The 69,635-nt window shown below is 55.8% G+C and overlaps 2 protein-coding genes across 2 annotated transcripts; both read right to left on the reverse strand.

The window, feature by feature from the left end:
- Positions 1–13,830: 13,830 nt before the first annotated feature.
- LOC123368680 (microfibril-associated glycoprotein 4-like) lies at positions 13,831–23,033 on the reverse strand. Its single transcript, XM_045013680.1, has 6 exons — positions 22,838–23,033; positions 19,482–19,566; positions 19,109–19,269; positions 18,667–18,763; positions 15,406–15,588; positions 13,831–14,389 (listed from the first exon to the last, which is right to left on the reverse strand). Exons 1-6 carry the CDS (start codon positions 22,841–22,843, stop codon positions 14,142–14,144), a joined length of 780 nt encoding a protein of 259 aa, XP_044869615.1. The 5' UTR covers positions 22,844–23,033; the 3' UTR covers positions 13,831–14,141.
- A 4,028-nt stretch (positions 23,034–27,061) lies between these two features.
- LOC123368679 (serine protease 27-like) lies at positions 27,062–55,458 on the reverse strand. Its single transcript, XM_045013679.1, has 6 exons — positions 55,420–55,458; positions 31,737–31,763; positions 30,685–30,850; positions 29,966–30,237; positions 28,314–28,483; positions 27,062–27,605 (listed from the first exon to the last, which is right to left on the reverse strand). Exons 3-6 carry the CDS (start codon positions 30,744–30,746, stop codon positions 27,297–27,299), a joined length of 813 nt encoding a protein of 270 aa, XP_044869614.1. The 5' UTR covers positions 30,747–30,850; positions 31,737–31,763; positions 55,420–55,458; the 3' UTR covers positions 27,062–27,296.
- Between the last annotated feature and the right edge of the window lie 14,177 nt (positions 55,459–69,635).

Raw genomic sequence — 69,635 nt, forward strand, 5'->3', positions numbered from 1 at the left:
GCGCAGCCCGAGAGAGCCCAGAATATACGGACGGCTCCACAACACGTGGCAAGGGTGGCCATTGCTCTAAGAGAAGAGGCGCTTCTCATCATTTCCAGCATCAGGTGAGTTCTAAGGTAGACGCCCGTCTCTAACCCCGTGCCGGGCAAATCGCTCCACCGACATTAATCACAGGACTCCAGGCACCTCAGGCTGGAAGGGACCTCGGGAGGCCATCCAGTCCCTCCCCTGCGCGGAGGCTGGACCATCCCTGACAGGTGTTGGGGATTCCGCCACCTGCCTCGGTCACCAGGAGCCTCAAAGTTAGGAGTTTTCCCTAATATCTGAATCTCTCTTGCTGCAGATGAAGCCCGTTACTTCGTGCCCTCGCCATGGAGAACATTTGATCTCCGTCCTCTTTGTACAGCCTTTGACGTCTTTGAAGCCTGTTCTCAGGTCCCTGCTCCGCCTTCTCTTCTCAATACGAAAACACGTCCAATCTTCGCAACCTTTCCTCCCAGGTCAGGTTTCCTAAACCTCTGATCATTTTTGTTGCTCTCCTCCGGACTCTCTCCAATTTGTCCTCATCTGTCTGAAAGGGCGGTGCCCAGACTTGGACACAGGTTGCCAGCTGAGGCCTCACCAGTGACAAGAAGAGTTGTCTCCAGCACATGCCAAGAACGTATTGGCTATTTTGCGGCTGGCTGGGTGGCTCAAGGTCTTGTGTCTGGGCTCTTTCGTGAGTTGTTCTAGAAATGCCTTTTCCACCTCCTGATTTGGTGGTCTACAGTAGACCCCTACCATGACCTTGTCACCTATTACCACACTCCTCCACACCCAGAGGCTTTCAACAGGGATCCATCTGGACCTCAGAACACGTGTGTACATTTCTGATATATAAGGCAACACGCCCTCCCTGTTTCTCTTGCCCGTTCTTCCTCAACAAGCGGTCCCCTCTAGACTAATATTCCTGGCAATTGCCGTAGTTTTTTAAAAAAGAAATTCTCTGCCTAAAAGGATCTTTCTTCTAATGGCAAAACCTCCTGCTAACTGTAATCTCAAATGGACTTTGAGTGTAAGGATAAATAACTACATCCTTCGCATCACAAAGTTTTTCTCTTGGAATTTCCTTTTATTTGCAGAAAGGCAGGGTCTTCTAACAAGCTACCTCTTCCTATCTATCAGGAGTGTCTTCAGGGATAAACATGGGTAAAGGGAGTTCTCCTTTGGAGGTATATGGCATTTACCCACATCTCAATTGGGGAATAGTAAATCGACTGTACCCACTTCTTTTTTTTAACCCCTACACCATGTCTGTAGATAAAGAATGACTGTATTCTTCAGTGGAAACCAAATGAGATGAAATAAAATCAGACCTCAAGGATTCAAAGTCTATGGTTAACAATTTATTGACTTTATTTACTGTAACAAAGTTTTTTGGCTGAGAATTTCCTTCGTTTTTTTTTTAAAAATGTATCGTGTAAACCCCTCTGTCCAGGAGTAAAGCTGGACTGTGATTCTGCAGAGCAAATGAAGCTAAGGGAAAAGCAAAGCAGACACCAGTTCTCGGACGTTGGTTGTTAAACGTTTACCGAATGTTTTATTTGCTTCAGTGGCATAAAACATTTAAAACAGTCACTCTTGGAAACAAATAGTGCAGCCAGAGGCGCCGACTCCATGGGTGCTCTGGGGCTGGAGCACCCACGGAGAAAAATTGGTGCTCTGCACCCACCGGCAGCTCTCCGCCCTGCCTCGCCCCACCCCGCCCCTCTGCTCCAGCTCACCTCTGCTCTGCCTCTGCCCTAAGCGCCCCGTGCCCACTTCCCCCCTCCCAGCGCTTGCGCCGCGAAACAGCTGTTTCGTGCAGCAGGGAGGGGGGACGCGGTGCGCTCGGGGAAGAGACGGGGCCAGGGCGGGGATTTGGGGAACGGGTCCAATAGGGGCAGGCAGGGGGCGGAGTTGGGGCAGGGACTTTGGGGAAGGGGTGGAATGGGGGCGGGGGGGGCCGCAAACACCCCCCAGCGCTGGGGAAAGCTGGCGCCTCTGCGTGCAGCTGGGGTTGAGGTTGCTCAGTGGGGACAGCTTGGGCCTGGCATGAATGGTGGGTGCAGAGGGTCTGTAACGCTAGAGGGACATTTTAAAGCTGGCTACGTGTGACTCAGTTTCCCTGTTCCCAGTCTGTTGCTGCTCACTGGGTGTGAAGGGTTTAAGTTGTTCTTGGGGGTGAGGGCGGGACGGCCGAGCCGAGATGCACCGTCTGTAAGTCAGGGAGTAAGTGGGGGAGCTGCCCAGTGACGGGCTAACCCGGAGCGGGGGGTGAGGGTACCTGCAGCAAAGACACACTTCAAATAGTGGTGCCAAGGAGGGGCCCAAAGAGGTCAGGTTGCATGATGGGAAATAATCTGGACACCAGCGCCTGCCCCATGGGCCCAGGCTGCTGCCTCTGGCTTGGTGGGGAGACGTGCCCCCCGGGCAGACGTGAGTGGAGCTAGGCAAGAGGTGGCTTCCAAGAAAGGGAAACTGAGGCACAGCTACTTGGCTGGCGGCCCCAAAGCCGGGACTCCTGGCTTCAAATGTCCCCCGCAGAGTGAGAGCCATGCTCGGCGTGGGGGGTGTGTGTCTGAATTCTGAGCCACACACAGGTTGTGAACCAGTTTTTTCACACACACACACACACACACACAGAGCCCCGATTCCCTCCAGCAGGGGGCAGCACCGCACACTCGCAGAGCCCCATCCCCGCGCACACACACACACACACACACAGACACACACACACAATATATATAATGTGTCTTAGTCCCGTTCTGCCTTGGAAACATTCACGACTGCAGAGCGGCCGTACCCCCTGCCCGCAGCAGAGCAGGCGCCGTGTTGTTGTTCCACACGGGCTGGGGGGGCTGATTAGCAAAACCCTCGTGTCTCCAGCCCCACCTCTTCTCTGCTCCCCGCACGGCTCCGTTTCCATTTGCCATGTACCCGTAACTACACGCAGGGGGTCGCCGGGCCGGGGGGTCTTAGAAAGAATTAAACCCACCCAGGAGTGTGAATTAGTAAATAATAGTTATTAACAAACAACAAAAGAAGATGAAAGGGATTGTCCTTATTCCCTCCCCCCCAGCTCTGCCGGTGCCCCTCACTCCTGACCCGCAGCCCCTGCTAGCCCAGCCCTGTCCCCCCAGCTCTGCCGGTGCCCCTCACTCCCGACCCGCAGCCCCTGCTAGCCCAGCCCTGCCCCCCCCCAGCTCTGCCGGTGCCCCTCACTCCCGACCCGCAGCCCCTGTCCCTCCAGCTCTGCCGGTGCCCCTCACTCCCGACTCGCAGCCCCTGCTAGCCCAGCCCCCCCCCCAGCTCTGCTGGTGCCCCTCACTCCCAACCTGCAGCCCCCTGCTAGCCCAGCCCTGGGGTGACCCTGCAGCAGGGTGTCCCCTACTGGGCTCTCCACCCCATTCCCCGCAGCCGGCAGCTGGCAGTAGCCAGAAGGGGCAGGGTGCTTGGGTTCACCCTACAGGGGGCTCTGGAGTCTCCGATCCCCAAGGCACCCCTAGGCGCACCTGGGATGTGCTCCCATACCCACTGGCTGCAGGCGCTGACCTGGCTGTAGACCCCTTGGCGGTTGGGGGGCCATGCACGTCTCCCCCCAGCTCACTACCCCTGCCAGGAGCCAGGCTCCCTGACATGGACAGACCAGGGGCCCCCGGAGTCACCCTGAAACAGAAAGGGGGGAGTTAGTTACCCAGCCAGGGATGTCACCCCTTTTTCTTCCCCCACCCAACTGGGGTCCCCCTTCCCCAACCATCTGGGAACCCCTTACCCCCAACCAGTCAGGGGGTTGTCACCCTCCCCCCCATCCAGCTGGGATCCCCTCTGCCCCTCCCCCACCCAGCCAGGGGGCCTCCAATCACACTGATGCCACCCCCACCGGGGCATCCCTCCCCTCCCCCCCAACCCTCTGGGGTGCCCCATCCTCTGCCCAGCCACGGGTCTTCCATCACATCCCCCACAGCCGGCAAGGGCTACTGGGCAACTGCTTCTGGTCCCGAGGAAATGCATTGTGGCTACAACACCCAGGAAGGGCAGATGGCAGTCACAGCTATTGGCCCAGTGCATTGTGGGAAGGCAGAGGCACTGCAATAATGTCCCTGGAGGTGTGCAATGCATTGCGGGAAGGCTGAGGTTGCCATGCAGCAAGGGCTGTGGGGTAAGTTCCCCCCAGAGACAGTGCAACGAATTGAACATGTGATGCCTGTCAGCACGCCATTCCCTGGCCTTCAGCCCTGGAACTAAAGGGTTAACTCCTGGGGCGGTGGGAGGGGATGGGGGGGCGGGAAGTGAGCTGGGAGCAGGAGGAGGCTGCAGTTACAGGGAGCAGCCACTGGGGGGAGGGGTCAGGAGCAGGAGGCTGCAGTTACAGGGAGCAGCCACTAGAGGGTGAGGGGGGGCAGGAGCAGGAGGCTGCAGTTACAGGGAGCAGCCAGTAGGGGGAGGGAGTAGGAGCAGGAGGCTGCAGCCACTAGGGGAAGGGGGTAGGAGCAGGAGGCTGCAGTTACAGGGAGCAGCCACTGGGGGGAGGGGTCAGGAGCAGGAGGCTGCAGTTACAGGGAGGAACCACTAGAGGGTGTGTGTGTAAGGGGGGGGTCAGGAGCAGGAGGCTGCAGTTACAGGGAGCAGCCACTAGAGGGTGAGGGGGGGCAGGAGCAGGAGGCTGCAGTTACAGGGAGCAGCCAGTAGGGGGAGGGAGTAGGAGCAGGAGGCTGCAGTTACAGGGAGCAGCCACTAGGGGGAGGGAGTAGGAGCAGGAGGCTGCAGTTACAGGGAGCAGCCACTAGAGGGAGGGGCAGGAGCAGGAGGCTGCAGTTACAGGGAGGAACCACTAGAGGGTGTGGGGGGTCAGGAGCAGGAGGCTGCAGTTACAGGGAGCAGCCACTAGAGGGAGGTGGCAGGAGCAGGAGGCTGCAGTTACAGGGAGCAGCCACTAGGGGGAGGGGGTAGGAGCAGGAGGCTGCAGTTACAGGGAGGAACCACTAGAGGGTGAGGGGGGGCAGGAGCAGGAGGCTGCAGTTACAGGGAGCAGCCACTAGGGGGAGGGGGGGTAGGAGCAGGAGGCTGCAGTTACAGGGAGCAGCCACTAGGGGGAGGGGGTAGGAGCAGGAGGCTACAGTTACAGGGAGCAGCCACTAGAGGGAGGTGGCAGGAGCAGGAGGCTGCAGTTACAGGGAGCAGCCACTAGAGGGAGGGGGTCAGGAGCAGGAGGCTGCAGTTACAGGGAGCAGCCACTGGGGGGAGGGGGCAGGAGGCTGCAGTTACAGGGAGCAGCCACTAGAGGGAGGGAGTAGGAGCAGGAGGCTGCAGTTACAGGTAGCAGCCACTAGAGGGAGGGAGTAGGAGCAGGAGGCTGCAGTTACAGGGAGCAGCCACTAGAGGGAGGGATCAGGAGCAGGAGGCTGCAGTTACAGGGAGCAGCCACTAGAGGGAGGGGGCAGGAGCAGGAGGCTGCAGTTACAGGGAGCAGCCACTAGGGGGAGGGAGTAGGAGCAGGAGGCTGCAGTTACAGGGAGCAGCCACTAGAGGGAGGGGCAGGAGCAGGAGGCTGCAGTTACAGGGAGGAACCACTAAAGGGTGTGGGGGGTCAGGAGCAGGAGGCTGCAGTTACAGGGAGCAGCCACTGGGGGGGGGTAGGAGCAGGAGGCTGCAGTTACAGGGAGCAGCCACTAGGGGGAGGGGGTAGGAGCAGGAGGCTGCAGTTACAGGGAGCAGCCACTAGAGGGAGGGGGTCAGGAGCAGGAGGCTGCAGTTACAGGGAGCAGCCACTGGGGGGAGGGGGCAGGAGGCTGCAGTTACAGGGAGCAGCCACTAGAGGGAGGGAGTAGGAGCAGGAGGCTGCAGTTACAGGGAGCAGCCACTAGAGGGAGGGGCAGGAGCAGGAAGCTGCAGTTACAGGGAGGAACCACTAGAGGGTATGGGGGGTCAGGAGCAGGAGGCTGCAGTTACAGGGAGCAGCCACTAGAGGGAGGTGGCAGGAGCAGGAGGCTGCAGTTACAGGGAGCAGCCACTAAGGTGAGGGGGTAGGAGCAGGAGGCTGCAGTTACAGGGAGGAACCACTAGAGGGTGAGGGGGGGCAGGAGCAGGAGGCTGCAGTTACAGGGAGCAGCCACTAGGGGGAGGGGGGGTAGGAGCAGGAGGCTGCAGTTACAGGGAGCAGCCACTAGGGGGAGGGGGTAGGAGCAGGAGGCTGCAGTTACAGGGAGCAGCCACTAGAGGGAGGTGGCAGGAGCAGGAGGCTGCAGTTACAGGGAGCAGCCACTAGAGGGAGGGGGTCAGGAGCAGGAGGCTGCAGTTACAGGGAGCAGCCACTGGGGGGAGGGGGCAGGAGGCTGCAGTTACAGGGAGCAGCCACTAGAGGGAGGGAGTAGGAGCAGGAGGCTGCAGTTACAGGTAGCAGCCACTAGAGGGAGGGAGTAGGAGCAGGAGGCTGCAGTTACAGGGAGCAGCCACTAGAGGGAGGGATCAGGAGCAGGAGGCTGCAGTTACAGGGAGCAGCCACTAGAGGGAGGGGGCAGGAGCAGGAGGCTGCAGTTACAGGGAGCAGCCACTAGAGGGAGGGGCAGGAGCAGGAGGCTGCAGTTACAGGGAGGAACCACTAGAGGGTGTGGGGGGTCAGGAGGCTGCAGTTACAGGGAGCAGCCACTAGGGGGAGGGGGGTAGGAGCAGGAGGCTGCAGTTACAGGGAGCAGCCACTAGGGGGAGGGGGGAGGAGCAGGAGGCAGCAGTTACAGGGAGCAGCCACTAGAGGGAGGTGGCAGGAGCAGGAGGCTGCAGTTACAGGGAGCAGCCACTAGAGGGAGGGGGTCAGGAGCAGGAGGCTGCAGTTACAGGGAGCAGCCACTGGGGGGAGGGGGCAGGAGGCTGCAGTTACAGGGAGCAGCCACTAGAGGGAGGGAGTAGGAGCAGGAGGCTGCAGTTACAGGGAGCAGCCACTAGAGGGAGGGGGCAGGAGCAGGAGGCTGCAGTTACAGGGAGCAGCCACTAGAGGGAGGGATCAGGAGCAGGAGGCTGCAGTTACAGGGAGCAGCCACTAGAGGGAGGGATCAGGAGCAGGAGGCTGCAGTTACAGGGAGCAGCCACTAGAGGGAGGGGGCAGGAGCTGCAGTTACAGGGAGCAGCCACTGCGGGGGGACGTTACCTGGCAGGCATCTCTCTGCCTCTCGGGGTACCCAGCGAGCGCATGTCGTCCTGGATCTGCCGGGTCCTGGCGGGTTTGGAGGAGCCCAGGAGGCTGAGGGCCTCGCAGGGCGGGGTGTCCACCAGCGGGACGGACACCTCCTGCGGGGTCTTTGGGGGGGGGAGGGGAACTGGAAGAGGAGGAGGGGAGTCAGGAGACCTGGGTTCTATTCCTGGCTCTAACCACTAGACCCCCACGCCGCTCGCAGAGCCAGGGATGGAACCCAGGAGCCCTGGTTCCCAGCCCCCCCACCCCGGCTCTAACCCTTAGACTCCACTGGCTTCCCAGAGAACCCAGGCGTCCGGGCTCACCTCCTTGGCAGATGGCCCCCCAGCTGGTGACACAGCACCCGGTGCCCGGGGGGAATCGGACCCCGGCGTCCGGGAGGCAGCCGGGCCTGACGTTGGGGGTGAGGTTGGCGGGAGTCTGGAGCTGCAGCAGCACGTTGTCCCCGCTGGCTCGGAGGATGACAGCGTCGCAGGGGTGGGGGACGAGCCGGCTCACGGGGATGGAGATGCCAGGATGGGGGCCGACAGCACGTGGACCCCCCGGAGGACCGTGTACAGGGCAGGGTCATAGAGGCTGCAGGGGACGAGACCGGGATGAGGAATAGAACCCAGGCATCCGGGAGCAGAAGCCACAGAGCTCCCAGAGTCCAGGGCAGTGAACGGGACCCAGAGATCCGGGATGTCATCACTCCAAGCCCCCCCGCCCTGGGTGTGATTGGATGAGACCCTGGCGTCCGGGTCAGCAGTGCCACCAGCTCTATGAGGAGAGATTGGATGGGACCCAGGCATCCGGGACACCTGCTTCCCTGGCTGTATTTTAAAAAATTCTTGTGGAGGGTGCAGGAACAAACCATCCCGACGTGTAGAAAGAACAGTAAATATGGCAGGCGACCAGCCTGGCTTAACAGTGAAATCCTTGCTGATTTTCAACACAAAAAAGCAGCTTACGAGAAGTGGGAGCTTGGACAAATGACCAGGGAGGAGTATAAAAATATCGCCCAGGCGAACAGGAGTGAAATCAGGAAGGCAAATCACACTGGGAGTTGCGGCTAGCAAGGGGTTAAGAGTAACAAGAAGGGTTTCTACAGGTACGTTAGCAACAAGAAGAAAGTCAAGGAAAGTGTGGGCCCCTTGCTGAATGGGGGAGGCAACCCAGTGACAGAGGATGTGGAAAAAGCTAATGGACTCAATGATTTTTTCTCCTCTGTCTTCGCAAACAAGGTCAGATCCCAGACGGCTGCACTGGGCAGCACAGTATGGGGAGGAGGTGACCAGCCCTCTGTGGAGAAAGTGGTTCGGGACTATTTAGAAAAGCTGGACGAGCACAAGTCCATGGGGCCGGATGCGCTGCATCCGAGGGTGCTAAAGGAGTTGGCGGATGAGATTGCAAAGCCATTGGCCATTATCTTTGAAAACTCATGGCGAACAGGGGAGGTCCCGGATGACTAGGAAAAGGCTACTATAGTACCCATCTTTAAAAAGGGAAGAAGGAGGATCCGGGGAACTACAGGCCAGTCAGCCACACCTCAGTCCCTGGAAAAATCATGGAGCAGGTCCTCAAGGAATCAATTCTGAAGCACTTAAAGGAGGGGAAAGTGATCAGGAACAGTCAGCATGGATTCACCAAGGGCAAGTCATGCCTGACTAACCTAATTGCCTTCTATGATGAGATAACCGGCTCTGTGGATGAGGGGAAAGCAGTGGATGTGCTATTTCTGGACTTTAGCAAAGCTTTTGATACAGTCTCCCACAGTATCTTGGCAGCAAGTTAAAGAAGTATGGGCTGGATGAATGGACGGTAAGGTGGATAGAAAACTGGCTAGATGGTCGGGCTCAACGGGTAGTGATCAATGGTTCCATGTCTAGTTGGCAGCCGGTATCAAGTGGAGTGCCCCAAGGGTCGGTGCTGGGGCCGGTTTTGTTCAATATCTTCATTAACGATCTGGAGGATGGTGTGAACTGCACCCTTAGCAAGTTTGCAGATGACACTAAACTGGGAGGAGAGGTAGATACACTGGAGGGTAGGGATAGGATACAGAGGGACCTAGACAAATTAGAGGATTGGGCCAAAAGAAATATGATGAGGTTCAACAAGGACAAGTGCAGAGTCCTGCACTTAGGACGGAAGAATCCCAGGCACTGCTACAGACTAGGGACTGAATGGCTGGGCAGCAGTTCTGCAGAAAAGGACCTAGGGGTTACGGTGGACGAGAAGCTGGATATGAGTCAGCAGTGTGCCCTTGTTGCCAAGAAGGCTAACGGCATTTTGGGCTGTATAAGTAGGAGCATTGCCAGCAAATCAAGGGATGTGATCATTCCCCTCGATTCGACATTGGTGAGGCCTCATCTGGATACTGTGTCCAGTTTTGGGCCCCACACTACAAGAAGGATGTGGAAAAATTGGAAAGAGTCCAGCGGAGGGCAACAAAAATGATTAGGGGGCTGGAGCACATGACTTCTGAGGAGAGGCTGAGGGAACTGGGATTGTTTAGTCTGCAGAAGAGAAGAATGAGGGGGGATTTGATAGCTGCTTTCAACTACCTGAAAGGGGGTTCCAAAGAGGATGGATCTAGACTGTTCTCAGTGGTGGCAGATGACAGAACAAGGAGCAATGGGCTCAAGTTGCAGTGGAGGAAGTTTAGGCTGGATATTAGGAAACACTATTTCCCTAGGAGGGTGGTGAAGCACTGGAATGGGTTCCCCAGGGAGGTGGTGGAATCTCCATCCTTAGAGGTTTTTAAGGTCAGGCTGGACAAAGCCCTGGCTGGGATGATTTAGTTGGGGATTGGTCCTGCTTTGAGCAGGGGGTTGGACTAGATACCTCCTGAGGTCCCTTCCAACCCTGAGATTCTATGATTCTATGGGACCCAGGCATCCGGGATGTCCCCCTCCCCCCATCACCTCTGGAAGCAGTGCCTGGCTGGCAGCACCCACTGGCGGGCGATGAGTGATCTCCTCCCCGCCCCCGCACACATGGGAGTCCAGGAGGCGCAGGCTGACCTGCCACGGCCCCGCCCCCCACGATCCGGCCTGAAGGGGAGGGGTGGGCACAGGCTGCGGGGAGACCAGAGACCGGGACGAGGGGCAGCCAGCTGGGAAGGTGAGAAAAGCCAGGGGTGTGTGCGTGTGTGTGAGGGGTATCGGGGGAGGGGTCAGATACTCATCTGGGACAGGCACCGGGAGCAGGGAACTCAGGTGAAATAGAACAGGATTAGCAGGGAGGCGGGATGCCGGGCTAGATGGGCCCATTGCTGCTGTCCAGCCCCCGGCTCTGCCGGTGCCCCTCACTCCCGACCCGCAGCCCCCCCCAGCCCAGCCCTGCCCCCCCCCAGCTCTGCCGGTGCCCCTCACTCCCGACCCGCAGCCCCTGCTAGCCCAGCCCTGCCCCCCCCAGCTCTGCCGGTGCCCCTCACTCCCAACCCACAGCCCCCTCCAGCCCAGCCCTGCCCCCCCGGCTCTGCCGGTGCCCCTCACTCCCGACCCGCAGCCCCTGCCAGCCCAGCCCTGCCCCCGCAGCCCTGCCGGTGCCCCTCACTCCCAACCCACAGCCCCCGCCAGCCCAGCCCTGCCCCCCCGGCTCTGCCGGTGCCCCTCACTCCTGACCTGCAGCCCCTGCTAGCCCAGCCCTGCCCCCACCCCCGGCTCTGCCGGTGCCCCTCACTCCCGACCCGCAGCCCCTGCTAGCCCAGCCCTGCCCCCACCCCCGGCTCTACTGGTGCCCCTCACTCCCGACCCGCAGCCCCTGCCAGCCCAGCCCTGCCCCCCCCAGCTCTGCCGGTGCCCCTCACTCCCGACCTGCAGCCCCTGCTAACCCAGCCCTCCCCCGCCAGCGCTGCCGGTGCCCCTCACTCCCGACCCGCAGCCCCTGCCCCCAGCACTGCCCCCCCCGCCCTGCCAGTGCCCCTCACTCCTGACCCGCAGCCCCTGCTAGTCCAGCCCTGCCCCCCCCAGCCCTGCCAGTGCCCCTCACTCCCGACCTGCAGCCCCTGCCAGCCCAGCCCTGCCCCCCCCAGCTCTGCTGGTGCCCCTCACTCCCGACCCGCAGCCCCGTGGGGCCCGGGGGGACACAGGCCGGGCTCCCAGCTGAGGCTTGGCGGAACTGTTGGCCGAGGCTCTGGGTCTCCAGGACCCGTGTGCAGTGAGCTCATCCCTCAAACGGTCGCGTTGGCTGCAGGGCCTGGGCGGGAGCCAAGTATAACCCCAGCGAGCCAGGGAACCGCAGCTGTCTAGACACGTCTGGTGGGTCAGAGCAGGGCAGGGGGCTGGGAGCCAGGACTCCTGGGTTCTCTCCCCAGCTCTGGGAGGGGAGTGGGGGCTGGTGGGTTAGAGCCGGGGGCTGGGAGCCAGGACTCCTGGGTTCTCTCCCCGGCTCTGAGACAGGAGTGGGGGCTGGTGGGTTAGAGCAGGGGAGGCTGGGAGCCAGGACTCTTTTACCATGAAGAATAACAAAGAGGAGCTGGGCTCCCGTCCCAGGACCATGAAGCATCTTGCGGTCGGTCGGTCCCCAGATTCCTGGCCCTGGGGCAGCAGCAGGTGTCGAGGCCGAAGGGTCCGACATGACTAGCTGTTCTGAGCCCTGCCCAGCCCTGCTCTCCCGGGACTGTGCCCTCCCCACCGCCAGGGCCACCCCCCCCGCCTCGCCCTCCCCCTGCAGTGAGGCTGGGAGCCAGGACGCCTGGGTTCTCTGCCCCTATGGGCTCCTTCCCCCTCGTGTCACTCCTAGTGCAGTGGCCGATATTCGGAGACCCGCTCGGGCGTGGCTGTTTCCCAGTGGGGCTCTGTGTCCGGTCTGGCCCGGGCGGGGGCTGGTACATCCGGCGGGATTAGCCGGGGCGTCTGGGGTCTAGAGTGGAAAGTCGGTGCCCAGGCGCCAAGCAAGGAACCTGGGATATGAGTGGGGGGAAATGTAGCCCTGGTCTGGGGGGACTGGCTGGCTCAGGGGGTGGGGAATGGGAGATGAGGCCTCTCCCCTCTAGGGGGCGCTGGCTCTGATCCAGCCCCAGGGCGGGGACTGGCTGGCTCCGGGGGTGGGGAATGGGAGACGCGGGATCTCCCCTCTAGGGGGGTTGGCTCCGATCCAGCCCCAGGGCGGGGACTGGCTGGCTCCGGGGGTGGGGAATGGGACGGGGGCCTCTAGGGCGGCGCCGGCTTGGAGGGTTTCTCCTCTGTTTTATTCCTGTTGCTATTTGCATTTCTCAGGGGTCATTTCTACCCAGCGCCGGCCGGGCCCTTTCCCCGGCTCCGCCGGCGGCTCTGCGGTGCACAGGGAAATCGTGGGGTGTCCGATGGGTGCGGAGCAGGTTCACGCCGCCCCGTCTCTGCCCGGGAAGCTGAGCCCCGCGCCGGTGCGAGGGACTTTCCCGTTCTTGTCTCTCTCCCCTCCAGCTGTGCCTGCGTTCGGGACGGCCGGCCGGGTGTTTGTGCAGCACCTAGCGCTGGGAGCCGGCGCCCCCTAGAGGGGAAAGGCCCCATGTCCCATTCCCTGCCCCCAAGCAGGTCAGTCCCCTTCCCCCAGTTGGGGGGAGTTGTTTTGCCTGGGGGCTGGCGGGAGGATGGCGGGGGGGGGCAGGGCTCTGAGCCCCACGACGCCACTGGGGGTAGGGAAGGGACCAGCGCCGTGCGGTGCATTGTGGGGTGCTGGCTGCCCCGCAAGGGCTGCTGGGGGGTTTGCAATGCATTGTGGGACAAAGTCTCTCCCTGGCCCCTCTGGGACTGGGCAGTGGGAGAGGCGGGGTCAAGACTTGTGACCAGCGATGCCTCCATCCCCCCAGCCCCCATCTCCCTGCCCTCCTAACAAGCCTTTGACCCCCCTGGCCCTGACATGGGGCTGGGAGAGGGGGTTCCAGCAATGGGATGAAGAATGGGACCCAGGCGTCCGGGAAGGCAGTGCCCCCAGCCCCCTTCTGGGAATAAGGGGATGGGACCCAGGTGTCCAGGAAGGCAGTGCCCCCAGCCCCCTCAGGGAATAAGGGGATGGGACCCAGGTGTCCGGGAAGGCAGTGCCCCCAGCCCCCTTCTGGGAATAAGGGGATGGGACCCAGGTGTCCGGGAAGGCAGGACCCCCAGCCCCCTTCTGGGAATAAGGGGATGGGACCCAGGTGTCCAGGATGGGCAGTGCCCCCAGCTCCCTCGGGGAGTGATGGGATGGGACCCAGGCGTCCGGGAAGGCAGTGCCCCCAGCCCCCTCAGGGAATAAGGGGATGGGACCCAGGTGTCCGGGAAGGCAGTGCCCCCAGCCCCCTCAGGGAATAAGGGGATGGGACCCAGGTGTCCGGGAAGGCAGGGCCCCCAGCCCCCTCAGGGAGTGACGGGATGGGACCCAGGTGTCCGGGATGGCAGTGCCCCCAGGCTCCCGCACCCCCCAATGCAGGGCCTTTTGGTGCAAACTGAGCTGAGGCCTGGTGTCACCCCAAGACCTGTTGGAGGAGGGGAGAGTATCAGGGGGTGGAATAAGGACTGGGGGACCCCACGTGTTCTGGCAGGATCGGGGTGAGGTCCCCCAGCATCCTCCCCCCACCCCCATCCTGCAAAGAGCCGGAGAGGAGCCTCAAGGAGCCGAGTTTTATTAGGGGACAGAGAGTGGGGCACAAGGGGGCAGCAGCCAGCCTCTCGGGTGGGTGCCCCTCACTCCCGACCTGCAGCCCCCTGCCAGCCCAGCCCTGGCCCCCCCCGTTCCCGCAGCTGGTGCCCCTCACTCCCGACCCGCAGCCCCGTGCTGCCCCTCCTCCGACCCCTGCGCCCGGCCCGGTCTCGCGGCGCCGGTTCCCCCACGCCGGGATTCAAACTCACGTCCCCAGTCCGATATAATAAAAGCCCGTTGAGCCACAGCACCCTGCTCCTCGGGGCTCTATCCTGATGCCCCCCTGCCCCCTTTCTCCCCCTCATCCCTTCCCCCGAACTCCCCCGGGGGGGAGGGGGGAGGCGCGCGCCGCTCAGATGCGCCGGATCTTCATCTCGCTCTTGCGGAGCGAGTAGTAGAAGCCTTTCCACTGGGCCCAGTTGAGGCCGTTGGCGTAGGAGAGGTGGGCCCCGCCCAGGTAGAAGCCGTTGAGGTTGGAGAAGTGGCAGCTCTTGAACCACCAGGCGCCGGAGGAGAGGGCGGCGCAGTTCTGCACGTACAGGTCTTGGTCGCGGTCGAAGGTGGAGAACTTCTGCCCGGTGTGGTAGGACAAGGAGTCGCCTGGAGAGGGTGGGGGAAGAGGGGATGGGTTAGACGGGGCGTCTCCGGCTCGGCCGGGGGACCACCCTGCCCCGGGCGGGGATGGGCCCCTTTGGTTTCCACGGTGGCTTTTGGCTGGCGAGAGGGTAATTAAGGAGGGCCCTGGGGATGCCCCCGGAGCTCAGGGTCGCCGAGCGATTGAGCTCACAAGGTAGCGGGGATGGGGGTGGCTTGGGGCGGGGGGGGGGGGGTGCATCAGGGCTCTGAGTGTCAGGATGACAAGCCCCAGCACTAAGATGCAGCCACCTCTGGGGCAGGGCAGGTGGGGGTTTGACTCAGAGGAGACTAACATTGACTCCCTCATCAGTGTCGGGACTCCTGGGTTCTCTCCCCAGCTCTGGGACAGGAGAGGGGTTGAGTGGGTCAGAGCGGGGGTCTGGGAACCAGGACTCCTGGGTTCTCTGCCCAACTCAGGGAGTGGGGTCTAGTGGTTAGAGCAGGGGGGCTGGGAGCCAGGATTCCTGGGTTCTCTCCCCAGCTCTGGGAGGGGAGGGGGGTTGAGTGGGTCAGAGCGGGGGTGTGTGTCTGGGAACCAGGACTCCTGGGTTCTCTCCCCAGCTCTGGGAGGGGAGTGGGGTCTAGTGGTTAGAGCAGGGGGGCTGGGAGCCAGTACTCCTGGGTTCTCTCCCGAGCTCTGGGAGGGGAGAGGGGTCTAGTGATTAGAACAGGGGGGGCTGGGAGCCAGGACTCCTGGGTTCTCTCCCAGCTCTGGGAGGGGAGCAGGGTCTAGTGGTTAGAGCAGGGGGGCTGGGAGCCAGGACTCCTGGGTTCTATCCCAGCTCTGGGAGGGAAGCAGGGTCTAGTGGTTAGAGCAGGGGGGCTGGGAGACAGGACTCCTGGGTTCTCTCCCGAGCTCTGGGAGGGGAGTGGGGTCTGGGGAGTTAGACCAGGGAGGTGGGAATCAGGAACCCTGGGTTCAGTCATTGTCTGCAGAAGGGGCATGGGGTTTGGTGGGCCGGATGCCTGGGTTCTCTCACCTGCCCCTCCATCGGTGAAGCCCCCCACATGCAGGGTGTAGCCGTCCTCCTCGGCGCTGATGGCGTGGGGTGACAGGGAGAAATCCGCATACTTGGCCCAGGCCGTGTTGTTCTCAAAGTCCTCCAGGTCCACCCGCAGCTCGTACTTCCGCTTCAGAGTCAGCAGGTGGATGTTCTGCAGGCCTGGGGGGGGGGGGGGGGGCCGTGTGTGAGGATCCAGCAGGGAAAGAGTTAACCCAGAGAGTGCGGGAAGGCGGATGTGTGTGTGTTGGGCGGCTGCTATCCAGCAGAGCATCTGGCCTAGGGGGCTTGTGGGGCTGGAACAGGGGGAGAGGGGAGAGAATGGGAACGGGGGAGACTGTATGGGGGTGAATAGATGGAGGGGTATGTGGGGGTGCAGGGATGGATGGAGGGGTGTGTAGGTGGGGCTGGCTGGCTGGAGGGGTGTGTAGGTGGGGGTAGGTGGATGGATGAAGAGCTATGTGGGGTGGATGGTAGGTTAGATGAGGTGGGGATGGATGGATGATGGATGGAGGGGTGTCGGGGTGGGTGGATGGGTGTGTGGGGCTGGCTGGCTGGAGGGGTGTGTAGGTGGGGGTGGGTGGATGGATGAAGAGCTATGTGGGGTGGATGGTAGGTTAGATGAGGTGGGGGTGGATGGATGGATGGAGGGGTGTGGGGGTGGATGGAGGGGTGTGTGGGGCTGGCTGGCTGGAGGGGTGTGTAGGTGGGGGTCGGTGGATGGATGAAGAGCTATGTGGGATGGATGGTAGGTTAGATGAGGTGGGGGTGGATGGATGGATGGATGGAGGGGTGTGGGGCTGGCTGGAGGGGTGTGTAGCAGTGATGAGCTGCCAAAATCATAACAACCGGTTCCCTCCTCACCCCAGGAGGGATCATGCCTCCCCCCACCCAGGGACCCGTGCCCCATCCACCCCCCTTCCCTGTCCCCTGACAGCCCCTGGAACCCCTGCCCCTGACTGCCTCCCACCGCCCCCATCCAACCCCTGCTCCTTTCTAACTGCCCCCCCAGGACCCTGGCCCCTATTCAATCCCCCTGTTCCCTGCCCTCTGACCCCCCCCAACCCCTATCCACCCCCACCCCAAACCCCCCCTGCCCTCTCTCCAGCACCCCCTCCCTGCGCCCTTACCGCGCTGCCTGGACGTGGCTGGCGGCGCTACAGTCCGGCCGCAGCTGGAGCCGGGGGATGCGGGGCCGGGGCAGGAATCGCGTGGCCGGAGGATATGGCGGGAGCCGGGCGGCCGGAGCCAGGCGGCTGGCCCGCCGGAGCCGGGGAGGGCTGCGGCCAGAGCCACGCAGCCGGAGCCGCCGCTGCGCCCGGACCCCAGCATCTGGGTAGGTGGTGTCGCGGCCCACCGCCGTGCCCGAAGCCAGGCTGCGGCGGGGCCGGGCGGCCGGGGACGCGGGGCCGGGCAGGGCCGCGGCAGGAGCCGGAGCCGGAGCCCGAGCCGGGCGGCCAGGGCCGCGGGGCCGGGGAGAGACGCGGCCGGAGACCGGCCGGGGCGCACGGCCCTCCTCGTTCCCTCTACCCCTACCTGAGCTCCGTGTTCTTGGGCGTGAGCGGGAAGCCTGCTTGCTTCTCCGCCCTCCCAGGCTTCCCGCGAAGAGCTGATTCGCGGGAAGCGGGGGGTGGGGGGGGAGGAGAAGCAGGGCGGAGCATTCATGGGAGGAGGTGGAGACAGAGCTGAGGTGAGCTGCGGCCTGTTAAATTTAAATGCCCTTTTAGAACAAGTTGTCCCAGGCGGGACAACCGGTTCTAACAGGGCGTCTAACAGGGCGTTTAAATCTAACCGGCTGCAGCTCACCACTGGTGTGTAGGTGGGGGGTGGATGGATGGATGAAGAGCTATGTGGGGTGGATGGTAGGTTAGATGAGGTGGGGATGGATGGGTGTGTGGGGCTGGCTGGAGGGGTGTGTAGGTGGGGGTTGGTGGATGGATGAAGAGCTATGTGGGGTTGATGGTAGGTTAGATGAGGTGGTTGTGGCTGGATGGATGGAGGTATATGGGGGTGGATGGATGGGTGTGTGGGGCTAGCTGGCTGGAGGGGTGTGTAGGTGGGGGTGGGTGGATGGATGAAGAGCTATGTGGGGTGGATGGGTGGTTCGAGGTGGTGGGGGTGGATGGTGGGATGGATGGAGGGGTGTGGGGGGCTGGCTGGAGTGGTGTGTGGGTGAGGGTGGGTGGACGGATGGATGAAGAGTTATGTGGGGGTGGATGGTAGGTTAGATGAGGTGGTTGTGGATGGATGGATGGAGGTATATGGGGGTGGATGGATGGGTGTGTGGGGCTGGCTGGCTGGAGGGGTGTGTAGGTGGGGGTGGGTGGATGGATGAAGAGCTATGTGGGGTGGATGGGAGGTTCGATGAGGTGGGGGTGGATGGATGGATGGAGGGGTGTGGGGGTGGATGGATGGGTGTGTGGGGCTGGCTGGCTGGAGGGGTGTGTAGGGGGGGGTCGGTGGATGGATGAAGAGCTATGTGGGGTGGATGGTAGGTTAGATGAGGTGGGGGTGGATGGATGGATGGATGGAGGGGTGTGTGGGGCTGGCTGGAGAGGTGTGTAGGTGGGGGTGGGTGGACGGATGGATGAAGAGTTATGTGGGGTGGATGGTAGGTTAGATGAGGTGGGAGTGGATGGATGGATGGAGGGGTGTGTGGGGCTGGCTGGAGGGGTGTGTAGGTGGGGGTCGGTGGATGGATGAAGAGCTATGTGGGGTGGATGGTAGGTTAGATGAGGTGGGGGTGGATGGATGGATGGAGGGGTGTGTGGGGCTGGCTGGAGGGGTGTGTAGGTGGGGGTTGGTGGATGGATGAAGAGCTATGTGGGGTGGATGGTAGGTTAGATGAGGTGGTTGTGGATGGATGGATGGATGGAGGGGTGTGTGGGGCTGGCTGGAGAGGTGTGTGGGTGAGGGTGGGTGGACGGATGGATGAAGAGTTATGTGGGGGTGGATGGTAGGTTAGATGAGGTGGTTGTGGATGGATGGATGGATGGAGGTATATGGGGGTGGATGGATGGGTGTGTGGGGCTGGCTGGCTGGAGGGGTGTGTAGGTGGGGGTCGGTGGATGGATGAAGAGCTATGTGGGGTGGATGGGAGGTTCGACGAGGTGGGGGTGGACAGGCACAGAGAGATGGACAGAGGAAGGGGCAGCGTGGCGGAGGCTAGGACTGGTCGGATGAGCGGGTTGGGGGGAGGTTGACCCAGCTGGCTGCGGGGCCGGGGGTCCCATCACCTACCCAGCCAGTACTCGCTGTCGGCCCTGCCGAACCCGAACCGATAGTCGTTCCAGCCCCGGAAGAAGCTGACGGAGCCGTTGAAGCGCTTCTGGAACACCTGGCGGCAGGACGGAGGGAGAGCGGGGTCAGACCCCCGGGGGAGGGGCTTTGGGTTAGATCCGGCAGGACGTCCCTTATGGCCTGAAACCTCTATGGATAATGGATCTATGGGCTGCGCCAGTCAGGGACAGATCTCTCCAGTGGGGAGCGGGGCAGGGGACCCACCCAGGACTCCTGGGTTCTCTCCCCAGCTCTGGGTGGGGAGTGGGGTCGAGTGGGTTAGAGCCGGGGCAGCTGGGAGCCAGGACTCCTGGGTTCTCTCCCCAGCTCTGAGAGGGGAGTGGGGTCTGGTGGTTAGAGCAAGGAGGGGGGCACACCCCTGGCTCTTAACGATGCCACGCACCGTCCACTTCCCGTCATCCGTGGTCATGTCGCAGTAGACCGGCACGGGGATGTTGGGGCCAGACGGGTAGATCAGATAGACGCCGTCCGTCTCCGATCCCTGGTCGTAGACATCCTCACAGTCCAGGGGAAAGGAGTCGTCCGCACACAACTTCTGCTGAGCTGCCCAGTGGAGAGAGCATTAGCCAGACCCTGTCCCTGTTCCCCGACGTGTCCTGTGCTGGGATCGAATTCTCCACCTTTGCCTCTAGCAGCACCACATCGCTCCTCTAGGGGGCAGCAGTTGCTTCCTGGCCCTTTATGCCCCGCCCGGCCACTAGTGGGTGACGGGGCAGGATACGCTCAGCTGGGAACGGGCTTGGGATGGGACTTACCTTGAGCATTGATGGCTTGGCCATCGGTCACAGGCGCCCACACCAGGAGGAAGAGGAGCAGCGGGAAATGGACCAGCCAGGATGCCTGTAGCAGCCGGAGAGAGAGACACACCGAGTGAGGAAGGGACCTTCATCTAGGGTAAAAATGGGAGACCCCGGAGTCGGACCCTCTCCCAGCTCTGAGATCATGGGGTGAAGAGCCCCAGATTCCCCCCCTCCTCATAGCGATTTCATGTATAGTCCCACAAAGCTTTTGGCCTGGGAATTGGTGACATTTTGGGGCTCACCCAGACCAATAAGACCCTCGGACTTTTCCTCTCTGGTTCATTCCCCCCGAAGGACTGAAACTTGCCCCCGGGTCTCAGTCTACTTGGGACACTCACTGCACCCTGGGTATAGCTACAAGCTTCGTCACATATACCCCTGCATCCGGGCATTGCCATCACCCGGCTACCGAGCTCCGCAGGCCCCTCCGGTTCAGAACGTGACACGCGGCCATAAAAGACCCACTCGGCGTCCATTGAGGTTGTAAACAGCTGACTCAGTTGCTTATTCTGGGGGGTCCTGTTCTCCCCTGGAGGCGGCTGGACCCTGACTGTCACACAATGGCCTCGCTTTAATTCACAGTTTCCAAATGTTCACTTCCCCTCTCTGTGAAAAATGGATGCTTCATTTCCCATCAGAATTTGTCTAGCTTCATCGTCCAGCCACTGGATCATGGTAGATCTTTCTCGGCTAGATTGAAGAGCCCATTAATAAATACTTGTTCCCCGTGTAGGTATCTGTGGACTGGGATCAAGTCACCCCTGGACTTCTCTTTGTTAAGCTAAATAGACTGAGCTCCTGAAGTCTCTCACTATTAAGGATGGTTTCTAATCCGTTCATCATTCCTGTGGCTCTTCTCTGACCCGTCCTTCTTGGATTGTGGGCACCAGAACTGGATGCAGCGGTCATGCCAGGGCTAAATAAAGAGGTCAAATAACTAGGGCTGTCGATTAATGGCAGTTAACTCAAGCGATTAACTCGAAAAAATTTATCGCAATTAAAACAATCAGTCGGGATTAATAACAGTTTTAACCGCACTGTTAAACAATAGAATACCAACTGAACTTAACTGAATATTTTTGGATGTTTTTCTACATTTTCAAATATATTGATTTCAATTACAATACAGAATATGAAGTGTACAGTGCTTGGTTTATAGTATTATTTTTGATGACAAATATTTGCCCTGTAAAAATGACAAACAAAAGAAATAGTATTTTTCAATTCACCTCATACAAGTACTGAAGTGTGATCTCTTTATCGTGAAAGTGCAACTTATAAATGTAGATTTTTTTGTTATATAACTCCACTCAAAAACAGAACAATGTACAAAATCACAGCCTACAAGTCCACTCAGTCCTACTTCTTGTTCAGCCAATCACTAAGACAAACAAGTTTGTTTCCATTGACGGGAGATAATGCTGCCTGCTTATTATTTGCAATGTCACCTGAAAGTGAGATCAGGCATTCGCATGGCACTGTTGTAGCCGGCATTGCAAGGTATTTACGTGCCAGATGCGCTAAACATTCGTATGCCCCTTCATGCTTCGGCCACCATTCCAGAGCACATGCTTCCATACTGATGACCCTCATCAAAAAAATAATGTATTAATTAAATTTGTGACTGAACTCCTTGGGGGAGAATTGTATGTCTCCTGCTCTGCATTTTACCCACATTCTGCCATATTTAATGTCATAGCAGTCTCGCATGATGACCCAACACGTTGTTTTATTTACAAACACTGTCACTGCAGATTTGAGAGAACACAAAGAAGGCACCAATGTGAGATTTCTAAAGATCGCTACAGCACTTGACCCAAGGTTTAAGAATCTGAACAGCCGTCCAAAATCTGATTGGGACGGAGTGCGGAACATGCTTTCAGAAGTGTTAAAAGAGCAACACTCCGATGTGGAAATTACAGAACCCAAACGACCAAAAAAGAGGGGGGGGGGGTGTATGGGGATAGATAGAGAGACAGACAGACAGACAGACAGACAGATAGATAGAAAGGGGTTATGGGTGTAGCTAGGTAGATAGATAAAAAGGGGGGTTATGTGATAAGTAGAGAGAAGGGGATTATGGGGCTAGATAGGTAGAGAGAAGGGAGTTATGGGATAGATAGAGAGAAGGGGATTATGAGGCTAGACAGATAAAGAGAAGGGGGTTATGGGCTAGGGAGATCGGAGGGGGTTATGGGCTAGATAAAGGGAAGGGGGTTATGGGATAGATAAAGGGAAGGGGTTATGGGCTGGGGAGATGGGAAGGGGTTATGGGCTAGATAAAGGGAAGGGGGTTATGGGATAGATAAAGGGAAGGGGTTATGGGCTGGGGAGATGGGAAGGGGTTATGGGATAGATAAAGGGAAGGGGGTTATGGGATAGATAAAGGGAAGGGGGTTATGGGCTAGGGAGATGGGAAGGGGTTGTGGGATAGATAAAGGGAAGGGGGTTATGGGATAGATAAAGGGAAGGGGTTATGGGCTAGGGAGATGGAAGGGGGTTATGGGCTAGGGAGATGGAAGGGGGTTATGGGATAGATAAAGGGAAGGGGGTTATGGGATAGATAAAGGGAAGGGGGTTATGGGATAGATAGAGGGAAGGGGGTTATGGGATAGATAAAGGGAAGGGGGTTATGGGCTAGATAAAGGGAAGGGGGTTATGGGATAGATAGAGGGAAGGGGGTTATGGGATAGATAAAGGGAAGGGGTTATGGGCTAGGGAGATGGAAGGGGGTTATGGGATAGATAGAGGGAAGGGGGTTATGGGATAGATAGAGGGAAGGGGGTTATGGGATAGATAAAGGGAAGGGGGTTATGGGCTAGATAGAGGGAAGGGGGTTATGGGCTAGGGAGATGGAAGGGGGTTATGGGATAGATAGAGGGAAGGGGGTTATGGGCTAGATAAAGGGAAGGGGGTTATGGGATAGATAAAGGGAAGGGGGTTATGGGCTAGATAGAGGGAAGGGGGTTATGGGATAGATAGAGGGAAGGGGGTTATGGGATAGATAAAGGGAAGGGGGTTATGGGATAGCTAGGCGGACAGACAGGGGTCCGCGTGGGGATGGCTAGACAGAAAGGACGAGAAGTGGGGCTGGGTGGGGCTGAGACTCACTAGCTGGCCCTGTCGGAGATGGTTGGCCGGACGAGGAGGGTTTCTAGCCATTGCTACCAGCCAGAGCCGAGGCAGACCCAGCGGCAGAGGCAGAGCGCCCGTGCGATCCCACACACGGCGGGGCCTGGCTCTGTTCACACTGAGCTCCGTCGGCCCCCTACTTTCCACCCCCCTCCCCCAGGGCCCCGGGTGCAAGTTACCTCCATGGTGCCGTGTGCTGCCCCTCGACTCCCGGCCTGCAGCTTGTGTGGCCGGAGCTGACCTGGATCACCGCGAGCTCTGCTCCCGTCTTCCCGTGTTTTCCGCTCGGCTCCCCGCCCCCCAGACACCCCCAAAGGCAGGGGATCAGCTTACAGGCTAGAAATCCCGGCACAGGGGCTGTGTGTAAACACAACATCTGGCAGGAAATGAAAGGGGGGGGGGAATCGCAGCCGTGGCCTGAGCTAAGGACACCCACGCCCTCCGGGCGGCTTGGCGTGAACATATTGTTCACCGTTCGCAGGCTCACGTGTGAATGGGCCCGGGCCAGCAGTGGTGCGGGGCGGAGACAGAGGCGCCTGCTGGGGACTGCAAGGGTCAGCTGGGAGCCAGGACTCCTGAGTTCTCTCCCCGGCTCTGGGAGGGAAGTGGGGGCTGGTGGTTAGAGCAGGGGGGCTCGGAGCCAGGACTCCTGGGTTCTCTCCCCAGCTCTGGGAGGGGAGTGGGGGCTGGTGGGTTAGAGCTGAGGGGGCTGGGAGCCAGGACTCCTGGGTTCTCTCCCTGGCTCTGGGAGGGGAGTGGGGTCTAGTGGTTAGAGCAGGGGGGGCTGGGAGCCAGGACTCCTGGGTTCTCTCCCCGGCTCTGGGAGGGGAGGGGGTCTAGTGGTTAGAGCAGGGGGGGCTGGAAGCCAGGACTCCTGGGTTCTCTCCCCGGCTCTGGGAGGGGAGTGGGGTCTAGTGGTTAGAGCAGGGGGGCTGGGAGCCAGGACTCCTGGGTTCTCTCCCCGGCTCTGGGAGGGGAGGGGGTCTAGTGGTTAGAGCAGGGGGGGCTGGGAGCCAGGACTCCTGGGTTCTCTCCCGGCTCTGAGAGCGGAGTGGGGGCTGGTGGGTTAGAGCAGGGGGGCTGGGAGCCAGGACTCCTGGGTTCTCTCCCCGGCTCTGGGAGGGGAGTGGGGGCTGGTGATTACAGCAGGGGGGCTCGGAGCCAGGACTCCTGGGTTCTCTCCCCAGCTCTGGGAGGGGAGTGGGGGCTGGTGGGTTAGAGCTGAGGGGGCTGGGATCCAGGACTCCTGGGTTCTCTCCCCGGCTCTGGGAGGGGAGGGGGTCTAGTGGTTAGAGCAGGGGGGGCTGGGAGCCAGGACTCCTGGGTTCTCTCCCGGCTCTGAGAGGGGAGTGGGGGCTGGTGGGTTAGAGCAGGGGGGCTGGGAGCCAGGACTCCTGGGTTCTATCCCCAGTTCTGGGATGGGAGTGGGGTCTAGTGGTTAGAGCAGGGGGGCCTGGGAGCCAGGACTCCTGGGTTCTATCTCCGGTTCTGGGAGGGGAGTGGGGTTGGGGGAAGGGGACTGGGAGCCAGGACGCCTGGATTCTATTGGTCAAGAGAGGATCCTAAGCGTAGGCTCTACAGGGTTAAACTTCCTCTCTGGTTTTAATCCAGCCTTCAGCTCAGCCGTGGGAGCAGGCAGCATCTGGCTTCAGCCTCAAGCTCACCCAGGGCTGGAAGTAACCCAGCGGGGTCCTGTCTGAACCCGCCCCCCCCCCCCCGCCCCTTTGCCTCCCCTCCAGCACCTCCGGGCCTTGCAGGGAGAGCGGCGGGGAGGCATGTCTGTGGCGCACGTCCAGATGTGCACAGCTGCACGTGTTCACTTCTAGCCCGCTTTGCATCCCCCACCTGCATCAGCAGCAGGGAACTGGCCGGCATCCAGGGGATCCTGAATTCTCTTCTCCAGGAAGGGAACGTCAGGCCAGCCCTAAACCGAGGCCAGGGCCCACCTCCCCCAGCCCCCATCCACACCCAGGGCAGGATCGTCCCTGGCCCGTCTGCTCCCCAACGGAGACGCCCCCCCTCGGCTGCGTTGCACGTCCCGTCTCTGCTTGCTCTGAATTGCAGCTACTGTGCACATTGGACCAGTTTTAAGGGCAGCCCCCCCAAAACAAAGCAGGAATCCCCCCCCTTCTCCCGAATGTCTGGAACACAGGCCTCCCAGCTGCACTTTATTTCCGTCGCTTATTAACTCCAAGAGGCCACATTTGGATTGAAAGGAGTTTATTGGCTTAGAAAGAAGAATCCAGGCCTGAGTGTATCCAGAATGCACATTAGGCACATTAAACAACATAAAAGGCCAGCGAGCCGCGGCTGGTGGCTCGGAGGTGGGCTCCCAGGGTGGAGAGACAACCCGGCTCCTCTCTACGAACAATTCACTTGGCGGGAGGTGCCTATCACGGAAGTGGCGGGCAGGACGGGGTCGCAAGAGGTCATCTCATTCAGTCCCACCATGCTGAGGCAGGACCAAGTCAACCTAGACCCTTCCTGACAGGTGTTTGCCCAACCGGTTCTTAAACACCTCCAGCGATGGGGTCTCCCCAGGGTGCCCGTTCTGGCCCTGAACTAGTCTGAGATCTGGAAAGTTTTTCCTGATATCCAACCCTTGCTGCAAACTGAGACAATTCCTTTGTCCACCCATTAGTGCAGCTGGAGAGCCAATCAATGGAGAGGAGCCATTGGCTTCTCTGGTGTTTGGCTCAGACTCCTAGGCCCAGATCCTGAAAAGGTATCTAGGCGCCGAGCTCCCGGTGAAATTCAGCTCCCTGGAGGATCTGGGCCTTCATTAGAGAAGGGGGGAGAAGGATCTGGAGTGGCACTCACAGAGAGGAGACTCATTTGTCCCCATTATCGCCTGCCACGTTTGGAACCTTCTGAGAACGTCAACCCAAGGACGCAGAGTTTATAAACTTCATTTAAGAATGCAAACTCCCTGAGACTAATCTCTCTGGCCCAAGGGTCCCAGAAATTCTGCCTGCAGAGTCACAATGCCCTGTCCAAGCAGCTAGGTCGAAGGAGTCTATTAACAGCGGTTGAGAAGGTCACGTTTCCCCACTGGCACAGCCGGCGGAGTTTGCAACCTCCATCTGCTAACCAGCTCTGGACCAAAGAAGTCATACGCTCCACTGGCAATATATCGGAACGCTGCATCATCTTGTGCGTGACTGAAACAAGCTACCGCATCTCCGACAGCGAAACGGACGCTCGATCAGACGGAAAATAATAACCAACGGCATCAAGGTTCTGTGGATTACAAAAACTAAGGAAATTCCCAGACAAAAAACTTTGTTAAAGCCGTAACCAATTCACTTACAAAACATCGGCAAAGCCTGAAATATTTAAAGTCACAATAAAGTGAAATGGTTGAAATACTGGGAAACTCACACCATTTCCACAAATACCCGTAATTCTGGCATGTTTATCAACACACCTCTATTCATCCATCAATGTGGTGTCCAGCTACTGGACTACTCCTTTATATCAAAATATCTGAGCTCTAGCTCATTCACAGTTTGCCATCCATAAAGCTACACAGATGATCTCAGTACTTAAATATCTGTGTTTTATGATTTTTAGATCTAGTTCGTGTGAGAAATGCCATCAATTAATCCATTGTAAATATAATCCAAGAAATATCCTCTCAAATGTACGTAGGGGGTCATTCAACCCAGGGAAAGAGACTTCCACTTCAAATTGGCCATAACAGCAAACAAAATGCTTGTTCTTATGGCTTGTGATCCAGATTGCTGGTCAAAAGAGGATGGTGATGGAAGAGGAGAATTGAAAATGTTTTTATTTATTTATGTCAGGATTTTTCCTATTATTTTCCTCATCTAAATTTGCAACTTTCAAATGTTCAACATTTGCAATTTTCAAATTTTCTACATTTACAAACTCAGTTCCCCTCTCAGTCTTGGTTTTTCTACGTGAAAAAAGCCAACCTCTCTGAGTCTCTTCTCAGAAGATCGGCTTCCCAATCTCCTCATCATCTTAGAAGACCTTTTCTGCACCTATCCAACTCTGAGTCCCACTTTCTTTATCTCGGGTGCCCAGAACTGAGCACAGGAGTCCAGATGAGGTCTTCCCCGGGCCTTGTCCGATGGCATTAATACGTATCAATCGGTTCCTGGTCAAAATCAGAAATGTTGACATGTTGTGAAATTAGCAACATTCAAAACATTTTTGATTAGCTTCACCCTCAGCCAAAACCTCCATGACTCCTCCCAAGTTATCTCGCCCACCTGGCAAAAACAGACGCGGATTGCTGGGCCCTATGTATTTATGAAATGATCAGCAAAGGTTGTTTTATTCCATCTTAAACTCCCTAATCCTAAATATATACCTGAAGATAGAGATCTAGACCAAGTGGTTGACCACCCCCTTGTGACTATGGCACCCTTGCTGTAGTTGCAGAGGAGTGTACACACATTTATAGTGTTTCACAAAGTTTTTTGGCTGGGAATTTCCTTAGTTTTTAAATGTTTAAAATACTTCCCCAAAGGGAATGCTAAAACCCAGGGCCTTTAGGTAGCCAACACTGAGGAGACTGGACCAGAACTATAGATTCCTTCTTCCTTTTCCTTCTAGCTTGACAGAGGAGTGGGGGAATTCTCTCTTTTTCTCTGTCCTCCCGCCTTGGTTTTAAATCAGATACAGCAGGCAGGCCAGGAGCAGCAGGGTGTTGGCAATGACAGAGGCAGCCTGGCTGGGCGAGCCAGCGCCAGGGTGCTTTTGGCCCTTGATGTCTGCCACAGCACGGGATTCCCGGCCTTTGGGCTCCTTGACAAACTCCAGGTTGGGGATATATTCCCGGATCCAGCTTTGGTAGGAGGTGAGGCGACTGTAGACTCCGGGGCGGTTTCTGATGGCGCAGCCTTCGCCCCAGCTGACGATTCCAGCCAGCACCCAGACATCACCCACAATGCAGGCCATAGGGCCACCAGAGTCACCCTAAGGAGCCGAGAGAGAGAAGGGTTAGTGCACTGGGCTGGGAACCAGGGGGTTTGGGTCTATTCTGAGCTATGCCACGGACTTCCTTAATCACAATGGGGCCCTGATCTTGGTCGGGGCCCCAGTCTCAGTCAGGAGGGTCTCTGCAGGTGGCAGCTCTGAAATGCATTCACCTCTGGGGTGGGACAACTGGATTCACACAGCAGTGCTCCAAAGGGATGGCTCGCCCAGTACTAAAATGCAGCCACCTCTGGGGTGGGGCTTGGCAGGTGGAGAACAGTTGCCCTGTGATGCAGAAAAGGGATTGTGTAGTAGCTGTGACCTGCTCTGTGATGGGACCCTGGGCCTATACCTCCCCCCGCAGCCTGCTCCCTGGGCTGGGAGCCAGGACTCCTGGGTTCTCTCCCCAGCTCTGGGAGGGGAGTGGGGTCTGGTGGGTTGGGGGGGGGGGCTGGGAGCCAGGACTCCTGGGTTCTCTCCCCAGCTCTGGGAGGGGAGTGGGGTCTGGTGGGTTGGGGGGGGGGCTGGGAGCCAGGACTCCTGGGTTCTCTCCCCAGCTCTGGGAGGGGAGTGGGGTCTAGGAGCTGGAAGCCAGGACTCCTGGGTTCTCTCCCCGGCTCTGGGATGGGAGTGGGGTAAAGGGAGTTGTGGAGATGGGGAGGGGCTGGGAGCCAGGACTCCTGGGTTCTCTGGCCAGGGGACTCTCACGTTGCAGGCGTCCCTCATGCCCTCGGCGTAACCGGCACAGATCATGTCATCCTGGATGTTCCTGAGGGGCAGCCTGTTCTGCATGTTGGTGAGGTAGAGGTTCCGGCACGTCTTGGAGTCGATGATGGGGACTTGCAGCTTCTGCAGGGTCTGCGGGGACGGCAGGTCCACTGCAAGGGGCAGCAAGAGCTGGTGGTGAGGCGCTGGGCTCAGCCCGGCCCCTGGGGGGCAGCGCTGAACTGCCCTCCCCCGAGCACCCTGCCGTTCGGCCTGCGTCTGCTCCGGCGCTTCTCCCGCGGCCCGGCCACTGCACCCAAGGCTCCTCCATGCGCCTCCGCAGCTGAGCTTTCTAACCCCTCTAAGGCAGGAGTGTTCTCCCCTGTTCCCCCGTTCCCTTCCTCCCTACTCTGCCGCTCACGGCTTTCCTTCCTTCATCTCCTTGTTCTTCCCTTCGCTCCCTGTCCCTCCTGCAACCACAGCGGGTCGTTTTCCAGGCCTTTCCGCTTTCTGTTCTTCTCTCGCTGCCCTGCCCTTAAGTCCAAGGCTTTTTTCACTCTTCCATTCATTGTCTCATTCTCTCATTCTCTGCCCCCCGCCCCCCGTCTTTAACTCGAGGGCTCATTCTTTCATTTTTACACTCTGTCCTTCCCTCGGTGCGTCCCACCCCACCCCTTCACCAGGGGCGGCTCTATGTTTTTGGCCGCCCCAAGCAGTCATGCCCGGGAGGTGCCCGGGAGCAGCGGACCTCCCGCGGGCATGACTGCGGAGGGGGCGCTCGTCCCGCGGCTCGGCTGGACCTCCCGCAGCTGCGGGCGGTTCGCAGGTCCGGCGGCTCCGGTTGAGCTGCCGCAGTCATGCCTGTGGGAGGTCCAGCCGAGCCGCGGGACCAGCGAACCGTCCGCAGTCATGCCCGCGGGAGGTCCACTGGAGCCGCGGGACGAGCGCCCCCTCCGCACTCTTGCCTGCGGCAGGTCCGCTGCTCCCGGGGCTCCGGTGGACCTCCCGCAGGCATGACTGCGGCAGGTCCGCCGGCCCAGCCTGCCGACCCCCCGGGAAAGGGCCACCCCACGCGCGTGCTTGCCGCGCTGGGGTCTAGAGCCGGCCCTGCCCTTCACGTTAGGCCTCTTCCTTCCTTTTCTTTTGTTTTAATGCGTCAATTCACTCCTTGTCCCCTCCTTTAACACTAGGGGTCAGACTTGTTCCTTTTATTTCATTTCCCTCTTTCTTTCTTTCTTTCTTTCTTTCTTTCTTTCTTTCTTTCTTTCTTTCTTTCTTTCTTTCCCATTCCCTTTTTCTTTCTTTCTTTTTCTTTCTTTCTTTCTTTCCCATTCCCTTTTTCTTTCTTTCTTTCTTTCTTTCTTCCCCATTCCCCTTTTCTTTCTTTCTTTTTTGTTCTTTCTTTCTTTCTTTCCTTCCCATTCCCATTCCCTTTTTCTTTCTTTCCCATTCCATTTCCCTTTTTCTTTCTTTCTTTCTTTCTTTCTTTCTTTCTTTCTTTCTTTCTTTCTTTCTTTCTTTCTTTCACCCATCACTAGAACTCCAGATCGCCTGAGCCCTGCCAGACCTCACTCCTTCCCATCCTTCTGGCCCCGCATTCCCCTAGACCTACCCCAAGGACCCGTCCCCACCCCGGGTGTCCCATCCCGACCTACCCCAGGAGCGCACGTGGCCCCAGCCGGTCACCCAGCAGACTTTGCCCGGGGGAAACTGGACGGAGGCGTCCGGGAGGCAGATGGGCAGGATGTAGTCAGTGAAATTCAGCCGCCTGGCCAGCTGGACCAGGGCGATGTCTCCGCTCGTGGTCTGCCCGGCGTAGCGGGAGTTGGTGATAATGCGCTGGACCGGGCAGGCGCACGCGTTGGGGCCCGGCTTCAGCAGCTGGTGGGCCCCCAGCACCACCCGGTACTGGGTCAGGTTCCGGGCCCTGGTTGGGGGCAGAGAAACACATCAGAGACAGGTTGGGAGTGAGGGGCACCGGCAGGGCTGGGGGGGGCAGGGCTGGGCTGGCAGGGGGCTGCGGGTCGGGAGTGAGGGGCACCGGCAGAGCTGGGGGGGGCAGGGCTGGGCTGGCAGGGGGCTGCGGGTCGGGAGTGAGGGGCACCGGCAGGGCAGGGGGGGCACGGCCTGGGCTGGCAGGGGGCAGCGGCTCGGGGGTGAGGGGCACCGGCAGAGCTGGGGGGCGCAGGGCTGGGCTGGCAGGGGCTGCGGGTCGGGAGTGAGGGGCACCGGCAGAGCTGGGGGGGCGCAGGGCTGGGCTGGCAGGGGGCTGCGGGTCGGGAGTGAGGGGCACCGGCAGAGCTGGGCCAGCAGGGGCTGCGGGTCGGGAGTGAGGGGCACCGGCAGGGCTGCGGCTGGAGAGCCCCGTACTCACTGGAAGAAGCAATGAGCGGCCGTAACCACCCATTCGTCGTTGATCAGGGACGCCCCGCACATGTGGACTCCTTTCCACTGGATGCTGGCCTGCCAGGGGAACTCTCCCGGCACCGTGTCCTGCCCCTTCACCAGCCGGTTCAGGTTCAAGCGAGGCTGCCCGCAGACTGCGGAGAAAGGGGACAGAAGGTCGGATCCGGGCTCGGCCCTGGGGTCCGGTGGGTGGCGTTGCACAAAACCGAACACCTTAGCCCCGCCCCTTCCCGGTGGCCCCGCCCCTAACCCGAGGCCCCGCCCCTGCTCACTGCATTCCCCCTCCCCCGGTTGGCTCGCTCGCCCCGACCCTCACTCACTTTCACTGGGCTGGGGAAGGGGGTTGGGGTGTGGGAGGGGGTGCGGGCTCCAGGGTGGGGCCAGAAATGAGGGGTTTAGGGTGTGAGAGGGGGCTGCGGGTTGAGGCAGGGGGTTGGGAGGCAGGCGGGGCTGAGGGGTCTGGGGTGGGGCCGGGGATGAGGGGTTTGGGGTGCAGAAGGGGTCTCTGGGTTGGGGGGCGCTCAGGGCTGGGGCAGGGGCTTGGGACTCGGGGTTACCTCAGGCGGCTCCCGGTCAGCGGCCCAGCGGGGCTAAGGCAGGCTAGTCCCTGCCTGTCCTGGCTCCGCACTGCGCCCCGGAAGTGGCCAGCAGGCCCAGCTCCTAGGCGGGGGGCCAGCAGGCTCCGCGTGCTGCTCTCGCCCACAGGCACCGCCTCTGCAGCTCCCATTGGCCGCGGTTCCCGGCCAATGGGAGTGTGGAGCTGGTGATCGGGGCAGGGGCAGCGCAAGGAGCCCCGTGGCCCCCCAGCCTAGGAGCCGGACCTGCTGGCCACTTCCAGGGCGCAGCGCGGAGCCAGGACAGGCAGGGACTAGCCTGCCTTAGCCCCGCTGGGCCGCCAACCAGACTTTTAAGGGTCCTTTTTTGACCGGGCGTTCCAGTCGAAAACCGGACGCCTGGCGCCCCTACTGCTGGGGGGCCGGCACCGGGCGTGGGCATTGCTGAGAGTGGCTCAAGACTCACCTCCGTTTGCCTCGCTCTGCTGGGCACCTGAAATGCAAAAAGACAGAGTCAGAGGGAGAGCCACGGGGTCTGCCTAGATGCAGCAGCCTCAAGGGTCCTTTCTCCCGTCCACCACCAGGGGGCAGCAGAGAGACCAGCTATGCTACCCAATTCCACCCCAGAGGTGGCTGCATCTCAGCACCAGGTGAGTCATCCCCCCGTGGCACTGCAGTGTGGCTGTTCCTCAGCTGCCCCACCCCAGAGGTGGCTGCATCTCAGCACCGGGCAAGCCATTCCGGTGCAATGTTGTGTGTGGTTGTTCTCCAGCTGCCCCACCCCAGCAGTGGCTGCATCTCAGCGCCAGTCGAGCCATCCATGTGTGGCTGTTCCCCAGCTACTCCACCCCAGAGGAGGAAAAAAAAGGTCTTTTGAGCCGGCCAAAAAGTTTGATTTGGACATTTTTGGACAGAAAAATTCCTGCCTCAAACAGATTTTGAATTTTGAACTGTAAGGAAATGAGCCAGGGGGGAGGGGGGGGGCGGGGGAGAAGAAAAAAAGTCCAGAAAAAAGTGGAAAATCCAAAAACCCCTTTTCGATAGACCCAATATGGGAAAAATATTTTTTTCAGTTCCTCAATATCGTCAGGGTTTGGACGTTTGAATTTCAGCTGGGGAAAAAGTTGGGAAAATATTTGAGTGGCAGGAACCTGTTTCCCACCCAGCTCTGATTTGGGCTTCTCGGAGCAATTGGTTCAGGCTCTCTGAAGACTCCGGCAGTGTTGGTTTCAGTCAGGGTGGTTCACACCTCTCTGAGCAATCGGCTCAGGCTCCCGGCAGACTCAGACAGCCCCACCATGTTGGTCACCCTCCGAGCAGCTCCCTGCCTCAGGTCACCCCGCTGTGACGGGTCTGGGATTGAGGGTCTCGGACCTAGGGCTGTTCCCCGGCTGCTCCCAGAGGCAGATCCACATTCCAGGGCCGGGATGGGATCCGAGCAGGCGCATCACAGCTGGCTTCATGTTCCCATGTTTAATTACGGGGTGGCAATTACCCGGGATTAGGGAGAAGGAAGTGAAGGATGGAGGCAGGGAGCTCCAGCACCGTGGAATGTGGTTCTGCCTTCGTGTCGTAACAGGTCTGGCGACAGGCCCGGCCCAGCGTCTTTGGGCTGGTCACACCCCGGCATCCTTAATCCTTCCTGCTGCCCCGGATTAGCCTCACAGGCCCATCTACCCTGGTATCGCGCCCCCACCCCTGTCACCCCGGATCAGACCCATGGGCCCATCTACCCTGGATCCCGCCCCCACCCCTGTCACCCCAGGTCAGACCCATGGGCCCATCTACCCTGGATCCCGCCCCCACCCCTGTCACCCCAGATCAGACCCATGGGCCCATCTACCCTGGATCCCGCCCCCACCCCTGTCACCCCAGGTCAGACCCATGGGCCCATCTACCCTGGATCCCGCCCCCACCCCTGTCACCCCAGGTCAGACCCATGGGCCCATCTACCCTGGATCCCGCCCCCACCCCTGTCGCCCCAGGTCAGACCCATGGGCCCATCTACCCTGGATCCCGCCCCCACCCCTGTCACCCCAGGTCAGACCCATGGGCCCATCTACCCTGGATCCCGCCCCCACCCCTGTCACCCCAGCTCAGACCCATGGGCCCATCTACCCTGGATCCCGCCCCCACCCCTGTCACCCCGGATCAGACCCATGGGCCCATCTACCCTGGATCCCGCCCCCACCCCTGTCACCCCAGGTCAGACCCATGGGCCCATCTACCCTGGATCCCGCCCCCACCCCTGTCACCCCAGGTCAGACCCATGGGCCCATCTACCCTGGTATCGCGCCCACCCCTGTCACCCCAGCTCAGACCCATGGGCCCATCTACCCTGGATCCCGCCCCCACCCCTGTCACCCCAGGTCAGACCCATGGGCCCATCTACCCTGGATCCCGCCCCCACCTCTGTCACCCCAGCTCAGACCCATGGGCCCATCTACCCTGGATCCCACCCCCACCCCTGTCACCCCAGGTCAGACCCATGGGCCCATCTACCCTGGATCCCGCCCCCACCCCTGTCACCCCAGGTCAGACCCATGGGCCCATCTACCCTGGTATCGCGCCCCACCCTGTCACCCCAGCTCAGACCCATGGGCCCATCTACCCAGGCTCCCGCCCCCACCCCTGTCCCCCCAGGTCAGACCCATGGGCCCATCTACCCTGGATCCCGCCCCCACCCCTGTCACCCCAGCTCAGACCCATGGGCCCATCTACCCTGGATCCCGCCCCCACCCCTGTCACCCCAGGTCAGACCCATGGGCCCATCTACCCTGGATCCCGCCCCCATCCTGGTCACCCCAGATCAGCCCCATGGGCCCATCTACCCTGGTTCCCGCCCCCACCCCTGTCACCCCAGGTCAGACCCATGGGCCCATCTACCCTGGATCCCGCCCCCACCCCTGTCACCCCAGGTCAGACCCATGGGCCCATCTACCCTGGATCCCGCCCCCATCTCTGTCACCCCAGGTCAGACACACAGGCCCATCTACCCTGGATCCCGCCCCCACCCCTGTCACCCCAGGTCAGACCCATGGGCCCATCTACCCTGGATCCCGCCCCCACCCCTGTCACCCCAGCTCAGACCCATGGGCCCATCTACCCTGGATCCCGCCCCCACCCCTGTCACCCCGGATCAGACCCATGGGCCCATCTACCCTGGATCCCGCCCCCACCCCTGTCACCCCAGGTCAGACACACAGGCCCATCTACCCTGGTATCCCACTCCCACCTCTGCCCCCCATCTAGCATGACATCATGTCTCCTCCTTCCCACTCCTTGGCATTGTGTACTCAATCCACACGACCCACATGAATGACGTCGCCTTTTGCCAGGCTTGCCCGGGCAGTGGCTCGTTAAGAATTACAGGTCCCTCATTAGCCAATTAAACAGCTCAGCTGTAGAACTCCCCCGGAGGCGTGGAGTTCTGCCGGCTGGTGGCACCCGGGGCCGGGGGATGAGCGCTTGGGAAGACGGTGCCCACCTTATCTTCCAGGGCCGGCCTCGCTGGGGTCCCGGCGGGCAGAGCTGTTCGCCTGGCACGGCTCGGCTGGAGTGTATGGGCAGGTCGGGCATCGGCTGAGGGACACGGAGGAGAGACCAATGGGGTAACTTTCTCCCCTCACATAATTCTGGAGCCCTTCAGGACAGGAGAAAGGCAGGACTCCTGGGTTCTATCCCCAGCTCTGGGAGGGGAGTGGGGTCTAGTGGGTTGGTGCATGGGGGGGCTGGGAGCCAGGACTCCTGGGTTCTCTCCCTGGCTCTGGGTGGGGTCTAGTGCGTTGGAGCATGGCGGGGCTGGGAGCCAGGACTCCTGGGTTCTCTCCCCGGCTCTGGGAGGGGAGTGGGGTCTGGTGGGTTAGAGCAGGGGGGTGGGAGCCAGGGCTCCTGGGTTCTCTCCCCGGCTCTGGGAGGGGAGTGGGGTCTGGTGGGTTAGAGCAGGGGGGTGGGAGCCAGGGCTCCTGGGTTCTCTCCCTGGCTCTGGGAGGGGAGTGGGGTCTAGTGGGTTAGAATGGGGGGGCTGGGAGCCAGGACTCCTGGGTTCTCTCCCCGGCTCTGGGAGGGGAGTGGGGTCTAGTGGGTTAGAACAGGGGGGCTGGGAGCCAGGACTCCTGGGTTCTATTCTCAGGTTTGCTAAAGATTCCCTGGGGGTAAGTCCTTGCTTTGCTCTGGGGCTCAGTTTCCCCCTCAATAAAATGGGGTGCATGATTCTGTGCCGCTTGTAGTGGGAACCGTCTCTTCCTGTGTGTCTGTGACGGGATTAAAAAGTTTGTGCCAGATGCTTCATTTGATTAGGAGAGAGGCTTAAAATATGTGGGGAACTGAGAGAAAGACAGCTGCATCTCGGGCAGGGCAGATGGGGAACAGGCCCACAAGGATGGCTCGCCCAGAGCTGCAATGCAGCCACCTCTGGGGTGGAGCAGCTGGGAAACAACTGCACAGTATTTGCATTTAATCAGAGTCTGACTTAAATCTGCAGGTGATTCTAACCAGGGAGGCGTTGCATAGACAAGGGTGGACCTGAAACTCAATATAAAGGTTGCTAGCAAAAGGTGAAACAGGCCAGAGAAATAACTAAATGATTTCTATTGCCTATGTAATGAACCACACTGGCGCATGCTTGATATGGATACAGATTTAGGACAGTTCTTACAATTTAACCCATTTTTGTGCCAAAATAAAAAAAATACTTTTTTTTTTTTGCATTATTTTAACCAAAATCATGTTGCATGTTTGCACAAAACCTTTTTTTTAGCCCAGGTTATGGCATTTTTGGATCCAGCTACATTTTCAACTCAAACATTTGACCCAGAGTTTAGTATGTTTCGATAAATCTTGGCTTCTTTTCCCCACTAAACCTTTGAACACCCCAGATACTGCAAATTGATGGCAATTTTGCAACCAGCGATTGATGCTAACACAGAGTCAGAACAAGGATAACAGGCTTGCCAGGACCCTGTCTCTAGCCCTCAGCCAAGGCAGTAGGTTCGTTAGGCCAACTCCACCAGCAACATCAATTAACAAGAAGCTGCAGATTTGCCACAGTGCAGGGAATCCTTTAGATACAAAGGACACAGCCCACCCTTGACTCACAGAACTATGAATGGAACCAGGAGTCCTGGCTCCCAACCCCCCCCCTCCCGCTCTAACCACTAGACCCCACTCCCCTTCCCAGAGCCAGGGATAGAACCCAGGAATCCTGGCTCCCAGCCCCCCCTCCCCCGCTAAACACTAGACCCCACTCCCCTCCCAGAGCTGGGGAGAGAACCCAGGAATCCTGGCTCCCAGCCCCCCCCCCCGCTCTAACCACTAGACCCCACTCCCCTTCCCAGAGCCAGGGATAGAACCCAGGAATCCTGGCTCCCAGCTCCCCATGCTCTAACCCACTAGACCCCACTCCCCTCCCAGAGTCGGGGAGAGAACCCAGGAGTCCTGGCTCCCAGCCTGCCCCTACTCCAACCCAGTGGACCCCACTCCCTTCCCAGAGCTGGAGATAGAACCCAGGAATCCTGGCTCCCAGCTCCCCCCCGCTCTAACCACTAGACACCACTCCCCTTCCCAGAGCCAGGGATAGAACCCAGGAATCCTGGCTCCCAGCACCCCCTGCTCTAGCCCATGAGACTCCCCTCCCAGAGCTAGGGGTAGAACCCAGGAGTCCTGACTCCCCAGCTCCAGCCGACTAGACCCTAGTCTACTCCCCTCCCAGAGTGGCAGATAGAACCCAGGAGTCCTGCCTCTCCCCTCCCCACTCCCTCTCTGTAAGCAGATCACTCACACAGAGGACAAAGTGGGCATTCACCCACGAAAGCTCACGCTCCAATACGTCTGTTAGCCAATAAGGTGCCGCAGGACTTTTTGCTGCTTTTACAGATCCAGACTAACACGGCTCCCCCTCTGATACTCAGACAGACGGACTCTCTTACCCATCAGCACAATGTGCAGGACCAGCGACCCCATTCTCCTTGCCCAGCTCAGCCTGCTGGCCTTGGTTCGCCGCTCCTCCATACTGCTCGTGAGCAGCACCAATCACTAAACCCAAAGGGGATTCCAAGGCTCCCCGAGAGAGAGGCAGCCAGGCCACCGGGCGATGCACCCAGCCAGGAGAGGGTGTGCACCCCAACGCGGTTTATATCCAGCCAGTTAGTCTGCCTAGAATGTTAACCAACAGGTTCAGCAGACGTCGGCACATGTCCTCCCTTCTGCCCAAGCATCCCTGTCGCCGCTTGCCAGTGTGCACCAATTGTTCCCTCAGTTCTCCTTTCCTGTTCCTCTCCCTTCCTCTGGAGCTGCCCTGGCCTCCCTCCTTTGCTGCTGCTGGCACCTCAGGTGACCCCAGTTTGTGGGGTGAGGTGTCAGAGGCAATGCCTTGCCAACAGTAACACGGCCCTCCGGTGCAGTATTAAGAAATGGAGCTGCAAAAAGGCGCTGAGGTTCTTCACAGTAATACTCCAGTAAGAATACAAGTACTGTGATAGTATTAATTACGATTTATTATTACTTATTATTTTATTTTATTTTATTAAAGGTGGTGTTCTGGTATAGCACAGTAATGCTCCTGCAAGCTCACTGGTGTGGTGATATGCAGTGGAGCTGCAAAAGGTACTCTGGTATTTTTACAGTAGTACTCCAGCAAGAATATTAGTACTGTGGTATTAAGATTACAAAAGGTATTCAGGTATTTTACAGTACTATTCCAGTAAGAATACTAATACTGTGGTATTCTAATTATGACTCCCAAAGGTGCTCTGGTATGTTGGAGTAATAGCCTAGCAAGCTCACTGATAACATAAATACTCTTAATAGAGATACCAAGAATTCCCTGCTATTCTGCTGTAAGACTCCAGTAAGAGAACCAGAACTGTGGCCCTCTTAGGAGAACTACAGTTGGTATTCTGGTGTTTTACAGTAACACTCTAGTTAGATCACCCATATTATTGTAGCCTTAAAAGGACTATAAAAAGTACTCTGGTATTCTGTGGTAATACTCCAGCACGCTCACTGATACAGTAATATTCAGGAGAGGTGCAAACGGTACTTTTGTATTCTATGGGAATACTCCAGTAAGATCATTAGTATTTTCACTCTTTATAGGTCTCTGCAAAGTACCTTGGTATTTTAAGCAATAAGATTACCAGGAGTTTGGTACTCTTAACACAGCCATGAAAGATACTCTGGTATATTATACTACTAGTCCAGCAATCTCACTGGTAGAATAATACCAAACAGAGCTGCAAAAGGTATTCTGGTATTCTACAGTAACATTCCAGTAATATCACCAGGACTGTGGTACTTCTCACAAAGGGTACTCTAGTATTTTACAGTAATACCCAGCAAGCTCACTGGTACAATAATACTCAACGGAGCAGCGAAAGGCACACTAATATGTTACAGTAGTACCCAGCAGGCTCGCTGGTACTGAAATACTCTTAGATCTTTAAAATGTACCCTGGTATGCTTCAGTCCAGTATTATAATCAGGGCCAGAAAAGGTACAGTAATTGGATATTTTAAAGTAATCCTCCAGTAAGGTGACTAGCATGGTAGCAATCTTAATAGGACTACAAACTATACTTCAGTATTCCTGAGAAATAGCCCAGTTATTGGAGTACCATGCAAAAGTACTCTTGTAATACCCCAGTTGGATTACTGGTACCATACAAAAGCTCACTAATATTGTAGTATTCTTCATAGGTTCTCTAAAGACAATCTGGTGCTGTAGAGCAGTACTCCAATTACTTTGTTATAGTACTGAACAATAATACTCTGGTGTTCCACATTAATACTCCAGTAAGTTCACTATCAGTGTGGTGCACTTAATAGGGCATAAAATACTTTGGTATTCTATAAGAAATAGTCTAGTTACATTACTTGAATGCATCCTAATGCCATACACATTATCACTCTGGTATGCTATGACAATGCTCAGCTAAACACCTTAGTCCTCTTAATACGGCTATAAAATATACCTTAGTATTCTACCATAATGGCCCAATAAAATTATCGATACTGCACAAATATATGCAGGCAATACTTCCAGAAAACTCACTCTTTAGTGTAGTACTCATAAAAGGAGAATCACAACTGCTGTAGTACTTGTCACAGAGACAAAAGACTCAGGTATTTTATAACCGAACACCAGTAAGTCCACAGGTGCTGGATTTCTCTTAACAGGGTTATAGATAATCCGCTGGTATTTTGAAGGAATATTCCAGTTGCATTATTATAAATACTGTTATTACAGTAATACTCCAGGTAAAGCACTAGTACTGTAAAACTGCTCTGCTACTTTACAGCAATACATTAGTAAACTCACTCGTACTTTAATATTCTTAACAGGGCTACAAAAGTCCTTTAGTATTTTACAGTTATTCTCCAGTGAGAGTATTTTTATGCAGTACCAGCACTATTATTATTATTGGAGAATACCGGAATGCCTTTGCGCACTACTAATAGTCTACCCGTATTATTACTGGAAAACAGCCGAGTACCTTTGTGCAGTACTAATAGTCTAATGATATTACTTCTGGACAATACCAGAGTACTTTCATGTAGTAATAAATCTATTATTACTGCAAAATACCTGAGTACTTTCTTGCAGTCCTAATGTTCTAACTGTATTATTGTCATTGTTATTACCGTAGAAGAGCATAATATTTTTGCGTGCAGTATAATACTCTGGTACGCTGCAGTAACAATAATCCAGGGTGACTCTTGCAGGTTTCTGGAAGTGTCTGTGAAAAACAGGAAACCTGTCAGGGTTGCAATCTTGCAGGAACACAGGGTATGAAACCCAGTTAAGTTAGAGGAGAACTGATTTTTTTCCAGACTGTTTAAAGTGCCCAGTTGTTTTTATTAACAGGAACTAAACACACAAGTATCACTTGGTCGAAAGAGCTCTTCCAGTCACTCCTGAGAAATATCTCAATGTACATCCCTAAGACATCTCAGCAGCTAGCCAGCAAACAAGAGAAGAGAGATTTTGTAAGCAATTCCCCAGCTCCTGGAGGGGAGTGGGGTCTAGTGGGTTAGAGCAGGAGGGGCTGGGAGCCAGGACTCCTGGGTTCTCTCCCCAGCCCCTGGAGGGTCTGGTGGGTCAGGGCTGGGGGAGCTGGGAGCCAGGACTCGTGGGCTCTATTCCCACTTCCTGGCTGGGTTGCGTGAGACCCAGAGGAGACAAACCCAGCTAGTTCTCCCTGACCCCACCTTTCAGAGATGCTGCAAACCCTGCCATTTCCTGCCAGGGATTTCAGTGAACCCCACCATCCCCTAGGCCAAAACCCCATTCATGGCAGTTGGGGTCAGCTGGGTAGCAAAGGGGCCAGGGGATGCTAGGGGGGCAGCGGATCTGTTGGGGAAGGCCTCACTGGGGGATCGGAAGGGAGCCAGGGTGCTGGAACTCTGCCTGGCTGGCCTTGTTTGCCCAACAGCTTCCTGGAAAGGCTGTAATTATCAGGGCGAGGCACCCAATTAGAGGGATAAACTCCCCATCCAGGGGCCCTTCTTTTGGGGCAAGCTTAGTCCTGGCTCCCCTTCCAAAGCCAGAATAGAACCCAGGAGTCCTGGCTCCCAACCCTCCCCCCTCTAATTGTCTAGACCCCACTCCCCTCCCAGAACTGTGGATAGAACCCAGGAGTCCTGGCTCCCAGCCCCCACCCTGCTCTAACCCATTAGTTCTCACTTCCCTCCCAGGGTTTCTGACTCTTAGCTCCCCCACTGCTCTAACCCACCAAAGTCCACTCCCCTATCCAGCTATCCATTCCCAGTACCCCCATCTATCCTTATATACATTTTTCCATTCAGCCTTATCTCCACTGTGATCCCCGGACTCCTCCCAATATTCACCACTGTCGTGTAATTAGGATCTGTTTTGTACAAAGGCTGCCTTGTGAGGTATTATTCTAAAAGTCTTGATCTACTAGCACAGAGGTCAGCAACCTTTCAGCAGTGCTGTGCCGAGTCTTCATTTATTCACTCTAAGTTAAGGGTTCGTGTGCCAGTCAGACATTTGAACGTTTTTAGAAGGTCTCTTTCTATAAGTCTATAATATATAATTAAACTATTGTTGTATGTAAAGTAAATAAGGTTTTTTAAACGTTTAAGAAGCTTCATTTAAAATTAAATTAAAATGCAGAGCCCCCCGGACCGGTGGCCAGGACCCGGGCAGTGTGAGTGCCACTGAAAATCAGCTCGCGTGCCGCCTTCGGCACCCGTGCCATAGGCTGCCTACCCCTGTGCTAGACAGTAATACCTGATTGGATTGTATGTGCTATTGTCGTAGGTGAAGGTATGAAGTTTGGCTATGTAGGTGTTACTGAAACATGCTCTGAGGCTGAAAACACCCCCAAGCAGCCTTTTCAGGTACAACAGTAAAAAGGCCAAACCAGGTTAATGGGTTATAGAGGAAACGCGCACAGGCACAAGGATCACCCCAGGAATTGTGTACAACAGAAACTTCTCAGAGATAGCGCTGCACAATGGGAACTGCTTCACCCAGGTCACAGCCAAAGAGCTTTCCAAAGAAGATACAAAAGGGGGTAAACGACATCATGGGGGGACCTCACTCTCCCTGCAACACCACACCTGGAAACGCCCGAGGAACAAAGACTGAACAGGGGGGAAGTGATGCGCCGAGGCTAAAGGATTTCTAGCCTGTGTAGGAAAACCTGAGAAACCCAAAGCTGCAAAGCCAAGGGAGCTTGTGCCTTGAGAATCTGCCGGCCCGTTTATCAATCGGGGTGAGAATTTGCTAATTCATATCCTACCTACCTAGTGTGTTAAGCTCAGTTTGCGGTTTTGTTGAGTAGGCAGTCTGCTTTGATCTGTTTGCTCTCACTTATCATCACTTAGAATCTATCCTTTTGTAGTTAATAAACCTTATTTTACATTTTAATCCAAACCAGGATACGTTTGGCTAAAGTGTCTGGGGAAAATCTCAGCTTGGTTACCACAGGTGTGCATGGTCCTCTTCACATTGAGGGAGAGGCAGACCGGGCGTTAAACCATATACTGGCCACACCCACCAGTCTATCTACCCCCGCATCCCTGTCCATCTACCATCCACCTCCATACACACCCCTCTATCCATCCATCCATGTAATGCCCCCAAATGCCAATCATACACAGTTAAGCTTGCCGTGCTCTGGTTCGTTCCCTGGGAACGGGTCAGTGCGTGTGGTGGAAAAGTAAGCGCACTCCCACGGGAAGTGGTGTATTCTCCAGCTTTCAATGGCATCAAGACCAGCTGCCTTTCTGGAAGATGCTTCAGGCCAACATAAGTGACGAGGCTCCACAAAGGTGTCTCAGGATGAAATGTAACGGTTTGCGTTTTACAGGAGGTCCAACTACGGGATGTGTCGGTCCCCTCTGGGCTTAAAATCCATGGCTCGATGACTGGGAGAGACGGAGGAGGATGAGGAGAAGGTGGCATCATCCCATAGATTTGAATTCCAGCGTTTGCCTGCACGCACTCCAGTCACATTCGCGGCGTGAGGCGTTGCTGCGCTGAGTGACGGCAGGATCAGCTGGCTCTGTGCTATGAAGCGATGTGCACGTCAGCCTTGAGAGATCCGTCACACCCCGGGTCAGCGCCAAGTCCTGGAGGGTGGCCCAGGGATCTTCTTGCTCGTTGGTGTTTGGTTGCCTCCGTGACTAATCTCCAGGGCTCAGGTGAGGGAGGGCAGCTTCCCAGAAGGAAACCTCGAGTCAAGGGCTGGGGGTAGCTGGGGACACAGGCTGTTACGCTGTAGGGAATAGGGGTGACCGTTTATAAAGTTACGGATACCAATGTTACAAAGATATGTCCTGTAAGGTATCTGCGGAACAGTTATAATTAAGTCACAGAAGTCACGGATTCTGTGACTTTCCGTGACCTCTGTGACTTCTGCAGCGGCCGGTGTGCCTGGCCCAGGAGCCGGCCAAGCATGGCCAGGTGCACCCCCCGGAAGCAGGAGTTTGGGTGTGTGGGGGGCCCCAGGGCTGGGGATTGGGGTGCGGGCGGTACTTACCTGATGGGGGAGCTCCCTGGAAGGGTGACAGGAGCTCCCCTTCCTCAGCTCCTAGCTCCACATGCTACCTCTGCGCCCGCAGCCACCGCCCCCGCAGCTCCCATTGGCCGCAGTTCCCAGCCAATGGGAGCTGCAGGGCTGGGGCTGGGGCATAGCGGAGGCAGCACATGGGGCTCGCAGCTGAAGGTCGCTGCTTCCCAGGAGCCGGATAGGGAACCTGCCCCAATCCTGCTACCCCCTGCAAGCATCCGCTGCACCCCCCAAGCCATGCCCCTCTGAGCACCCATGGCACCCCCCGTGCCATGCCCCCCCTGAGTACCCGCGGCACCCCCCGGGCCGTGCCCCACCTGAGTACCCATGGCACCCCCCGTGCCGTGCTCCCCCTGAGTACCCCCAGCATCCCCCTGGGCCACGCCCCCTTGAGTATCCATGGCACCCTCCAGGCTGTCCCCCCAGCACCTGTGGCGCCCCCAGGGCTGCCCCCCCAAGTCCCTCCCCCCAAGTTTTAGTCAGGGGTATATAGTAAAAGTCATGGGTCATGAGCTGTGAATTTTTGCTTACTGCCTGTCACCTGTCTGTGACGTTTACTAAAAATACCCGTGACTAAAATGTAGCCGTAGCTATAACTGACTAAATGGGATGATCGTGTTTGTGTGTCTGTATCACATATGCATTATGCGCGGTATATTTGTATATCAAAGCTGTACCGTGTGGCTGGGTGACACCCGCAGACTGATCGGCATCTGCACTGGCTCGCCTGCGTGACGGCCCATCCAGCGCAACCAGCTGCACGACGAACCCACTGAGAGACGTCAGGGGCGACGCCTGTGAGTCAGCGCGACGTGCAGGGACAGGCCTGTGGACAGGAGACTCCAAGTGCTTTCCCGTGCCCACGTGCTGGGAGCTTGCGTTTGGGACAGAGGATGAACAGGCCGCATGGCAAAAGATATAGAAGGCAGCTGCATCGTCTCTGTTTCGTCTTCAGTCCTGCGTCTCACCTCTGGGGTAACCTCTCTGAAAACTGAAGCTTTGAACCGAGGACTGACAGACCCATCCAGGCTGCGGATGCGTTCCAGAGGGACTTCCAAGCCTGCTAAGAACTGATCTATGCAGCTGAGTGCTTTGACTATTTAATATCTCTCCTCCTGTTTTAATATCTCTATTTAATATCTCTATTTAATATCTCTCCTCCTGTTGTCTTTTTGTTTTTAATAAACCTTTCGTTTTACACGCTGAAGGATTGGCTGGCCGTGTGGTGTTTTGGGTAAGATCCAGACTAGTACAGATCTGGTAACGTAGCTGGTCCTTTGCGGTCAGAAGAACATTTTGTAAAGCGAATAGAATTTTAAGTAACTTCTCGCTGTACTGGACCGAGGTGCTGATCGGGAGCCAGAGAAGCAACGCAAGAAAGGGGGCTGTGGGATTGCTTTTTTCTAGGTTCTTGGTAACCAGCGTGGGGGATCAGGAGCCCAGCTGGCAACTGGTTGGTGAGTCTAACTTCAATGTTACCCACCAGTTTGGGGAGAACCTGCTCTCCTGTTTGCAGCCTGCCATGACCTTGGCGTTTGCAGTGCAGGTTTTTCTCCGACACTAGGCAACTCGGGTCACGCAGGACTTAGGACATTGCAGCCTTTAGACTGAGTTAGGATGCAAATTGCACAAGTCACTAACAACCGGCGCGTTCCTCGGGCGGCTTTGTGACATTCTGTGACGAGTGGAACTGGAGGGTTACAGATCTAAAGGCAGGAAGCCTTCATTTCGAATCCAAACAGCAACAGTGGCCTGCACCCATATGGTAGCGGAGAGAGAGCCTGGAGCACGGGGCCTGGTGGCCGGAACCAGAGGCTGTGAACCACGTATTAGAGCAGCTGCTCACAAGTTCACTGTCCGGTACGTGAACTTGGCAAAGTTGTTGCTAGTGCACAGGGCCGTCCTTACTCATACGCAGAGCGCGCAGCCGCGTCGGGCACCAGGGGATCTGGAGTACCACATTGCCTGGTGCCCTGCGCAGCTGCGTGCTGCTCCAGCCCCTGCTCCGCTGCCACCCGGTCCCTTCCCTGCCCCAGCCCCTGCCCATTCCCGCCCCCACTCCCCTGAGCTCTGCCGCAGCGCTGGGCCTGCACTCGCCGGCGGCGGGAATGCAGCGACCTGGCCCCAGCCGTGCCGCTGGTGAGTACTGGGGGGTGGTTCCCCCTGACCCACAAGCCAGCCCTGCCCCTCCTGTGGAGGCCTGGGGCCAGCCCCCCGCTGCCCCCCGCAGAGGCCTGGGGCTCCACCCCCCTCGGGGGGGGGCTGCGTAGGGCCCCAGAGTAGCTAGGGACGGCCCTGCTAGTGTTCTAGGTATTAGCTATTCACCTAAACATCTGTTTCTGTTACACCTCAATCTAGTAGAAGTCCAGCTGGTTTGATGGGTTTGTTCAAGATATCAGGAACAAGGGGAGGTCACAAACAAATCTCATGCCGCGCGGAAGGTGGTACGTAAGTTGTGTATCCTAGTTATTTGCCTCCGTCTATAAATGTCGCCGTAACCCTCTGCCCGGCCTCGGGGGCAGCGAAGAGTCCTGCTGCATCCGCTGTAACGACCATAGATGTGCAGACATTGATCCAGGGAGCTAAAACCGGCTTCGCTGGCGATAAATCTGCCCAAGCACCTTCGCCACCCAGCCGAGTCGGTGGCCTTTCTGGGTAGCACTATCGAGGCCTGCTGGGTCAGCTATCTGCACCGAGCTGGGACAGCCCATGGAAAAAACCACACATGCGAGTCAACTGACACCACCTACAAGAAAGAGATCCACATCAGAGAGCAGTTTCCAAGGCTCGTGAGGATGGGTGAGAACAAAGAGAGAAGAAAGCAGCCAGTGGTGAGCACCGGCAGCGGGATGTGACAAGTCAGTTTATGCCATCCTCTCAACTGGCTGTACCCAACTAGGAGCTGGGCGGAGACCTCTTGTAGACACTTTTTCCTTACATCCATAGATGTCCGGAGAGGGCAAAGAAAGCACCTCAAAGCCAACAGTGAGAAGTCCAACATCCTCATAAACTTATGGGAGACCCAAGCCCTCGACCGTTCAGTGGAGAAGGACTTTGTGGCAAGGATCCCACTGTTTCGAGACCCAGTGAAGACAACAGGAAATGGAGAAATGGGAGAGGAGGTGAGAACGCACCATAGCTTGATTCAACAACCCAGATTGGCCCCTTCCACTGGGAAACATCTACCCCATCTGTCATAAGATCTGTGGATCCAAGGTTGGCTTCATTAGAGGAATCCACCAGCGATAACTGGCTATCATTTCTTGGAAGACAAACCCTCAAACGCCGAGAGATTGCCAACTATTACATGTGTGGGACCATATTTCATTAGGTCTCAGGCCCCTGCCGGCATGTGGCATTCCAGACATGAACTGGATGCAATGGAGTGGAAGAGACAAAATCCTCCACCTGCTAGCTCTATTTCCCCAAAAATCCACAAAAGGGAACGATTATACCCGCAGCATGATGAATCCAGTGATATTGCCAATTATTTCATCACCTTTGAGTGACTGTGCACTCTCCATGCAATTTCTGAAGATCATAAAACGACCACTTTGGTTGCAAACTTGACTGGGAGAGCTCTGGACATATTCAATAAGATGCCTATTGATGCTGCTGCAAACTATGGTAAATTTAAGGATCTGGATTTAAAACAGTTCCAGATTACACCTGAAACCTACAGGGTAAAATTCAGGAGTCTTAAGAGGTTGGTCTGGATTAAGTAATGTGGCTTATGTAAATGAAATGAGAGATTTGTTAGATAAGCGGGTGAGGGGAAAAGGCATTACAAACTTGGAAGAAATGTGTGAACAATTCCTGAATATGTGCAGTGATGAGGTAAAACAGTATTTGTGGGACAGAAAGGTGGATGCAGTGGGTGGATTGGCTGAGTTTGCAGACTCTTTCGAGCAACCACAAGCGGCAATTAAACGTAAACCACTGGCAGAGGGGTACAGGGTTGGGGGAAAGCAGAATCACTGTTTTACCCCTGGGAAAAAGGAGGCTGGGAGTGTACCTCCCCATTCCCATGTTACTCGTCCCAATTCTCCAGTACAAGCAGAGGAGCCCAGGATGTGCTATCATTGTAAATCCACTGAGCACCTGAAGAAGGGGAGAAGGGACAGCTCAGTGGTTTGAGCATTGGCCTGCTAAACCCAGGGTTGTGAGTTCAATCCTTGAGGGGGCCACTTAGGAATCTGGGGCAAAAATTGGTCCTGCTAGTGAAGGCAGGGGACTGGACTTGATGACCTTTCAAGGTCCCTTCCAGTTCTAGGAGATTGGCATATCTCCAATTATTACCTTACCTATATTCTCGTGGGGGCCCCTGTGGGGCCCGGGGCAAATTGCCCCACTTGCCCCCCCCCTCTGGGCAGCCCTGCCTAAACCCAGCGTTGTGAGCTCAATCCCTGAGGAGGCCGTTTAGAGAGCTGTGGCAAAAATCTGCCTGAGGGCTGGTTCTCCTTAAAGCAGGGGGTTGGACTAGTGTGATGCTGTTGCAAAAAAAGCAAACGTGATTCTGGGCTGCATTAACAGTTGTGTTGTGAGCAAGACACGTGATGTCATTCTTCTGTGCTGGTCAGGCCTCAGCTGGAGGATTGTGTCCAGTTCTGGGCACCGCATTTCAAGAAAGATGTGGAGAAATTGGAGAGGGTCCAGAGAAGAGCAACAAGAATGATGAAAGGTCTAGAGAACATGACCTATGAAGGAAGGCTGAAAGAATTTAGTTTGGAACAGAGAAGACTGAGAGGGGACATGATAGCAGTTTTCAGGTATCTAAAAGGGCGTCCTCAGGAGGAGGGAGGAAACTCGTTCACCTTCGCCTCTAAGGCTAGAACAAGAAGCAAGGGGCTTAAACTGCAGCAAGGGAGGTTTAGGTTGGACATTAGGAAAAAGTTCCTAACTGTCAGGGTGGTTAAACGCTGGAATAAATTGCTTAGGGAGGTTGTGGAATCTCCATCTCTGGAGATATTTAAGAGCAGGTTAGATAAATGTCTATCAGGGATGGTCTAGACAGCATTTGGTCCTGCCATGAGGGCAGGGGACTGGACTCGCTGATCTCTCGAGGTCCCTTCCAGTCCTAGAGTCTATGAATCTCCTGAGGTTCCTCCCAACCCCAATACTCCATGATTCTAATAAATGCCCTTAGCTAAGTTGGAACAGGTAACACATGAAGCTGCTGCTTCTCAGGGCACAGGGGTAACCCAGGCCACTGCCTTTTTCCACCCAGGATTTGTGAAGGTTGCTTCTGCACAACCAAGGAGTGAGCAGATGCGTGCTGTTAAACTTAATGGCAAAGTGCTCCAAGGATTGAGAGACTAGTGTGGCCAGGAGAGACCTGATCCAGGAGGATTTGTTACCAGGAAAAACAGCAGAATTAAAATTGGCGGGAGGTTACAAAGCCCTTGCACCTTTAGGTAAGGTACCCATGGAAACTGGTAACTTGCAGGCTGAACTGACTGTTTCAGTGGTGACACACAATTTTGCACCATTTCTACGGGGGAATGCTTTTTTTGATGTGGCAGAATCTGTCCCAGGATTTGTTAGCAGCAAGAAGGAATCTCGTGCTGAAAGCCCCGGAGAGGAGGGGAAAGTCATTAGTGCTGCTGGGGAAATAGGAGAGTGTCTCTTTAATTCCTTGGTAGTAGCAGGGATGGTCATAACCAGTTCCTGTAGCCCTGGGGCTCAAGGCAGGTCCCTGCAGAAAAGGGCTGGATGCAGCCAGCTCCTGCCTGTGATCATCTCCCCGGGGGAGGGGGACGGTCCACCTTGTAACAGGGAGGCCGTCCCAGCGGCTGATTGCCAGGAAGTTGCAGGTCAGCAGGGGACAGGTCCTGCCCGGGGGGGCACAGAGACATGTATCCCAGAGATAGAAGTTGGGGGCCGGACGACTGCTGCGGTGGGAACGGACCCCAAGGACTCTGTAGCTGGAAACAAGCCCAACCCAAGGGAAAGGGGGGGATTTTGCTGGGCAGTGAAGGGTCTGTCATGGCTGGTAGCTGCGAGCCCACAGCCGGACCAGGGTGACCTTCCCTTTTTGGGGGGACGCAGGAGTGTCGGCCAAACGGAAGGTGAGGGGGGACAGGAAGGGCTTCCCACCTTTTGTAGGGAGGCTTTTCCCGGGAGGAGGGTGAAGGAGCTGCATCTGAAATGCCAGACCCCTCACCTGTGGGTCAGGTTTTAAGGGAAGACGGGGTCAGATCTCCTGGAGGGGCGAGTCCACCCAGCTGATCTTTTGGGAACAGAGAATGGGCTGACCGAGGGGATCTTACCAATCCAAAGCCCTCCACTGAAAGATATTGTTCGTTCTACCCCTGTAAGAGAGAAAACGCTCTCTTCAAGGCTGGAAGAAGAAAAACTTGGCACAAGCAGGTGCGGTCCCACAGAAAGAGATCCCAGAGGGAGGAGCCGAGGGCAGGCCTGGTTGCAGCGCACCCATTCCTGGCCAGGACCCCTAACGCGTCCCTGAATGAAGAGCCTTCTCCGAAGGGGCAGGAGAATCTGTGTCTAAGCACCCACCATGGTACACAAGGGGATGGGTAAGCCAGGCGGGGTGAACAAAGTCTGTCTGTCATAAATTGGCTGTTAATCTTGTGTCTTCTGCCACTTCATCTCTGGGTCAAGACAAAGAAGATAATGCTAATAACAAACCCTCTGAAGATGTGGGACATCCCTGACTTGTGGAAAAACCTTTTGTACATGCTCGGGCTGGTAACAAGACAGTACCACAAACCTGATGCTTCTCAGCTAACACCTGTAAACAGGCTTAGAGCTTGGCACAGCAGCAAAAGCATAACAGGCCTATGCTGCTGTGTGCAAGGGGAAACTGAGGCACGCCGCCTCATGGCATTGGTGGCTAACGGGCAAGACACCTCCACGTTAACAGATAGTGCTGTCTGCATTCTGTTAACAATACTGCACCCCAACGTGCTTTCAAGCACCCAGGGATAGAAACCCAGAACACCTATGAATGACTTCATAGGGTTTAAAAATACTGGAAGGGGGTGTGGCCAGAGACAAACAGGGATTTGCCATGTCCTGCCTCCGCCATGGACAGTGTCCAAGACTCCGGCAGTAAGTCCAGAGGAGGGTGTGATGCTGCACCCCATATGTTTATGGAAATAGGCTTATGTGTGAATATAATGTAGCTGGAATATGCTTTATGCAAAAGGTCTCTTGTAAGGTATCATTACAAAGCTTATAATCTACTGAGTGTGATCATCCCATTTGTTTGCATGTATTATTTCTCTGTCTGAAGTTAGGAGAATAAGATACAAACTTGTATTACTGAAGTAAACATGTTAAGTGGAAGCCATTAAGGGCGCTTCAGAATCAATCACGTGTAAATGGCTCTGTTTACTTGCAAACCTTCCTGGGTGCCTGCGGGCCAGCCCTGGAAGAATGAAGGCTTGGGGGTCTCCCAGGACATGTGACCATGTCACATGATACTGGAATCCATCTTAACCTGGAGCTTTTCCATTTAGAAGGCGGGGTGGGGACCCAGAGAGAGAGGAAGGATTCCCGCCTTGTGCCAAAGATATAAAAAGGGGTGGAACAGAACAAAGGGAGCTGCCACTCATGAGAAATCCCTTAGTTACCACCTGAGCTGGAGCTAACAAGGACTGTACCGGGGAAAGGATTTGGGCCCAGACTAGGAAGGAGTCTAACCTGTGAAAGAAGCTGATTGGAACATCTCTCAGGTGAGATATTACCTGTATTCTGTTTCTTAATGTATTAGGCTTAGACTTGCATGTTTTATTTTATTTTGCTTGGTAACTTACTTTGTTCTGTCTGTTATTACTTGGGAACCTCTTAAATCCTACTTTTTATACTTTATGAAATCACTTTTGTTTATTAACTAACCCAGAGTAAGTGATTAATACCTGGGAGCAAACAGCTGTGCATAGCTTCCTAGTGGGTGCTGGAGACAGGACTACTTGCTGAGCTGTTTTCAGTTTAGTCTGCAGCTTTGGGGGTGTGGACCAGACCTGGGTCTGTGTTGCAGCAGGCGAGTGTGTCTGGCTCAACAAGGCAAGGTCCTGGAGTCCCAGGCTGGCAGGGAAAATGGGCTCAGAGGTAGTCTCAGCACATCAGGTGACAGTCCCAAGGGGGTTTCTGTGACCGAACCCGTCACACTATCTATCTATATATCTATATATTAGAATTGGAAAAGGCACAAGGAAGGGCAACAAATATAATTAGGGGAAGGGAACAGCTTCCTTATGAGGGGAGATTAAAAAGACTGGGACTGTTCAGCATGGAAAAGAGACGACTGAGGTGAGGATACGATAGAGGTCTATAAAATCCTGACTGGTGTGGAGAAAGTGAAAAAGGAGGTGTTAGATACCCCATCTCATAACACAAGAACCAGGGGTCATCCAATTAAATGACTAGGCAGCAGGTTTAAAACAAACCAAAGGACGTATTTCTTCACACAACGCACACCCAACCTGTGGAACTCCTTGCCAGGGGGTGTTGTGCAGGCCAAAAGTATAACTGGGGTTCAGAAGGAATTAGATAAGTTCAAGGAGGATGGGTACATCAGTGGCTATTAGCCAAGATGGGCAGGACACAACCCCATGCTCTGGGTGTCCCTAAACCTCCAGCTGCCAGAAGCGAGGATAACAGGGGCTGGCTCATTTGATAACAGTCCTGTTCTGTTTATTCCCTCTGAAGCACCTGGACCCGGCCACTGTCAGAAGACAGGACACTGGGCTGGGTGGACCATTGGTCTCACCCGCTGGGGCCATTCTTGTGACGCAAATTTGTGAAACTATTGCGGGTCATCAAATCTGCGTTTTCAGTAGGAAAAAGTTTCTGCCAAATGTTTTCCATCTCTTGCTAGTCTGTGTGTTCTTGGCGTGTTAGGGCTTAGCTCGAAGAGGGCAGAATGACGGCTGAGCCGCGTGTACATTCGTTTTGTGTTACAGGTTTTTTTTTAGCGGTTTAAAGTTGTATTCCTTTAACCCTTCCTTGCCTGGTTTTTCAGCCGTTTAAAATTCACTCACTCTCTGGAAGGCTCCCAGGCACCCCCAGACAACTTAAATTTGGCATTAATGGAATTTGGGAGCTTTTGATTTCCTTGGATTTTTTTAAAATATCATTTTCAGCATCCCCACCTGTCAGAGCCCAGCTCCTTCCCCCACCCCTCCACTGCCCCTCGACAAGGGTTATCCTGGCACCAGAAGACCATATCTGTACGTCACTCTCCTGTCTGTCCATCCATCCGCACAGCCTGGCCTCCCTCCCCATGCCAAGGCAGGCATCCCTATGGGGATCGGCACTGAAGTCAGTGGGGCTAGACATTGGGGGGTGGGATTTGGAGGAGGGGACAGCGGAAGGTCCCTCACTATCCCCCACTGCTCAGCCTGACCCTCCCCTTTCCACCCCACTCTCCAATGCGATTCTCCAACTCCCCCCCTACCCCCACCCCTTGCTTCTCTGACCCCTCGTAGCTCCCCCTGGTGTCGTTCCCATGCGCCCCCTTGGGGCAGCGGGGGGGGCACTGTTCTGTGTCTGTACAGCGCCAAGCACACTGGAATCCTGAGTGAGAAGTGGTTGCTACCGTAATACACCTAATAAACAACATGCAGCTCCTAGCACTGTGGGGTCCTGGTCTGTGATTGGGGCTCCTAGGCACTACCGTAATACACCTAATAAACAACATGCAGCTCCTAGCACTGTGGGGTCCTGGTCTGTGATTGGGGCTCCTAGGCAGTACCATAATACACCTAATAAACAACATGCAGCTCCCAACACCATGGGGTCCTGGTCCGGGACTGGGGCTCCTACCGTAATACACCTAATAAATAACACAGCACCTAGCGCAATGGGATTTGGGCACCTTTGGGGACTGGGGCCTATGACAATGGAAATGAGACGTAGCAAACAGCCCCACCCCCTTCTGTGGGTCTGCTCTGTGAACAGAAAAGGGGGACAATTTTACTGGCCCCCCCAAGAAATGTCTAACTGGGAGTGTCCCCAGAAAACATGAGGCCCCAAGTTCCTTGGGATGGGCTTGAACTCACAGCGCACGGGTTGAGGCACTTGTCGTTCAGATCTAAGGCCCACACCCTGTTTCTGGCGTTGGTCAGTCCCTTCGGGGCATCACCATGGGCAGGTGCCAGTCTGGAGGGCCAACATGTCTGGTCCCAAAGGGGCCCCACCCGCCCCCAGAGAAATCTCAGCACCGGAGATCAGTTGGGGGAAGGGCCCAGCCTCTTCTAGGTGAAATAACGTCAAGGTGGGACCATTAAAGCTACCCAGCACCACCACCGGGTACAGCAAATTTCAAGACAATCAGAGTCAGAATGTGGCTTTTGCAGCACTTCGACTAGTCCACTGCTAAACAATGGGGTCACTCCGGATTTACGCCACGGTCACTGAGATCAGAATCCGGCCCTCACTCCACTAGCGTCAGTGGGAGTCACTCTGGATTTACACCGTGGTCACTGAGACCAGAATCCGGCCCTCACTCCACTAGCGTCAGTGGGGGTCACTCCGGATTTACACCACTGTTATTGAGATTAGAATCTGGCCCTCTCTCCATTGGCATGAGTGGAGGTCACTCCAGATTTACACTGCGGTCACAGATCAGAATCCAGCTCTGACTCCACAGGGGTCGCTCCGGGTTTACACCGGAGTAAAATCTGCAGAGGCGTTTTTAGCGCCATTAGCTAGGCTGCTTCCTGTGTGTCAGTTTTACTCAGCGGTGCCAGACAAAACAAGCACGTTCAGCCGTGAGCTCAGACACGCAGGATCTACTTAACCCCCTTGTGTAACACCAGTGACTTCAGTCCCCTTACGCCGGGAGCAGGGCCGGCTCCAGGCACAGCGCAGCAAGCAGCTGCTTGGGGCGGCCGGCGGGAAGGGGCGGCACGTCCGGCTCTTCGGCAGCGGGTCCCTCGGTCCCTGTCGGAGGGAAGGACCTGCCGCCGAATTACCACTGAAGGATGAAGCCGCGGCAGTAGAGCTGCCGCCGAAGTGCCGCCGATCGCGGCTTTTTTTTTTCTTCCTCTGCCGCTTGGGGTGGCAAAAACGCTGGAGCCGGCCCTGGCCAGGAGACAAACTGGCCCACAAGTCACTGGGAGCCAGCTCGCCACTTCTGTACGAAGCCCTCGGTAACAGCGAAGGCAGGCGTGGAAGTGGCTAGCGGCGTATTTCCTCTGAGCTCACGCCTGGCTGTAATCTCCTGCTGGCGCCCCAATGGAGGACCCTTCGCTGGGATCCCCAGGCAGTAATCAGTCTTCAACAAGTTCTCCAGAAGTGGCCAGGAAATTGGGTCCAGAAGGCCAGGAACATGAGGCCTTGATGCCACGATTGAGATCAGGGCCACCCCCGTGCCATGTTGTGCACTGAACAGACCCCCCCCCCCCGGGTCGAGATAGGGTACCCCGTTGTACCAGGTGTTGCACAGACCCGGGGTGGGTCTGGTCCCCCTACTGTGGTGGGCACTGCCCAGACCCGCACTGATATCAGGTCCCCATTGACTTCTTTCCCCAGCTCTGGGAGGGGAATGGGGTCTAGTGGTTAGAGCAGGGGGGCTGGAAGTCAGGACTCCTGGGTTCTATTCCCAGCTCTGGGAGGGGAATGGGGTCTAGTGGCTTAGAGCAGGGGCAGCTGGGAGTCAGGACTCCTGGGTTCTATCTCTGGCTCTGGGAGGGGAGTGGGGTCTAGTGGTTAGAGCAGGGGCAGCTGGGAGTCAGGACTCCTGGGTTCTATCCCTGGCTCTGGGAGGGGAGTGAGGTCTAGTGGTTAGAGCAGCGGGACTGGGAGTCAGGACTCCTGGGTTCTATCGCTGGCTCAGGGAGTGGGGTCTAGGGGTTAGAGCAGGACTCCTGGGTTCCATCCCTTGCTGTTACCTCAGGCAGATCAATATCTCCTTTTCCTTCCTCCTAATGAGCTCATTCTACCTCCCCCGGGGTGGTGCGAGGCCACAGTTGTTCACCTCTGTGAAGTGTTGGGAGCCAGCAGGTGGGCAGTGGCTGTAATTAACACACAGTATCCACCCTCCCTCGGCAGGGTCAGGAGAGGAGCCTGTGCATTACTGGGCCAGGCAAGGGCGTGCCACAGGGAAAGATGGTTATCAGCTTGTTTTGCTCCGTGACGCACTCACCATGGCTCTGTCACGCTGGAAGGTGCCGGCCGCTCGGTCCTTGATCCAAAGCCCTGCTTGAAGCTGAAGGCTTATGCCAAGGCATCCGGGGAAGGAGAAATCAGCCCCGCTTACAGAGTCGCAGGGCTGGAAGGGACCTCGGCAGGTCTAGTCAAGCACCCTGCGGTGAGGCAGGACCAAGTAACCCTCAACCATCCCCGACAGGGGTTTGTCCCACCTGCTCTTAACCCCCTCCAGTGACAGGGATTCCTCAACTTCCCTTGAAAGCTTGGCCCAGTGATGAGCTACCCTTAGATTTTTCCCCCTAATCTCTAACCCAAATCTTCCTTTCTACAAACTAAGTGGATTCCTGCTTGTGCCGCCCTCAATGGATGTGGAGAACAATTGATCCCCATCCTCTTTCTAACAGCCCTGAACATCTCCCATGGCTGCTATCAGCTTCCTCCTCAGCCTTCTCCGCTCTAGACTAAATGTGCCCATTCTCTCAGCCTCTCCTCATGGTTCGTGTGTTTCACAACTCCGGCTTGGCAGAGCCAGGAGTCAGATGACCAAGACACAGATCCATCACTACAGCTAGCAGGAGAGTTGACCTTGTCTCACAGCTGCTTCCTGGAAGGCTCCCTGGGCTTAAATAAGGGGCCTGGACCAATCAGGGGCCATGAGGGAAGCTGTCAGTCTGGCCTGGAGGTGGAACTTCCTGTGGTATTTAGCTCCACAGGGTTTATTAGGTGCTAATGCACACAAGCTTTTTACAGCTGATGCGTAGTGGTGTGGTGGTGGCATTGGATAGATCCTACCTTGTAGGCCCAGGTTCAAGGCCTGTTGCTGTGGTGTTTTCTAAACCTTTTCTCATTTTTGTGACTCTTCTGGACTCTCTTCAGTTTGGCCACATCTCTCCTAAAGAACTGAACACAATTCTCCGGCTGAGGCCTCCTCAGCGAAACAATCACCTCCCGTGTCTTACAGACAAGGCTCTTGTTAGCACAACAGTGCTTCTGAGAGAGCTCCCAGCGCGATGCTCCCAGAGCATGAATTCGACCTAGCTGGCTCCCGGCAAATGCAATTAGTAACGGGGAGTCATCGCTGAGCAGGGGGGTGCTGGATGGCCACCACCACGGACTGGACTGGGGATCTCCAGGACTAAGAGCATGTGATGCTGCAACTTGTGTGACAGGGTCAAGGCTCCGTAGCCAGGTGCTTTAACAACGCATGTCCTCTGCGGGCTGGAGACAGGACGGGGACTTATAACACACACTTACCGGGGGGATGTAGCTGTGTTTACAGGGTGGGGTGTCCCACAAGGATCAGTTCTTGGTCCTCTGTTTTTCTCAGTGACCTGGAAGAAGGTGTAGGGCCATCACTGATTATATCTGCAGATGACACAGTTACGCTTGCTGGCAATGGGTTTGTTCGAGGTTCCCGTTGGTGTGAGCTGCTGGTGTTTCTAATTTAGTGCCAATGAAACTAAAGCTACAGTGCAAGTAGGCGCATGCAATGAACTGTAACGTTCATTTAAAATTAGGCTTTGGAGTGGGCCTGAGGCCTAGTATTCAGCTTGAGTCCTAGCAGTAGTAGCGGCGTGAGTAAGTAACCTTGGGTCAGAAGATTTAGCTACAGATACATTGTGCCAGACTATTAGCTTTATTCAGCCCGACCTTCCTAACTCCACTTTATGGAGACCCAGCTCTCCGCACAAATGTTTACGACAGTAGTTGGGACTCCTCATAATAGGCAGCCGGAATGGCCAATAGGGGCAGGAGACCAACACTTAATCAACTACGCTCTTGGAAACAGGCGGATGGAAGGAACAAGTGGATAAAAAGGGAATCAAACCCGACCTTCAGCGGGACCTCGGGATGGCAGGGCAAGTGGCAGCAGCCTTAATGTTTGTCTTGCCTTCAGGGGAATCGGCAGATCTGCGAGGGGGATTCTCTTATCTTGGGTTTTTTTGTTCTCTGATGTAGCTTATGTTGACCGTGGTACTAATGAAACTCAAAAAGAACGAGGAGTACTTGAGGCACCTTAGAGAGTAACACATTTATTTGTTAGTCTCTAAGGTGCCACAAGTACTCCTTCTTTTTGCTGACACAGACTAAGAAAGGATAAGAGGGAAGGTGCTTTCATGGATTGGTAACTGGTTAAAAGACAGGAAACAAAGGGTATGTATAAATGGTCAGTTCAGAATGGGGAGAGGTGAATAGTGGTGTCCCCCAGGGATCTGTACCGGGACCAGTCCCATTCAACAGATTCATAAATGATCTGGAAAAGGGGGCAAACAGTGAGGTGGCAAAGTTTGCAGATGATACAAAACAATTCAAGATAGTTAAACCCAGAGCTGATTGCGAAGAGCTGCAAAGGGATCTCACAACACTGTGTGACTGGGCAACTAAATGGCAGATGAAATTCAATGTTGATAAATGCAAAGTGATGCACATTGGAAAACATCATCCCAACTATACATATAAAATGATGGGGTCTAAATTAGTTGTTACCACTCAAGAAAGATCTCGGAGTCACTGTGGAGAGTTCTCTGAAAACATCCACTCAATGTGCAGCGGCCGTCAGACAAGTGAACAGAATGCTGGGAATCATTAAGAAAGGGATCAATAATAAGACAGAAAATATCATCTTGCCTCTATATAAATCCATGGTACGCCCACATCTTGAATACTGCGTGCAGGTGTGGTCGCCCCATCACAAAAAAGATATACGGGAATTGGAAAAGGTACAGAGAAGGGCAACAAAAATGATTAGGGTTTGGAACAGCTGCCGTATGAGGAGAGATTAATAAGCCTGGGATTTTTTGGCTTGGAAAAGTGACGACTAAGGGGGAATATGGTAGAAGACTATAAAATCATGACTGGTGTGGAGAAAGTAAATAAGAAAGGGTTATTTACTCCTTCTCAAAACACAAGGGCTGGGGTCACCTGATGAAAATAATAGGCAGCAGGTTTAAAACAAACAAAAGGAAATAGTTCTTCACCCAACGCACAGTCAACCGGTGGAGCCCTTTGCCGGAGGATGGTGTGAAGGCCAAGACTATAATGGGGTTCAAAAAAGAACTAGATAAGTTCATGAAGGATAGGTCCCTCGATGGCTATGAGCCAGGATCATGTCCCTATCTTCCGTTTGCCAGAAGCTGGGAATGTGCGACAGGGGATGGATCACTTGATGATTCCCTGTTCCGTTCATTCCCTCTGGGGCACCTGACATTGGCCACTGTCGGAAGACAGGATACTGGGCTAGATGAACCTTTGTCCTGACCAGTATGGCCGTTCTTATGTTCTTATGTGGCTGGAAGGACGGTCTCCTGGACCTGTGATGGGCTGTGCAAACCCCACACTGGGAACAGAGGGTTAAGCAGCAGCTCTGTGCATTCACATGTGATAAGAGAGCTTGATCTTCTGGTTGGCAAAGCCTGTTAGCTTGATTGATGGCACACCCAACACCTGGCCAACTGATACGCCTACTCCGGGAGGAGATACCAGTAAAACATAACACAGCCCACCTCCAGTCTGACTGGTGTCTCTGGCCCAGGATGCCTAGAAGGGTGAATATTAAGGGAGGGAAGAGCTGGCCAGGAAATTGTTCTTGGCTCTGTAATTGGAGTGGGAGGACAGCGAAACCTAGAAATGTTGCCGGGAAATAAGGAACAATGGGGAGCGTGGGCAGATCACTCTTTGCCATGTGTAGCCCGCCTGGGATAATCGTGTTGGGCGGCAGCATTGTGTGCTCAAGTCTTGGCATGATTGGCAAAGGAGGCTGAGGTGGTAGTATAGCTATTTGAAAGAGGGGGAAACCGAGGCAGGGGAGAGATTCACAGATTCACAGATCTGGGAATACCCATCAAGAGTCCCAGCTCCTCTGCTCTAACCCACTCCTCTCCCAGAGCCGGGGAGAGAACCCAGGAGTCCTGGCCTCTAGTCCCCTCTGCTCTAACCCACTCGCAGAGCCAGTGATAGAACTTACAAATCCATAGGAGACCCTTTCTCTCAACATTTTATTTTATTTTATTTAAAAACATTTAAAATGGTCTAAAAGCAAACAAAAATATTTTGATTTTGTTGAAACAAACTGTTTGATTTAACTTGAAACAATTCCCTCTCCTCCCCCTGCTCCCTGATTTGAAGAAAGTTTCAAAAAAATTCATTTTTGGTGCCACCTTAAACTCTCCCCTCCCCCCTTCCCCCCCTGCAGGTTTTTTGGAATCATCAGCTAGCCAAAAAAATCCATCGTGTCTCATAACGTTCAATCATATTGAACTGTTGGGAAATATGAACATGATAAAAGGAGATTGTTTCCCAGCCATCGTGTGATTAGTCAGCAGGATTCCCTGCCACTGGGAGTTGCCGAGAACAAGAAACAAGCAAGAGATCTTGGAGTCACTGTGGATGGTTCTCTGAAAACTTCAGCGCTGCATGAAGCCGTGGTGAAAAAGTGAACAGAATGTTAGGAGCCATTAGGAAAGGGAGGGACAAGACAGAACATATCATAATGCCACTATCTAAAGCCATGGTGTGCCCACACCTTGAATATTGGGTCCAGTTCTGCCCCATCTCAGGGAGGATACAGTGGAAGTGGAGAAGGTTCAGAGAAGAGCAGCAAAGATGATCAGAAGTACGGAACGACTTCCACACCAGGGGAGACTAAAAAGATGAGGGCTGTCCGGCTTAGAAAACAGATGACCAAGAGAAGATGTGACTGAGGGCTATAAAATCATGAGTGGTGTGGAGAACGTGACTAGGGAAGTGTTATTTACCCCTTCACATAACACAAGAACCAGGGGCCACCCAATGAAATTGACAGGCCGCAGGATTAATTAAAAAAATAAAATAAAAAAAGGGAAGTTGGGACGTTGCATTTCATAATGTTTCATGGAAATATGCTTATGAGTGTAAATATCATGTAACTGGAATCTGCTTTATTCAAAAGGTCTCTTGTAAGGTATCATTACAAAGCTTATAATCTACAGCGTGTTCACCCTATTTGTATGCACGTATCACTCTTGTATCTGAAACTAGGAATGTGAAGTATAACTCTGAGGTCCTATTGTAATTATGCAAAGTGTGGACCATTAATGGTGGCCTGGAATCTCGATGGCTCCCATTGACGGGAACAATTGGTTGTAAATGGCTCTGTTTACTTGCAAACCTTCCTGGGTGTGTGCGGGCCAGCCCTGGAAGAATGGAAGCTGGGGTCTCACAGGACATGTGACCATGTCACCTGATACTGGAATCCATCTTAAATCTGGTGCTTTTCCACTGAGAAGGAGGAGTGGAGACCCAGAGAGACAAAAGATTCCTGCCTTGTGCCAAAGATATCAAAGGGGGTGGAACAGAAAAAAGGGGGTCGCAGGCATGAGAACACCCCTGCTTTCCACCGAAGATGTCTGCTGGAACTAACAAGGGCTGTACCAGGGGAAAGGATTGGGCCCAGACTAGGAAGGAGTCTAGTCTGTGAGAGAAGCTTATTGGAACATCTCTGAGGGTGAGATTAGGCTTAGATTTGCATATTTTTACTTTATTTTGCTTGGTGACTTACTTTGTTCTGTCTGTTATTACTTGAAACCACTTAAATCCTACTTTTTATTTTATACTTAATAAAATCACTTTTGTTTATTAATGAACCCAGAGTGAGTGATTAATACCTGGGGGAGCAAACAGCTGTGCATGTCTCTCTATCGGTGTTATAGAGGGCGGACAATTTATGAGTTTACCCCGTATATGCTTTATACAGAGTAAAACAGATTTATTTGGGGTTTGGATCCCATTGAGAACTGGGTGTCTGGGTGCTGGAGATAGGTGACCTACTGAGCAGTTTTTGGTTAAAGCCTGCAGTTTTAGGGGCATGGACCAGACCTGGGTCTGTGTTGCAGCAGGCGAGCGTGTCTGGCTCAACAAGGCAGAGAAAATGGGCTCAGAAGTAAATTTAGCGTGTCAGGTGACAGTCGCAATGTGATGGAGCAGGGCGGATTTGACCAGGGAATGTTGCTATTTGGAGGCAGTGAAGTGAGTGGAGCTAGAAAGCAGCCATTTGGCAGGGAAGTAGCCCCGAGGCTAGCGAGATGCCTTGCAGTGTTCTGGGGAGAATCCCTTTGAATTTGGCAAATGAGGAGGCTTTGGGGATCAGGTTTCATACATGATCAGTAGATTGTTTTACCAATACAAGGATCACCTGAGGTACTGAAGGGAGTTAGCTTTCACAGGCCCAAGTCATTTCTGCAAGACAGCGTCCCCTTGGCAGTGATATCAGCTGCACTGAGCACGTGTGGAAGACCTACTTACAGTAGAGCTGCTCGGGAGAGTTTCACTGCAACTTTTTTTTTGGTTGGAAAATGCCGATTTGGCAAAACTTTCCAGATCAACATCTTGAATTGGATGGAATTTTTGTCAGGAAAGTTTCTCAGGTCCAGGATGGACTTTCTAGAGCAGTGGTTTTCAACCTGTGGTCTGCAGACTGTCTAAGGCTTGCAAAGGGGGGCCCTCCATTCAACAGTGTTTAGGGGTCTGCAAATGAAAGAAGATTGAAACCACTGTCCTAGGCCAAGAGCAAGGCCCCAGAAGCACCAATAGCGGTGTGAGCAGGGCACTCCTTTGGGGGGTGGGGCAGAAGACCCTGCATCGTGTCCCTTCACTATATTAGGCATCGCGAGAACTGGAAGCTGGGTCTGAGTTTCATGATGACGGGGATTGAAAAAAGTAACCTCTTTGTCTTTTCAAAATGGAATTCTTGTTTTCCATGGACCCGTACGGCAAAGCACCTTGCATATTATCCCAGCGCGAATGAGCTTGTACAGAAGACATCACCTGCAGCCAAGGCCCATGTCTCCTGGGGCCCTGGCGGGAAGGCCCACGTCTCCTGGGGCCCTGGCGGGAAGGCCCACGTCTCCTGGGGCCCTGGCGGGAAGGCCCACGTCTCCTGGGGCCCTGGCGGGAAGGCCCACGTCTCCTGGGGCCCTGGCGGGAAGGCCCACGTCTCCTGGGGCCCTGGCGGGAAGGCCCACGTCTCCTGGGGCCCTGGCTGGAAGGCCCACGTCTCCTGGGGCCCTGGCTGGAAGGACCATGTCTCCTGGGGCCCTGGCTGGAAGGACCGTCTTCTGGACCTGTGATGGGCTGTACAAACTTCACACTGGGAAACAGATGGTTAAGGAGCATCTCTGGGCCCGGAGGCCTCACCCAGTCACACCTGCCTGGCAGGCTGTCAGTGGAGGTGCAGCGAAGCTCAGTCAGGGAGGCCTGTGAACGGGAGCTGATCTCCACTGGTAGGTCCTGCAGGAGCACAGCTGGAGCCCCGTGCCACCCGGAGCAGACCGCGGAGAGCCTGTGAGTGAGGGGGAAGAACCGCTGGAGAGGCAAGGCAGGGTGGCGCTGGGCAGTAGGCTAGCTGATACCCTTGCCCAAGTGATGCACCGGAACCACCAGCCCCGGGGTGTGGGAGGCACGAGTTCGAGGCCCACAGCCTTGAGGCACTAGGGGGACAGGAAAATAGTGTTCTGATCACTAGGGGACACACACAACCCTGCCCCATCTCCTAGGCCCCTGCCTAGAAGGGTCTGCTGGGTTAGAGCAGGGGGGAGGGGCTGGGAGCCAGGACTCCTGGGTTCTCTCCCCAGCTCTGGGAGGGGAGTGGGGGCTGGTAGGTTAGAGCAGAGGGGGCTGGGAGCCAGGACTCCCAGGATCTCTCCCTCCTGTGGGAGGGGTCTGAGGGCTAGTAGATTACATCACTAGTGTTAATTATGGCCGCTGGGATCAGCACAAAACGCTGCCAAGCTAATCCCTGCCAGGCTGGGGTGACTGAGCATGTCAAACAGGAGGGAGGGGGTGCAGCAGTCAGGCTGAGTGGTTACAGCAGCCCTTCCCAGGGTGGCTCCCAGAAATCATAGGCCTGTCGCCATGCCAAGCTGGCCAGCAAGGCTGCCATTACTGGGGAGTGCCTGCCTGTCTCCGCCAAGAGGCCTTGACTTCTTGACCTTTCACTCTGTGAGGCAAAGGAAACCGGTGCAGGGAGCTGGGGGCCAGGACTCCTGGGTTCTATCTTTAGGGCTGGGAGGGTAGTGGGGTCTAGTGTCTAAAATGCTCTGTGCATCATGCTGCCACTTACAGGTATGCAAATCAGCTCTCAAAACACTCCACTGCCCAGAAATCTCCCTGGCCCGTATATCAAGAGGAAACCATAACGCCGAGGCCTTCCTCAAATGACGCATATTCCCCCAATCAATGGCAGCCGTGTGCTGTTGTTCCCTTCCTCTCGCCGCCCACAGGATTTATTCCCACCCCGGCTATGCAAGGTCCCAGCTGATTTCCCCATCGCTGCTTCACACCCACTTCCTGCTTTGGGTTCTGGGAAGGATTTGGGCGGCGGATCTCAGAGGTGGGCCCACGGCTCTGATTTCGGGGCACGGCTATTCTTACAGCCCCTGCTTTCTGGGCAAGAGAGAAGTGCCTGATCTTTAGCGGCTGTACGCTGAAATCGGTGTGTGTGTGTGTCACCGAGATCATATTCCTACCCCTGTTAAATGTGGTGTCATCAAACAGCTCGCGGGAAGCGGTGTTCACCACTTCCCCATGCTGGTGCAAGCGCAGAGCAGAAGGACAGCCCCTGGCCTGAAGAGCGTAGAACCCAAGCACGGCGCCTGCTCACTTTCTTCGCCCTTCGGCTCGACGGCTGGCGCCTCGGGCTCTTTGGAGACCAAGCGGCCACCAGTTTGGCCAACGTGACTCAGAGATTTCACTCAGAAGCCTGTCCGTCGAGCCAACACGGCATCGCTTCTCCATGCTGCCCTCTAGGGGCCGGCTGGTGCAATGGGCCGCCTCGCCCCGCAGGGAAGCATCGGTGTGATGAATTTGCTAGGGCTGCCAGAACGCTGGTCGGAGGACCAAACCACAGGGAGAAAGCTGAATCCTCACTAGTTAAGGCCAGAAGGGGCTGTTCAATCACCTAGTCCGGCCGCCCATATTTCACGGGCTAGAAAATTTCTCCTGCGTCCTCCTCTATTGAATCCTGTAACTTGCATTGGGCTAATGCATTTTCCGGATAGGTGCCCAGGCTGCCTAGGAAGCCGTCAAGGGATGGGCCGTCAGCTGCTGTACATCAGGGTCTGTTCTAATGGTTAATCGCCCGTGCGACCACCAGCCGCCAGCTGGCAAAGGGCATGGGGTGCAGAGGATTTCACAGGGATCCCCTAGGTCAGATGTCTGAATATTAGCTCCACAAAGGGGGGGAGCATGTGACATCTCTGCCGAGAGCCCGCTGGCCGTCACAATCCTTGCAAGCTGGGTGCATGGAGAATATCGAAGGAGTTGTGTAACGACACTGCAAATTCTGTTCTTCAAGCCAGAAAGTTAAGGCAGGAGGTGCCCAGGCCTCGGGCGGGTTTCTCTCGGGTGGGGGGGGGTGGGGGTAACGCTATCTGCCCGCTCGCTTGTGCGAAGCGTATTGTGCGTCTCACCCTGTCACAAGAGCGCCTCCTCCTGGCCAGGCGTGGCGTGGCGGCTTCCTTCGCACACGGCGCCCTCTGCTGGCGACCACTCCGCCGCTGTGATGCGCTCTGTTCCTGTGTGTCACAGCGCCTCCTATTCCCGACTCAGCCCTCCGGCCGGCTCACCACATCGTCCCCCCACCTCCGCGGTATCAAAGTCTCCCCGGACCAGCTGTCCCTGTGGGGCCTCTGACGGTCCTGTGCCCGTGGCTGGCAGAGAAATCCTGTACCCCGGGTTGCAGCCCAGACCCTTTAACCGCCAGCCAAGGTCTGCACAGTCCCCTTCCTGGCTGCTGTTTCTCTGGGCGTCAACTCATGCCTCCTTTCCCCACAGCTCCCCTGGGGTTTTCTCCTCTCTTCTCTCAGAGTCAGAGAGTGACAGTAGCCTCTCCCCCGGCTGCTGCAAACTTCCTCTCTTTCTAACCCAGGCTCTGAACAGCCGAGCCCAGAGGTGCCGGGGCCCTGAACCGCCAGGCCCGGAGGTGCCGGGGCTCTGAACCGCCAGGCCCAGAGGTGCCGGGGCTCTGAACCGCCAGGCCCAGAGGTGCCGGGGCTCTGAACCGCCAGGCCCAGAGGTGCCGGGGCTCTGAACCGCCAGGCCCAGAGGTGCCGGGGCTCTGAACTGCCAGGCCCAGAGGTGCCGGGGCTCTGAACTGCCGAGCCCAGAGGTGCGGGGGCCCTGAACTGCCAGGCCCGGAGGTGCTGGGGCTCTGAACGGCTGAGCCCAGAGGTGCCGGGCCTGTGAACTGCCAGGCCCAGAGGTGCCGGGGCTCTGAACGGCTGAGCCCAGAGGTGCCGGGCCTGTGAACTGCCAGGCCCAGAGGAGCCGGGGCTCAGCCCTGGCACAAATTAAGCAGTGGGTGCCGGGTTTTGGAATAAGGACAACGGGTTGTTCTGGGGCAAAGAGACTGGCAGGATAATTCGCCTAGGAAGCAAGTTGACCCTGCGTTTGCCTGGTGGCCAGAGGATCACAGCCAAACCTGGCTGTAAATCGCCGGAAGGGCAGTCGCTGAGCAATCTTTAGCTAGACAGGAGAGTATCTTGTTGGCTAAGTCAAGGCTCTACACTGCGGCTTCGGGCGTCACTTTCCACGCAGGCAGCTGGTGGTTTCCAAGGCTTCTCCTTGCTGTCACTCGGCCCTCTCTGCTGTGTGACACGCTCACTGACCAGCTGTCACTAGCAGCCTCTCTAAGGGCCGCGTGCTAAGCTGGAACTGGTAAGCAGGGGTGCCCGCCGTCCTCAGACGCAGATATCTGTAAATTCTGCAAGCGTCCACTGGACCAGGGAGACGGTCAAGGCCAGGAGCTTGCCTGCTGCTAATCCCTAGCGTGAGGGTTGTGAGTTCAATCCTTGAGGGGGCCATTTAGGGATCTGGGGCAAAATCAGTAATTGGTCCTGCTAGTGAAGACAGGGAACTGGACTCGATGACCTCCAAGGTCCCTTCCGGCTCTGTGAGGTGGGTGTATCCCCATATATTATTATAGGAGAGCGGGGCTCTGCGAAGGCCTAGAGGGCGGGGCTTGTATTGCCTGCGGCTGATGGAACCAGGGGTGCCAGAATGGGGAGCAGGGCATGGCCCTGCCACTTTTTATCTGCCTTAAGGGCGAGTGATGGGAGGAGGGGGTGGAGAGGAGCGAGTGGGGGGCGGGGCCTCAGGGGAGAGGCGGAGTGAGGGCGGGGCCTCGGGGGGAGAGCCGGAGTGAGAGTAGGGCCTCAGGGTGAGGGGTGGACCAGGGAGCGGGGCCATGGCTTGGGCCCTGGTGGCCCCCCACGTCTAGGTAGCTTCCGGCACTCCTGGGCTGAACCCCAGTTGGCAGGTGGTGAAGAGGGAGCCCTGGGTACCCCAGGAAGTGTGTGTGTGGGGTACAAATGTCCCCCAAACGTGTCACCCTGTTTTCTCGTCCCTTGGCTGCCATAAAAGCCAGCCGGCTAGCAAACTCGGCCGTGGCCGCCACCACGTTTGCCCGAGCTCAGCGGCCCGGAAGCGCCAGAAGCAAGGTGGCGACTGCGGTGAATGTATAGGCATCGACCACGCCGCACGGATGCTGAGACGTGTGTGTGTGTTTCTCTGCTCCACCCAAATCAAGGCACCGCCCCAGCGAGTTAAACAGGCCGAGCTCTGTAAGCTTCCCATGATTTTCTCTGGCCCTCGGATCGTTTTTGTGGCTCCTCTCTGATTCTTTGAACGGCCGTTTTAACATGCGCGTGCCAGAAGTGGACGCAGGGTTCCAGTATCGGTCTCACCGATACAGAGGTAAAATCTCCGCGTAAGCCCTTTGAGGTACAGCGTCACGCCGGGAGCTCACATTGAGTTCTTTGTCCATCATGACCTCTTAAATCTTTCCACCTGGGATTCTTCTTAAGGGGACGGGAATTTTGGCTCCAATTTTAAGACCAGCTCGAAGATGGGAGCAGCGTGAAAAACAAGAAGCTGGCAACCGGGATTCTCATCCGACCGGTATGGCCAGATCCCAAGTTATCTCCCATCGCGATCGGCACAGGTTGCAACTGAGTCTTGGCGATGCCTCACCCATTATCACAACTGTCAACAACACCTCCTGTGTCACCTAATTGTTGCTGAGCTTTGGAGGTTTATATAAGTTCTTTTGCATGACAAAAGCTGGGCGTGGGTAGCCAGTGGGTTTTGCAAATGCATGAGGTTGAAAAAATAGGGACTGCATATCTGTGGGATGGTAGCCCCCAGAGTCACCAATCGTGTCAGGCACTGCACTCCCCGACCAACATCAGGTCTTCTGTTGTGCTTGGTGCTGTACAGACCCACCCCATCAGGGGTCCTCAGACCCGATGATCGTAATTTTTCTGTTATGATCATTATAGAACTGTGTGTAACCAATGCGGTGCCATCTGTCTGAATCTGCAGGCAGCCTGAACAAATGGTCGGCTGACAGATGGAATGTAATGGACTCAATGAGTGTTAACTCTGAAACCTAATGATAATAATGTCACAATCGGGCATGGGTTTGAACTGACATGGGGGCATCTGCCTGAGTCTGCAGAGAGCCTGGCATGATAGCCCCAAGAGGCATGTGTCCTGCTAACCCTATATTGTGAATGTTTGTTAATTCTGAAGTCTACCAATAAACATAATTGGAACTGAGGGGAATTTTTGCAACCAAAATTGTTAAGCCAGAAAAAAAAATGCAGGGTTGGTGACCCCCAAAAATGTTTTGTGAATTTGTATTGGTTTTGCTAAATTTCTTTTATCAAAACAAAGTCAGAAAAAAGCCAACATTTTCTAAACAAAATGTTTTTATTTTTCAAACATCGAAAAGGTTTGGTTTCTTTTGGTTCAAAAAGACTGGTTGTTTAATTTAATTTAAAGAAACATCAGCAGTGTTTCAAAGTGGTTGCAAGATTTGGGTTTTTTGCTTCAAAACAACGTGGCGTTTCAAGAGTTCCTTCAATTGAAATGTAAAAAAATTAAATGTTTCAAAGCGATTGAAACATTTTGATTTTTTTCAGTTTGCAATGACTTCGTTGTTCAAGCTTCCTTGTAATTTAACTTAACCCCACCCCATTTAAAAATAAAAACAGTTGAAATGTTTCGATTTTTTTTTAAATGAAACATTTCATTTGATGGATTTTTTTTGTTTTGCATTTTCAAGTCACTAAAAATGTCTAAAACCTAATTTTTCAGTTCAACCCAGCCCCTCTGCCCCGATTTTCAAAAAATCAATTATTTGCCCAGCACTAGATGTGCCATTTCATGGCTGATTGGAACAAAAAAAGGAGGATTGTATTGTATAGGGACCTACCTGCTTTGAAATCCCAAGTGGGTGGGGCTTATGTTGTGGGAGGAGCTAAGAGGAGCCACACCCCTTATTCCCCCCACCCCTGGATTGTGAATAGACACAGCTTCGATTCATTTTTGCATCAAAGGCTTTTTATTAACAATAGAGGCAGAAAGCTACATCACATCTAGAGCAGAATTGACACCCCCCAACAGTGTGTATGTCTGAAATGGGGGAGGGGGGTAATTCCTTATCCCCTAGACTGACCACAACCCCTCCCTTTGTGGCTTCTCACAGCATCCCCCTGTGAGGTAGGAAAGTTTTACAAGCTCCATTTGACAGATGGGTGGGGGGAATGGAGGAAAGCCAATTGACTGGCCTGAGGTCACACTGTAAACTGGTGGTACAGCTGGGAGCAGAATGCACCCGCCCCCCCACATGAGGTCCCCTTTCTGAGCTGGGAATTGAACCCAGGCGTCCTGATTCCCATCCTACCACCTCTAACCACTACTCCCCTCTAAAAGGCAGACCTAGAACCCAGGCGTCTTGATTCCCATCCTACCACCTCTAACCACTACTCCCCTCTAAAAGGCAGACCTAGAACCCAGGCGTCCTGGCTCCCACGCCCTATCCTACTAGGCCCCCCTGCCCTCCCAAAGCTGGGCACAGAACCCAGGAGTCCTGTTTCCCAGCCCTCCCCTCCCAGGGTTAGGATAGAACCCAAGAATCCTGGCTCCCAGCTACGTACTGGATCCCTCTGCCTTTCCAGAGCTGGAAAATGAACCTAGGTGTCCTGGCTCCAGACTCTGTGCTGTAACCACTAGACACTGTGGTCCTGCCACCCACTTTTGTGAACATCAAATGAGAACAAAAGCATAAACTATATTGCAAGGTAAAGTCAGAGAGTATTTTAACTAGAGAAAAGATCCAAAAATTCAGTGGTCCCCTTAAATCTGCCCCTGGTGGAATTTAATAGTTGGATGTAA

This window comes from Mauremys mutica, chromosome 4, assembly GCF_020497125.1.
Source record: "Mauremys mutica isolate MM-2020 ecotype Southern chromosome 4, ASM2049712v1, whole genome shotgun sequence".
NCBI lineage: Eukaryota > Metazoa > Chordata > Testudines > Geoemydidae > Mauremys > Mauremys mutica.

Excerpts from the sequence above, each read along its gene's own strand:
- LOC123368680 (XM_045013680.1), bottom strand. Across the intron at positions 19,270-19,481 it reads CCAAGCCATCAATGCTCAAG|CTCAGCAGAAGTTGTGTGCG; the intron begins GTAAGTCCCATC and ends TCCACTGGGCAG. Across the intron at positions 18,764-19,108 it reads CGGATGACGGGAAGTGGACG|GTGTTCCAGAAGCGCTTCAA; the intron begins GTGCGTGGCATC and ends TCCTGCCGCCAG.
- LOC123368679 (XM_045013679.1), bottom strand. The coding sequence starts at position 30,746 with ATGTGCGGGGCGTCCCTGATCAACGACGAATGGGTGGTTACGGCCGCT. Across the intron at positions 28,484-29,965 it reads GGGCCACGTGCGCTCCTGGG|TGGACCTGCCGTCCCCGCAG; the intron begins GTAGGTCGGGAT and ends TGCCCCTTGCAG. Across the intron at positions 27,606-28,313 it reads GCATGAGGGACGCCTGCAAC|GGTGACTCTGGTGGCCCTAT; the intron begins GTGAGAGTCCCC and ends TCGGCTCCTTAG.